General features: G+C 42.6%; 3 protein-coding genes and 1 pseudogene across 6 annotated transcripts; 3 read left to right on the top strand and 1 right to left on the bottom strand.

Moving 5' to 3' along the window:
- Positions 1 to 19,479: 19,479 nt before the first annotated feature.
- Positions 19,480 to 28,723, bottom strand: LOC129867137 (thyrotropin-releasing hormone receptor-like). Its single transcript, XM_055940336.1, has 4 exons — positions 28,497 to 28,723; positions 25,697 to 26,382; positions 25,128 to 25,551; positions 19,480 to 22,236 (listed from the first exon to the last, which is right to left on the bottom strand). Exons 2-4 carry the CDS (start codon positions 26,080 to 26,082, stop codon positions 21,559 to 21,561), a joined length of 1,488 nt encoding a protein of 495 aa, XP_055796311.1. The 5' UTR covers positions 26,083 to 26,382; positions 28,497 to 28,723; the 3' UTR covers positions 19,480 to 21,558.
- Positions 28,724 to 29,292: 569 nt separating this feature from the next.
- Positions 29,293 to 61,261, top strand: LOC129867136 (zinc finger CCCH domain-containing protein 18-like). 4 transcript variants are annotated; one of them, XM_055940334.1, is made up of 19 exons: positions 29,293 to 29,479; positions 30,368 to 31,302; positions 34,565 to 34,649; positions 35,144 to 35,295; positions 35,420 to 35,515; positions 35,768 to 35,925; positions 36,040 to 36,069; positions 36,324 to 36,441; positions 36,652 to 36,935; positions 53,240 to 53,428; positions 53,568 to 53,699; positions 53,883 to 53,978; positions 54,339 to 54,632; positions 57,353 to 57,463; positions 58,127 to 58,329; positions 58,465 to 58,724; positions 59,402 to 59,501; positions 59,748 to 59,847; positions 60,182 to 61,261. In XM_055940334.1, exons 2-19 carry the CDS (start codon positions 30,382 to 30,384, stop codon positions 60,387 to 60,389), a joined length of 3,537 nt encoding a protein of 1,178 aa, XP_055796309.1. In that variant the 5' UTR covers positions 29,293 to 29,479; positions 30,368 to 30,381; the 3' UTR covers positions 60,390 to 61,261. The 4 variants fall into 4 exon arrangements, with proteins under 4 accessions (XP_055796309.1, XP_055796308.1, XP_055796306.1 ...); XM_055940333.1 differs by having other exon boundaries at positions 54,300 to 54,632; positions 59,405 to 59,501; XM_055940331.1 differs by having other exon boundaries at positions 54,300 to 54,632.
- A 1,858-nt stretch (positions 61,262 to 63,119) lies between these two features.
- Positions 63,120 to 64,721, top strand: LOC129866508 (interleukin-17C-like). Its single transcript, XM_055939291.1, has 3 exons — positions 63,120 to 63,146; positions 63,306 to 63,559; positions 63,879 to 64,721. Exons 1-3 carry the CDS (start codon positions 63,120 to 63,122, stop codon positions 64,135 to 64,137), a joined length of 540 nt encoding a protein of 179 aa, XP_055795266.1. The 3' UTR covers positions 64,138 to 64,721.
- A 1,210-nt stretch (positions 64,722 to 65,931) lies between these two features.
- Positions 65,932 to 72,089, top strand: part of LOC129866540 (transport and Golgi organization protein 6 homolog) — a 13,483-nt pseudogene continuing 7,325 nt past the window's right edge.

The raw sequence follows: 72,089 nt of genomic DNA, 5'->3' as shown, positions 1-72,089 counted from the left end.
CCACAGAAGAATGTTGTTTCTTAACATTCTTGGAATAATTTGAGAACATCACTTTAAATAGAACCATGGTGAAACCTGTAGAAAGCGTTATTCTGAAGTACTGAAATTCCCACAGAAGAACTTTGTTTCTAAACGTTCTCGGGAACAATTTGAGAACATGACTTTAAATAGAACCAAGGGGAAATCTGTAGGAAACGTTACGCTGAAGTACTGAAATTCCCACCTAAGAAACATATGGTTCTCACAACGTTATATGCTAGCTGGGTATCCTGCACCATTCCCAGATTGTTGTGGGAAGGTTGTATGCAAAATAACCATAGGACAACTTCGCTCTCACCAAGCTCTAAGAAGTAAATGGTTCTCAGAACGCTGTGAGTTGTAGTCTGCTAATTAGACTGTAGATAACTGAACTTTTTGGTGAAGAGAGGGAGAAGGACGTGGGAGCATGTAAAGGAAACCCTGCAAAAGGAGTTTTCAAAAACCCAGATATTAAACATATTGTGTGGTTTTTGAAACCACCTCTCCGTCATTATCTCCACCATAACCAGAGTCATTTGTCCATCATTGAGTTATGTACCGCCCATGTTAGATCGTTTATTTTCTACTGGCCATTAAAACCAGCCAGGTAGGTGGCTGATGTGGAGATGGCTGTGGTTTCCATGACACAGGCGGCAATGTCAGTCCCTGTCTTTGAATATATCTCCTCTGCTTGGACCGCTGCCACTTCTGTCTTTACACTCTTAGAAAAAAAGGTGCTATCTAGAACCTAAAAAGGTTCTTCGGCTATCCCCATAGAAGAACCCTCTGAATAACCTTTTTTGGTTCCACGTAGAACCCTTTTGGTTCTAGGTAGAAATCTCTTGGTTTTCTTGTAGAACCCTTTCCATAGAGGGCTCTAAGAGGAACCAAAAAGGGTTCTCCTATGGGGACAGCTTTTTTCTAAGAGTGTTGCCACTGCTTCAATGCTTTGATTGAGATGGGTTGCAGCCAGCAGTGACTAAACTGCTGAAAACAATCTAATGAATTAATCATGAAAAGGAAACAGTGGGCTAGCTCTTCTAGTCCCACTGTTCTGAAAGAGGAATTAGCATTATTGCATCTCAGCGCAACGTCTGGATTAGGAGCACTAAAGGTGATTACTCAAAGGGTTTTAGAATATCTCTCTGTAAATATAATGTCAATTGATGGTAGTCTCACAGTGTGCTGAATTTCTAACATTGGTGATTCTGTTCCAACACTTCCCACACAGTCCTCTTTATAAATGCATAGTGGCCTGGTTTTAGAGAAACAGACATCCTGTCTCACCTAGTCAACATTAACTTCTCTGAAATATTGATGGGAGAGGAAAATAGGAGACTGGTGTTTCACATCAGCGTAGGAGTGTGTCATCCTCCTTTAAAAGATAGCCACAGCTGTGAAATACTAACCTAAAGCTATGTGGACCAAAATTGTAAACTTTTTTTCCAAGGAGCATTTCTGTTTGATTGAATGTAAACAAACACTCATTAATGTCAAGGTTTACAGATTTCTGCCCCATGCTAAATGATTGCTAAAACCTGTGGAGTCTAAAGAGGTATCTTTGATTGAATTAGGTTGTCTAACATACTCTAGCCTACAATGTGTTTTCAAATTGAAAGCCTTTTCTCTGTAATGTTAATGATTGAGCAGGGGCTTTCCCACTGGGCAAAAACTGTGGGAAAGGTTCTGTCTTTGTGCAGAAACGGCACCTATGTATAATTCATTGTAACAGTGGACTACAAAGTCTAATCAACAATGTTTCCAGGTCATTTCAACAACAAAAAATCTATGTGATGATGCTGAATCAATGTGGAAATCTGTTTCGATTTGCAAAACGTCATCAACATATGGGAATTTCATATTTTCTTTACCAAACGTTTAACCTAAATCCAATGATGTGAAGTGGTTTGTTGAATTCACATTACTTGACAACTCAACCAAATGTAAATCAAAACTAGACGGTGAAACACCAGTCTCAACGTCAACAGTGAAGAGGCGATTCCAGGATGCTGGCCTTCTAGGCAGAGTTCCTCTGTCTAGTGTCTGTGCTCTTTTGCCCATCTTAATCTTTTATTTTCATTGGCCAGTCTGAGATATGGCTTTTTCTTTGCTACTCTGCCTAGATGGCCAGCATCCCGGAGTCACCTCTTCGCTGTTGACGTTGAGACAGTGTTATGCGGGTACTATTTAATGAAGCTGCAGTTGAGGACTTGTGAGGTGTCTGTGCCTCAAACTAGACACTCAAATGTACTTGTCCTCTTGCTCAGTTGTGCACCGGGATCTCCCACTCCTCTTTCTATTCTGGTTAGAGACATTTTGCGCTGTTCTGTGAAGGGAGTAGTACACAGCGTTGTATGAGATCTTCAGTTTCTTGGCAATTTTTCGCATGGAATAAACTTAATTTCCCAGAACAAGAACAAGTTTCAGAAGAAAGGTCTTTGTTTCTGGCTATTTTGAGCCTGTAATCGAACCCACAAATGCTGATGCTCCAGATACTCAACTAGTCTAAAGAAGGCCAGTTTTGTTGCTTCTTTAATCAGAACAACAGTTTTCAGCTGTGTTAACATAATTGCAAAAGGTTTTTCTAATGATCAATTAGCCTTTTGAAATTATACACTTGGATTAGCTAACACAATGTGCCATTGCAACACAGGAGTGATGGTTGCTGATAATGAGCCTCTGTACGCCTATGTAGATATTCCATAAAAAACCTGCCATTTCCAGCTACAATAGTCATTTACAACATTAACAATGTCTACACTGTATTTATGATCAGTTTGATGTTATTTTAATAGACATGTGCTTTTCTTTCAAAAACAGGGACATTTGTAAGTGACCTCAAACTTTTGAACGGTTGTGTACATTTGTGCGTTTGTGCATGCGTGCGTGTATTTGTGCGAATGTGCATTTGCATGCGAGCATTTGTACATGCATATGTACGTTTGTGCATTTGTGTGTGTGTATTTGTGCGTATGTGCGCATGCGTGAGCAAGTAATAGTTTGGGATCATGCTGTAGCGGTTTTGAAGTGACAAACAGATAATTATGAGATAATCTAATGCACAAACCACTACATGCTGAAGTGCTTGTGTATTTGTACTCATGTGAAGTGCTTTTCTCTTTATTCAGACACATAACAGCATCAATAGAGCCCTCTGGCCCTCCAGAGACCCTGATGTTATGAACAAGGTCTTTAGCAGTTCCCTTCATCCAATTGTTTCGCCCACAGTTTATTAACAATCACCATGGAGCTCATCAGGGCCATCATCTTCTCATGGCCAACAATGGGGAATGAGAAACAAACAGTCACTTTAACACAATCTCCATGGTAATGAACAATAGATATACAGCGCATTCGGAAAGTATTCAGACGCCGTCCCTTTTTCCACATTTTGTTATGTTACAGCCTTATGATAAAATTGATTATTTTTTTTTTATTCCTCATCAACCTACACACAATACCCTATAATGACAAAGTGAAAACATATTTTTATACATTTTTGCTAAACTATTACAAATAAAAAAACGGAAATACAAGTATTTGCATAAGTATTCCTACTCTTTGCTATGAGACTCGAAATTGAGCTCAGGTGCATCCTGTTTCAATTGATCATCCCTGAGATGTTTCTACAACTTGACTGGAGTCCACCTCTGGTACATTCAATTGATTGGACATGATTTGGAAAGGCACATCTGTCTATATAAGGTCCCACAGTTGACAGTGCGTGTCTGAGCAGAAATCAAGCCATGAGGTCGAAGGAATTGTCCGTAGAGCTCCGAGACAGGATTGTGTTGAGGCACAGATCTGGGGAAGGGTACCAAAACATTTCTGCAGCATTGAAGATCCCCAAGAACACAGTGGCCTCCATCATTCTTCAATGGGAGAAGTTTGGAACACCAAGACTCTTCCTAGAGCTGACCGCCCGACCAAACTGAGCAATTGGAGGAGAAAGGCCTTGGTCAGGGAGGTGACCAAGAACCCAATGGTCACAAAGCTCCAGAGATCCTCTGCAGAGATGGGAGAACCTTCCAGAAGCACAAACATCTCTGTAGCACTCCACCAGTCAGGCCTGTATGGTAGGATAGCCAGACGGATGCCACATCCTCAGTAAAAGGTATATGACAGCCCGCTTGGAGTTTGCCAAAAGGCACCTAAAGGACTCTCGAACGATGACAAGATTCTCTGGTCTGATGAAACCAAGATTGAACTCTTTGGCCTGAATGCCAAGCATCACGTCTGGAGGAAACCTGGCATGTTTTTCAACGGCAGGGAATGGGAGACTAGTCAGGATCGAGGGAAATATGAATGGAGCAAAGTACAAAGAGATCCTTGATGAAAACCTGCTCCAGAGCGCCCAGGAGTAAAGGGTCTGAATACTTATATAAATGTGTTCTTTCAGTTTTTTATTATTAATACATTTGCAATCATTTCAAAAAAACTATTTTTGAAAAACCTGGTTTTGCTTCATCAATGTGGGATATTGTGTGTAGATTGATGAGGGGAAAAAACAAGAAAATGTGGAAAAAGTGAAGGGGCCTAAATTCTTTCCGAATGCACTGTACATATGGAGTTCAAATGAAAGGACAAGGAGCTCTGCAGCAGGCCAATACTGAAAGCTATATCCCTGTGTTCTGTCCTCCTTTAGTCTTAACATTCTGTATACTCTCCTTGTCCTATGGGTCAAAAATGACCCGCCTTCACTAAACCCCTAAAATAAAGGAGCTTAATTGAATTTTAAACCCCAAGTCTATTTTGCATGAAGAAACAACCTGTCATTCATCCCAAACTTTGTGAATACTGTATCTGGGTTTTCCCTCTTCACAATCAGTGTACACCACTTGTTTCTATTACAACACACCTGCCATCATTGTTTCCCTTACTAACGTAGAGGTTAATTATTATTATTGATAAAGGTACTGCATGAGTGTAAACATAAATGTTTTAGCAAGAGATAGCACTTGTATAGCTTAAGAAAGTAGCAGAAATGTGCAGAAAGTAGTTTTGAATGCATTTTATTGAAGGGAAACAATAACAGTCTTGAACTTTTTTGGCAACATAGTGATATATTCCTATACACTGTACAATGAGTAGCACGCGCTCCAGCAGGTATATCTCTCTGGTCACCCCCAAAACCAATTATTCCTTTGGCCGCCTCTCCTTCCAGTTCTCTGCTGCCAATGACTGGAACGAACTACAAAAATCTCTGAAACTGGAAACACTTATCTCCCTCACTAGCTTTAAGCACCAGCTGTCAGAGCAGCTCATAGATTACTGCACCTGTACATTGCCCATCTATAATTTAGCCCAAACAACTACCTCTTTACCTACTGTATTTATTTATTTATTTATTTTGCTCCTTTGCACCCCATTATTTCTATTTCTAATTTTTTCTATCTCTACTGTCTCTACTTTTTTTTTCTTTTTTTTACTTGCTATATTGTATTTACTTCGCCACCATGGCCTTTTTATGTTTTTATTTATTTATATATATATTTTGTTTGCCTTCACCTCCCTTATCTCACCTCACTTGCTCATATTGTATATTGACTTATTTTTCACTGTATTATTGACTGTATGTTTGTTATACTCCATGTGTAACTATGTGTTGTTGTATGTGTCGAACTGCTTTGCTTTATCTTGGCCAGGTCGCAATTGTAAATGAGAACGTGTTCTCAATTTGCCTACCTGGTTAAATAAAGGTGAAATAAATAAAAAATAAAAAATGAGGAATTCATTAACAAAATGCTAGTCTTCTCAACAACAATAAATAAGAATAAAATAAGATAATAGATACAAAACAAAAATGTGAAGAACAAAAATCAATCAACTCTTATTAGCACATGTAGGACAGTATGCAAGTGTGTGTGCATGGGATTTGCAGATGTATTTCTCACATGTGCAGCACATAGTATTTGTTTTACAGTCCTTCTTTGGGGGGCAGAATTGGCATCTCCTCTTGCCTGCCCCAGCTGCAGCCTCAGGTGGATCAGGACAAGATTCTGCCCATTGAACAGCTTTCACAAGCACTGCAGAGGGTGCTGTGCGGGAGAGGCGCTCCCTTCTTTGAATGTGTGCGGTTACAAGTGCCTTTCCCAGCTGCTCCAGGAAAACCCTCCTCTTGTTCCCCTTATCAGGCATATAGGTAGGGTTGATTTTGTTCCATATCACAAAGGCATTGTATGAGGACACATAAATTATGTTATGGAAGATGACCAGGGGCCAGCAGGCAGTCCTCCTCCTGCAGCTGTAAGTTCCAATCACCTTGTCCAGGTTGTCCACGCCTCCTTTGTGGTTGTAGTCCAGGATGATTGTGGCTTCCTGTCCTCACGATCACTGATCTCAGCCGTTTTGTGCAGTGTGCTCAGGAGGACCACATTCTTGTTCCTCTTTGGGAGGTAAGAAACTAGAGTGGTGGTGGGGTTGAAGGCAAACGTTGATGAGAAGGCATCTCTCCCCCTTTTTGCGAGGAGTGCAGGGGGAGCTCAGGCTTGTTTTTTCTAACTGTGCCAACCATGGTGATCTTCCTCTTCAGGAGCTGCTTGCTGAATTCATAAGTGGAGAAGAAATTGTCACACGTGACATTGTGCCCCCTCAGTCCATCTGTCACGTCAAGCACAACCCGTATCCCCTGGTTCTTCTCCGGACCTCCACTGGTCGGCTTCCCTGTGTAGACTTGCATCTTCCAAGCGTAGCTGGATTGTGCGTCACAGGCCACCCGTATCTTGATTCCATACTTTTCTGGCTTGCTGGGCATATACTGCCGGAAAGGACAGCGATCTTTTGACAAAATAGATTACTATCAGTAAGTAGTATCAGTGTCACAGAAAACAATCACATAAATCAATGATATTGGAGCAATACATAATAAAATTAACAGTGAAAATCACTTACATTACTGTTATGAGAATTTTGTTCTCAATGTTCATAAACTGAACTTCAATTAAAATACTCTGTCTGTTACTAAGAATTTGTAAGGTTCTTATTAAAATGAAACAGACAGAGGCCAGTCTACCATAGTCAGCATGTTTATTTACAAGAGCTCTGCTTATCATTTCCTGTACATTGGTCTATATACCTCACATTTCGTCATAAATGTCCCTCCTCCTCTCAGAAACAATGACAATATAGTTCACAAGTCTTCTCCTTCTCATACATTGTCTGCCACTTGTTATACAATCTACTACAAGCCCAAGGTCTCTCCCCTCCCTGGGTGGGGACAGAATGTCCTGTAAGGAACACAGTAGTACAGCTTGTCTGTCGATAGCTCTTCTTATCATTTGTTTCACACTTGCACCCTGCTTACATACTAAAAATGAACAAAAAGTCCTTGTTCTAATTCTGACTAGAACTACACACATCAGATTTAGATTTATGATTCTAATAAATTTCATTCAATCATACTGTGACAGGGTAGAATTCTGTTAGTTACAGTTCTACGTTAAACGTATACATCATTTAGTCGTTATTCATAAAAATCATAACAATTACAGATATGAAAATAAAAATGTACTTCTGAATGGAACTCGTTGCTCATCCACTGTTACTTCAGGCCCAGGGTTGTAGAGGTATAACAAACGCTCCACCCACTTCTCCCAGACCTCTCTTATGGCCACCAGTTCGTCTCTTACACGTCTTGCATGTCTTGACTCACGGTTATAAAATCGTAGCATTCTTGAGAAAGTGTGAAAGACTTTCAGTGGCATCGTGCACAGAAAATCACCCTTCCACTCTCTGCATCCCAGATATTACATGTAACCTCGCCTTGGGACCTCTACACACCCGCTAAGATTAGCAGTCCTGTGTATGCACGCAGGTCAATCTCATCCAAACTTTTCCAGTTGTCTCCATATTTACGGAAATCCTCAAACTGTGTCATCTCCAGGATTATTTTTTCGATGGCTGGTGTGATGAACATGTAGAATGTTGAGGCATGTCCTAGGCATGGGCAACTGCATGTCTTGTGGGCCCTGGGGTCATCCTTATGACATTTTGTGCTACCATCCTGCTCTGGTTGTCATATGGTGACAAGTTGACAAAAATGTCTCTCTTTCAGCTTGGGGTCTTTCTTCTTCATCTGAAGATGATGCATCGTGCTCTGGGTTATACTCTTCCCCATCTTCTTCAGATGCCTCCTCCTCTCCTATTTCATTGTTCTGTTGTTCCTCCTGGACATCTGAAAAAATCAGATCTACGACCTGTTGGGCACTGAAATGTGCACTCATGGCTTCAGCAAAGAAAGATCTGGGGGGATTGTCATCTGCAGCACCTTTATAGCTCTGACTGCATTCCCCATTAGTAAACAATGCTTTCAAGAAATGTTTATTTTGCCTGAAATTTTAATTATTTTGTCTGAATTTAAAATGTTTTTATCTGTGAACTTGAGTCATGTGTGGGTTCGTGGAGGGGAGATGCTGCACATGCACAATAAAGTTTTAGTTTTGTCTGAGTTCAATCAGTAACACACATAATCTCAATTTGTCATTGTGTGTGTGTGTGTGTGTGTGTGTGTGTGTGTGTGTGTGTGTGTGTGTGTGTGTGTGTGTGTGTGTGTGTGTGTGTGTGTGTGTGTGTGTGTGTGTGTGTGTGTGTGTGTGTGTGTGTGTGTGTGTGTGTGTTTGTGGTGTGTGTGTGTGTGGTTTTTTGTGTGGTGTGTAAATGATTTTATAACTGCTGGGGCAAAAATGACCCTAAGACGATCTTTGTACCCTGGGGGTGTACAGGTTTCATGGAAATATGAACAAAGGCGATGTTTCACAGTTTCTAATGTTGTCACTCTCGGAAAAGTAATCAAATTTCAAGTTGAAAAAATATAATTTAGGGGGTTTTCTCTGCTGTTCAACATAGTGGCGGGTCATTTTTTACCCTTAAGGCAACACAAGTTAGGGAGTTACAAGTTGCAAGGAGTATTCTGCTGTCAGCCTCAGATATTATAATCAAACAGTCTTATATCTGTAAGTTAGTGTCACAGAGGCAGTTAGGGAAAGATCAGCGGAATGGCCCTCCCAGATCTAGTGCACTGATTTGAATTAGCTGCCATCGACACTTCTCTAATCAAATCACTTTAATTCTGTCTCAACCGCATGGCTTCAACCTCTCTCCGAACTCTCACATTTTGTGCAACTATCCCGAATAGTTGCACAATATCTACTTACCCACATCACCCATGTGCCCATCCTGGTAGAATAGTAATATCCGTATATGGTAGATCAATTTCCCATGTGCCTTCTCACTGACATTCCAGGCAGGAGGGGAGTCTATGACAGTATTGGCAGCCACAGCATGTGCATACATACACACACACACACACACACACACACACACACACACACACACACACACACACACACACACACACACACACACACACACACACACACACACACACACACACACACACACACACACACACACACACACACACACACACACACACACACACACACACACACACACACACACACACACACACACACGGTCCTGAAAGCTGCTGTTCTGATTAGAGTAATATCAGGATTAAGTGCCCTGTGAAGAGTATGAATGCCAAACCAAGCTACGAAATGTACATAATAATATATGGCATTTAGCAGATACTTTTATCCAAAGCAACTTACATTTTAAATATGGGTTATCCTGGGAATCAAACCCACTATCCTGGCATTGCAAGTGCCAGGCTTTACCAACTGAGCTACAGAGGACCATCATCTCTGTATCTTTACACACCAGGGCAGTACCTTACAGATCTACATGGGAAGTGAGTAAATATTGAGCAAGAAATATGATTATTCTCAAACTCAGCATGTCTGTTTCCAGAGTGATGATTTATGGCTGTCTGTGTCTTGATTAGTTGGCAGTGAGCGCTCAGGAATTGTGAATTTAGTTATCTGTTTGACAATTACAAATTATGTGGTTTCATGGGTCATGTCTATGATGTAGTGGTCATAGGCAGGAGAGGCAACTCAAAGTTTTGGTTGTCAGTCAAGTGTTAATTATCATGTTATCATTTTGCAAGATAAGTGTCTAGGGTACATTTATGTTTTAGCTTAACCTGAACCTTGGTCTACTTACAGTACATGCAATCAGCAGGGATGCCATTATATAATCTATCATATTAATGACTTTAAAATCTATTTATAGTTCTGCCAATGGATTTACTCCTCCAAAGCCTGTGAGAAATGTTTGATATCGCAGGGAACGGATGAATGAAGGACACTTTTCAAAGCGCTTTCTCTGTCTGATGCTCAGATTGGATCATTCTCATCTGTGCTGTGGCTGGCCCTGTGGTAATCTTCACAGCCACATCTTCGTTCCCACTCCAAGGGTTGCTTTGTCAGGAGATCTGCGTAATCTCCATAAGCTAAGACTTTTTCAGGGGCATGAGCGTGACCTCATAGTGACACCACTATCACATTTTGGGGCAGAAAATACCAAAAAAATGATTGGCTCTTTTTACATTGACCCCGTTTGTTGGGCTATAGAGTGCAACTGTGAAAAGTAAAATGTTCTCATTGAGATGTGAGGTCAGTCTCACCATAATACCTTTCCCTTTACGACTCTTTTCTCTGGACCTGTGAATGCAACAAATTAGTGCTGTGCGATTAACTGAAATGCTGGTTATTTTTTTATTTTTTATTGACCAATTGACCAACTTTTCAATTATTTTAATTCCATTTTTTTTTCTTTTTTTTCTGTAAGCTCAATGTGCAGTTTCTGTACAGATAAATCGGATGAAGCATGAACTGTGAGATGTAGTAGGGAGTTGTAGTTTTACAACTGGCAAATATTCTACATAGTTTGGCAAAATAAAACATGGTAATGACAATGACTACAATGACCATAATCTATTGTGCGCCCGCTTAAACTTATCTGGGTATGTGTGGAGCTGAAACAAAGAGAAGAGAGAATGCATGGTCGAGAGGGATAGAAAGCAGTTGCTTTGAGAGCCTGAAAATACTTGATCTAAGTGATTGATAGCTAGTATTCAGTAGTCATAAAGGTACGCCTTGTTTACTTTGAAGAACTACTAAAATTGTGATTTTATGAGACAGCATAGGCATAAGCTCTACAGGTATGAGATGATGACTTGTAATTAACTAATAAAGTAATCAAATAAAACAAATATTTATTATTAAAGAAATTATAGTTAGTAAGTGTGTCATGACTTCTGCCGAAGTCAGCCCCACTCCTTGTTCGGGCGGCGCTCGGCGATCGACGTCACTGGCTTTCTAGCCATCGCCGCTCCATTTTTCGTATATCCATTTGTCCTGTCTTGTTTCCATACACACCTGGTTTTAAGCTACTTGTATTTAACCCTCTGTTTCTGTCACGTTCCTGACCTGTTTTCCTTGTTTTTGTATGTGTTTAGTTGGTCAGGGTGTGAGTTGGGGTGGGCATTCTACGTTATGTGTTTCTATGTTTAGGTTATTTGTCTATTGGCCTGATATGGTTCTCAATCAGGGACAGGTGTTTTACGTTTCCTCTGATTGAGAACCATATTTAGGTAGGCTGTTCTCACTGTTTGTTTGTGGGTGATTGTTCCTGTGTCTGTCGCACCACACGGGACTGGTTCGTTTGGTTAGTCTGTTCCTGTTCTTCGTGTTATATTGTAAGTTCTCACGTTCAGGTTTGTCTACATCGTTTTGTTGTTTTCTAATTTTCGAAGTGTTTCGTGTTCGTCTTTGCTTTAATAAATATTCATTATGTCTGCATACAACGCTGCGTTTTGGTCCAATCCCTACTCCTTCTCCTCATCCGAGGAGGAGGAATTAGACAGCCGTTACAGTTTCCCATGTTTTGTTTTCATATTAGGTGGTGTTAGTTTACGTGCTCTACTTTAATGTTCCGTTTTTTGAGCGTGTTTGATTCATGTAGTGCTCTCGTTTTTTGGAACTATATTAAGTGTGCCTGTTCATTATAATCTGCTCTCCTGCACTTGACTTCCCCTCCAATACACCATCCTGACAGAATTACACACCTTCAATGGATTCAGCAGGAGCAGGTTTCCCCGGTTAGAGGAGTCGAGGAGCGTGTCCAGAAACATTTGGCCATGTTACAACATCTTGGTGCCATGATGGATCGCGTTGTCCAGACCATGGACCGCTGGGAGAGACAGGAAGTCTCTCCAGTGCCTCGACCAGTACAACCGGTGTTATCTCCATCCGGAGAGAGTTCCAGTGGGATACGTCTCTCCCTTCTTAGGGAGTATGATGGAACAGCAGCACAGTGCCAGGGATTCTTGTCACAACTGGACCTCTACCTGGCCACTGTGCACCCAGCTCCCTCAGGAGGGGAGAGAGTGGCCGCTCTCGTCTCCTGCCTCACAGGAAGAGCGCTGGAGTGGGCAAACACCGTGTGGAGAGAAGGAGTTGCGGCGCCAGACCACTTTGAGGAGTTCACCCGTCGCTTCAGGGCCGTCTTCGACCATCCACCTGAGTGCAGATCGGCGGGGGAGAGGGTCTTCCATCTGAGACAGGGGACGAGGAGCGCCCAGGACTTCGCCCTGGAATTCCGGACCTTGGCCGCCGGAGCAGGCTGGAACGACAGGAGCCTCATCGACCATTATTGATGCAGCCTACGAGAGGACGTCCAACGTGAGCTGGCCTGCAGGGATGCTACCATTTCCTTCGACCAACGGGTGGATTTGTCCATCCGGTTGGATAACCTGCTGGTTACCCGCGGACGTCCAGAGGGGGCTCTGTCGGTTCCATCATCCAGCACTCCTGCTCCGGTGCCCATGGAGTTAGGAGGGGCTGCTCATAGGGAGATTGGAGGACGAGCCATCACGTGCGCCATCTGTGGCCGCAGATGCCGGTCTGTGCCATGTTGGTTCCTCTGGGAGTTGAGGCAACAGGCAGGGCACTCTGGCGTCACCTCAGGTGAGTTTGCATCATACTCATCCAGAGTCCTCTGTTGATCAACTGTTTGTGCCTGTTTGTTTCCCTGAGTTTTCCCCTCATTCACAGCATAAGGCGCTCGTCGATTCAGGCGCAGCTGGGAATTTTATTGACAGAGCATTAGCCATTAGGTTAGGGATCCATATTTTTCCCATATTTAGACACTTCCCGGTACACGCTCTAGATAGTCGACCATTAGGGTCCGGGCTAATCAAGGAGGCCAACATCTCCTTGGCCATGGTTATGCAGGGGAGTCATGAGGAGAGAATCCGTCTCTTTCTCATTGACTCTCCTGTGGTATTAGGCCTTCCTTGGTTGGCACTGCGTAATCCCACTATTTCCTGGCAACAGAGGGCTCTCACGGGGTGGTTGCGACAGTCCTCAGGGAGGTGTGTAGGGGTTGCCGTTGGTGCTACCACGGTGGAAAGTCCAGACCAGGTCTCCACGTCTCCACCGTGCACATTCCCCAAGAATATGCCGATTTGGCTCTCGCCTTCCGACTAAATTACCACTTCATCGACGGGGGGATTGTGCGATAAATCTCCTGGCAGATGCTGCGCTTCCCAGGAGTCACGTGTCCCCTGTTGCAAGCGGAGACAGTGGCTATGGATACATATGTCTCTGAATCCCTGCGTCAGGGGTACATTCGGCCCTCTACTTACATTTACATTTAAGTCATTTAGCAGACGCTCTTATTCAGAGCGACTTACAAATTGGAAAGTTCATACATATTCATCCTGGTCCCCCCGTGGGGAATGAACCCACAACCCTGGCGTTGCAAGCGCCATGCTCTACCAACTGAGCCACACGGGACCACACTACTTCACCCATCCTCCTCAAGTTTCTTTTTTGTGAAGAAGGATGGAGGTTTACGCCCGTGCATTGACTATAGAGGTCTCAATCAAATCACGGTGAAATATAGTTACCCGCTACCTCTTATCGCCACGGCGATTGAGTCAATGCATGGGGCGCGCTTCTTCAGGAAACTGGATCTCAGGAGTGCGTTTAACCTGGTGCGTATCCGGGATGGAGACGAGTGGAAGACAGCGTTCAGTACCACCACAGGACATTGAGTACCTAGTCATGCCGTACGGGTTGATGAATGCTCCATCATTTTTCCAATCCTTTGTAGACAAGATTTTCAGGGACCTGCACGGGCAGGGTGTAGTGGTGTATATCGATGACATTCTGATTTACTCCGCTACACGTGCCGAGCATGTGTCCTTGGTGCGCAAGATACTTGGACGACTGTTGGAGCATGACCTGTACATCAAGGCTGAGAAATGCCTGTTCTTTCAGCAGGTCGTCTCCTTCCTAGGGTATCGCATTTCCACATCAGGGGTGGATATCAGGGGTGGAGAGTGACCGCATTGCAGCCGTGAGTAATTGGCCGACTCCCACCACGGTTAAGGAGGTGCAGCGATTTTTAGGGTTTGCCAAGTACTACCGGAGTTTTATCCGGGGTTTTGGCCAGGTTGCTGCGCCCATTACCTCACTGCTGAAGGGGGCTCCTGTAAGGTTGCGGTGGTCGGCTGAGGTGGTCAGGGCTTTTGGGAAACTAAGAGCTCTGTTTACTTCGGCTCCAGTGCTGGCCCATCCGGATCCCTCTTTGGAATTCATAGTGGAGGTGGATGCGTCCGAGGCTGGGATAGGAGCCGTGCTCTCACAGCGCTCGGGCACGCCACCAAAACTCCGCCCCTGTGCTTTCTTCTCGAATAATCTCAGCCCAGCGGAGAATAACTATGATGTGGGGGGCAAGGGAGTTGTTGGCTGTGGTTAAGGCGTTGAAAGTGTGGAGACATTGGCTTGAGGGGGCTAAACACCCTTTTCTCATCTGGACTGACCACCGCAACTTGGAGTACATCCGGGCAGCAAGGAGACTGAACTCTCGTCAGGCAAGGTGGGCCATGTTCTTTACTCGTTTTGTGTTTACCCTGTCTTACAGACCAGGTTCCCAGGGCAGGTTTCTGCGGTTCTATTGCCAGGAACGGCCGGGGGAGTCAGCAGCGTTTGTGCACTGGGCCGAGATGTCACAGAACTCGCTTCGCCACTCCTCAACTAACCTCTCCCCCTTTCAGTGCGTATTGGGGTACCAGCCGGTTCTGGCACCGTGGCATCGGGGTCAGTCCGAGACTCCTGCGGTGGACGACTGGTTTAGGCGCGCGGAGGAGACATGGGAGGCCACCCGTGTCCATCTCCAGTGCGTCGCCAGAAAGTCACCGCAGTGAGACTCCGGTGTTCGCACCGGGGGACCGGGTCTGCCTCTCGACCCGTAACCTGCCCCTCCTGCCTGCCCTGCCGGAAGCTGGGTCCGCGGTTTGTGGGGCCATTTAAAGTCCTGAGGAGGGTGAACGAGGTATGTTATAGATTACAGCTTCCCTCTGATTATTGTATTAACCCCTCATTCCATGTGTCTCTCCTCAGGCCGGTGGTGGCTGGTCCGCTCCAGGAATCTGAGGTGCGGGAGGTCCCTCCGCCCCCTTTGGACATTGAGGGGGCCCCGGCGTACATTGTTTGTTCCATCCTGGATTCGAGGCGTCGGGTGAGGGGCCGGAGGAGAGGTGCTGGGTTCCGGTTGCAGATGTTTTGGATCCTGAACTGCTGCGTGATTTTCACCGGCTTTCTAGCCATTGCCTCTCCATTTTTTGTATATCCATTTGTCGTGTTTTGTTTCCATACACACCTGGTTTTCATTTCCCCAATTAAGATACTTGTATTTAACCCTCTGTTTCCCATGTTTTGTGTGTAATTGTTTTTATGTTAAGTGGTGTTAGTTTACGTGCTCTACTTTAATGTTCCGTTTTTTGAGCGCGTTTGATTCATGTGGTGCTCTCGTTTTTTGGAAATATATTAGAAGTGCACCTGTTCATTATAATCTGCTCTCCTGCACTTGACTTCCCCTCCAATACACCATCATGACAAAGTGATAAGCAGTCAAGGGCAGTCACTACCATCATGGGATTTTTATTAATTGCTTAATTCTGTGTTACAGCACTCAAGCCACACAACGCATAGTGCATTGAAACCGAAATCCAAAACCGTGAAAAAATAATCGAACCAAAACTGAACCAATCTAAAAAAGCACTAATCGCTCAGCACTACAGTGAATTTTATATCAATATTACATAAAAGTGAACCAAGACTGTGACACGAAAGGAGCTCTTCAAGAGCTTTTACTGGCATGTTTAGGACTAATGAAGAGGCTAGGTACAGGTAGTCTTGCATGATCATCTTTCCAAATCCTGTCTTGTTGACTTTACGTGAGAAGCCTGAAGTCTGAGGCTAGGCTACAGGACATGTATACTATAACAATGTCCTGTAATTTGGGAAATTGTAAATGGTGAGCACAGGTTCTGTATTTGTTGGTCAGGATGTTGATAGTGTACAAGTCCTATCTCACGGGACCAAAATGTTCTCATGAATGATAATACAATGAGTAAGACTCTTTCTTGGGAGCAACCATTGGTTGTGTCTTATTACAGCTCTACATGTGAGACAGTAGCTACATCCCCCACTGGACTCTAAAGATAACACAGCACAGCTGGATGTCTTTGTTGAATTATTCAAGATTGACTAGCTCAATATAGCGCACCTGTCAAACGACAATATTACCCTTGTGATATCAAGATTTAACCCCAGACTCATCTCACAAGCTGCAGATGTCATTTTGCCATATGTTATAGAACCACTCAGGTTTTCTATTGGAGTCGTTCCACTGTTTGTATTTCTTGTGCCCATCTACATACAGAACAGTATGTGATGTTTGTTTTAAAATTCCCAATGGTGTTGGGGAGAAAATATTTTCTCTAAAACAAAACTATGCCTTTCCCTGTACTGTAGGTCTTTGTTAATGTCGGTGTGATGCATCATCTTGCTGGCTGTGACTGTTGTGGCCTCTCACCTGGAGTGGGAGTGGGAATATGTGAGTTGAGTGAATGAAGCTCAGGCAATGCCAGGTGAGGCCAGGCGAGGCAGGTGCACCTCTCAGGGCCAGGTATGGCTTCTCTCTCTCTGAGGGCCTGGTGCCCACATGACCAGCTAGCTGTTCCTAGGGCTCCAGCAGGCATGGAGGGCTCTCTCTGCTCTCTGCTGCTCAGGGGAGTGAGTGACAGCCGGGATGGGCAACTGAGCTGTCCCAGCAGAGCATACCTAATCGAATTGACTCGGTGAGAGCAGCAGCCTGGATCAAGTAATTACATGGAGCTAAAAACTAGCAGGCAGCCTTGGCTGGGCTCTGGGCTGCACACAATATCCAATTCAATGAACAGAAGAGTCCAACAATTCAGTGCCTTTTGAGAAGTGTTTTTTTTCACTTAGTTGTAGCATTCGCACAATGATTTGACTATAAGATGTTAAATGTTCCTTAAAAAATAAATATTTAAAAAGGAATCGTTTCATCATTTTAAAACAAGAGTTCAGTTTATGTAACAGCCCACTGGGCACACACTGTTCAATCAACGTTTTTACCACATAATTTCAATGAAATTACATTAAACCAACATGGAATAGATGTTGAATTGACGTCTGTGCCTGGTGGGAGGCTTGCCCTTAAAATTAGGGACAGACAGATAATTCACTCATCACAATAAATATACAATAATCTTCAGAAATGACTTTGTCATTGCTAGGGGTTTACAATGATGGTGAAAACTTGGAGAAATGTTGGGGTTCAAATCTTCCTAGAAGTCACATAAGGTGCATGGAGGGACATGTCAAAATGTGGAATTCTTCACTAAAGCAAGTCTTTATTCATATAAAAAATCTGATTGAAATCTCCATGTGGTCTATATTAAAGGGCACTTTTTTGTATATATATATAATAGGCTTTTAAAATTCAATGTTGGTGCACAATTGCTACTTAAAATATCAGCGACGCAAAAGGAACTAATTTCGTGGAACTACCCAGAAGTGAGGCAGATTGAAGTGGTGTTTCTCACTTATGCCTAACTTCCCCTCAATTTTTCCCTCCCAACCTCCCTTTCTTCCTCCCTGCCTTCCTGCCTCCCTCTCTCCCTCCCTTTCTTCCTCCCTGCCTTCCTTGCTCCCTCCCTCCCTCCTTCTTGCCTCTGTCTGGTATTTCCTAATATCGTTTGACACTCATCAAACACCAAACAAAGCAGCATAAAGGACTAGATAGATAGAGGCTGAGGACTGGAGGAGGGCTGACAGACAACAACACAGTCTCCATGGCAGGTGCTGAGGTTCTGATGAACCTGTTGTCACTACATCTGGCCTGAATGATGCTTTGTTACTGGGTGCTGTCAGGTGCCTCACAACACACACCCCCAGACACTTAACGCCATTCAGGTCTGTGGACAGAAACAATGACCTCTCCTGATCTGGCCAGTTTTGGATCATGTGAACAGTTGCTTGCCCCCTCTGTGACACTAAAGTAATCGCATAATAACATTTCAGAATTTGAAAAAAAGTACATAATTAATTGAGATGCCTTTTAAAAATGAATTATTAAAAGGTGGAACATTTTAAACCAGGATAAAGGACTGTGTGTGAATACAGTCGTATCACCCGCTCTCCTTCTTCAATCACAAACTTTTTGATTGGAGTGGTTAGGAACGTTTAGATTTTGCAGTTTAATTGACAGTGATAATTTCCATATGAAAAAAAAGTAATCCTTTGGGGGCTCAACAGTATCTCTCATATTTAGATTCTATACTTCACTTTTTTTCTGTCAAAGTTCTACCCCTCTAGAAAAGTTTAGGACATTCATTCCATTTAATCAGAGACATCGAAACAGTAGAGACAAAGGTATGAACAAAGAGAAGTCTGGAATAGGACGGATCTGATGATGAACTGTTGTTGCCACCTACTCAGAGGAACTAAATACTTCTTAAACATCTGTTCTAGGTCAAAGGTCTACAGTACACTCTGATATTTGCATATTGTCATTTTCAAAGGCCTTCAGAATCCTCTGGGTGATGACACTTTATTTTTGACAAAGAATACTGATACCTGCACCTGATGAGAGACCCATTCCCCACAGCATCTTATCAGGTGGCTCTCCAGCTCTCTATTCTGAGCACAGAAACTGTATGTAACCTTAGCAACCATCTGCCTACCTGAGTTAGATTCCACAGTTAGATTTGTTTATTGTTACAATACCAGAAAATAAAATATACTTTTGAGCCATATAGGCGTCCTTGAAATGATTCTAAGAAAAGAGTGGGTGTAATTTGAACATGTAATGTGTTACTTGCAACACATCTGGAGTATCTGTAATTTCACAAAGAGAATGCTGCAACTCAACCAAATCCTCTTCTGCAACTCAACTTCTTATTTAAAAGAACCTTAAAGCCATATTTTAATATAATGTTTCAAAAATATGTATATACAGTATATAAAATGTAAACAAAACACTGAATTAACCAATTAACTTAATCACTTAGGTGAAAATAAATCATTTTCCGACTCATTGCTGTAAAGTACATTTTAGAACCATTGCAGTGCAAAAAAACATCTATTCCATTAGAAACATCTCGATTGTGCGTTCCATGCTGATTTTCCTGCAAGATGCTCATGAAGAAAGGCAAAGAATAACGAAATAGCTGACAAACATGTTTTGGATGAATTTATTATGTTTTGGCAAAATTGTAAACACAACACTGTACTTATTGCGCGTGCATATACTGTACACCACACACCAGTACATAGCTTATTTATCATTACAAACACCAGTTTAGCATATCAAATACAATTCTAAGATTGAGATTACAACACACTGATGACACAATATCAAAGTGGCTTTCTAGAACCCAATAATGACAACAACAAAAAACTGTCCAAAAAATATATACGCTTTCCAGCGTCCAAATAGCACTACAGAATCCTATCAGCAAATCCATACACTGTGTAAACAACTAGATAAAGAGTGTTTTGTTATGCCACATTTGTTGCTTTGGCAGTTACGTTTGAGAATGTTGTAATTATCCTTAACAAACAGAATGATGTTCTGCTTTTCAAATACAAAGCAAAACATTAATTATGTTTCAACAGTTTTTTTGGCAAAATGACAGATGTATTCTCAACCCATCTCAATGATGTAGGAAGAAATGTTCAGTGCTTTTCTTTGAGGCACATGTTTTAGATGGCATGAATAAAAGACAAGGTAAACTGGGAAGACAGAGAGGGAGAACCAAGACTTTGAAAAAAGCATTGAAAAGGGACCAAGTGACAGTGACTGAACGACTGAACAAAACATACTTTTGGAAAGACATTCAGGAATGAAATTGTTGGATAGTGTTAAAAGGCATTTCTATTCATGTCAAAGGATCCACCAGAGTCTCAATATGATGCACTTATTTCTCAAAAAAAAAATATTATTAGAGATTTGAAATGTGTTCATATTTGTGTAATAAAACGTAATAGTCTGCCGACCACTGGGATTGGAGATCACATACTGTAGAATAGCCGTGGAACCTATACGTGTATGACATGAACTGGATGATGACTAAATCTGTGGCACTGAAACTATCTATTAAAATGCTGCAGACCTTACTCATCTATACATGTCTTGATGGCTACCCACTAGAAATGACTGAAACTAGAGTGGTATTCTCATTACAGGATAAAGAATTTGCACACATTCCACTTTAATTCAGGATGTGTGATTTGAAAGAGACTCAGCCTAGGTTGGGCTGGGACCATGACTCATGAGGTGTGGATGTGTAGATAGCGGATGAGCCACTCTTTCAATAATGCAACAACTTGAACTCATTTTCGCAGGGCTGGGTCGGCTGAACCACTTTGAAGGCCAGCATCCTAATATCCCCACTTCCCCAAACATTGTTAAGGGATCATTTACGACTGCTGTTCATCCAGATGTTAACCCAAACATTAAACATCTATGGGCATTTAACCTGTGTACTCTGTTTGCATTCGTTGAATACCATTCAGCCACAAATGAATGGGTCTCCAAACCACGGTTACGCCAGTCCTTCCAACTTTCTTACATGTGGCCCAGAACATTAACATGTATCTCTTGGCAAAGTGGAGATACAACTATAGTAACATGTCCTGTGCTCTGAGCCGGGGCTTTTATGCAGAACAAATGGCAGTGCTTTACAGTGTTGTCCCTGGACTGCAGGGAAGACAGATCATTGCTATTTCACATCTGATTTTTAGGACTTTGAAACTGAATGATGAGAAGATCTTTGTAAGCAGCATCATACCTAAAAGCACTTCTAAAAATGTATTTGTGGCATCCCTTAAAGGCAGCCAGTGCTCTCTCTCTCTCGCTCTCTCTGAACAGCATGTTATTCCTCTTTCCCTCTGAGCTTAACAACAGAAGTGTACCTAATGAAATGCACTAACAAGGGCAAAGGAGACCTGCAGTGATCCCTGGAAGTGGTCCATACCACTCCGTCACGTGTTGATGATGCTTTTTGTGACTATGCAACAGCCAAAAATCCAGAATCCTAAATGTATATAGTATTATTGGCCAGAATAGTTTCATTCTACAATAGGTGATAGTGCTTATTCAAGGGTAATGGATGCAAATGCATCCTGCAATACCCATCATTACCCACCAATGCATCTTGCAATACCCATCAAGGGCTTGATATGTTACCAAAATTTGCTTGAATTGGTGAATGACTAATACTCACTTCCTCATGTGAAAACAGGCTTGTTTTATCTACAGCACTGTGTGATTCATTCCTGCCTCAGTCATCTCAGTTGGCCCAGGTGTGGACTGGATCTCATTTTGCCCAGGTGTGGATTTGATCTCATTTTGCCCAGGTGTGGATTTGATCTCATTTTGCCCAGGTGTGGACTTGATCTCATTTTGCCCAGGTGTGGACTTGATCTCGTTCTGCCCAGGTGTGGATTTGATCTCATTTTGCCCAGGTGTGGATTTGATCTCACCACAGCTTGTGTCTTTCCTATCTTCCTTCAGGTGATCCAGATCCTTCTTCTCTTTGGCTGGGGAGGTGTCTTTGCTCTGCCACTCTGTCACTGTGTCAGTGCAGGTCACTCTCCTGGCCCCCTGTTTGGTCCCGTTGCTGGTCTGCTGTGGGGTGCGTGGGTCCCTGGCCATGCTGTAGCCGCTCTGGATCATGGAGAGGGTGCGGTGGTGGGCCTCCTGGCTCTGGCATCTGTAGAGCCCGCGAAACGCTAAACGGAACTTCTGAGACATCAGGTTGTACACTACGGGGTTGATGGCGCTGTTGGCATACATACAGATCCGACAGAACAGAACAAACCATGCGTCCAGGTAGGGTGTGGCAATGAAGGAGTTAATAAGGACCAAGGTCCGGTAGGGCATCCACAGTAAAGCGAACAGGATCACCACCACTGAGAGCATCTTAGTGACCTGTGAGAGAAACAGGAGAGATTAGATCAGGGGAGATCTAATGCATACTGTATGTTCACTCATGTCAAAATAAACTTGGGCTAAGCCATTAACCTTTTAAATCCAATAAATGGATGAACATGCATACATAATCGTTTAAACATATGTGTCAAACTGTCATATTCAGTGGTATCGGAAGGACAGTTAAATACTGTGGGACGTATTACAGTATCATTAATCTGATTCCCTTATCGCACTCAACATTACATTAGAGATTACCTTTAGCACTCCACAATTCAGTGTTTATCTGTGTGAGAGCCTTGTATCAAGCAAACAGACACACTGTGACCACTCTTAACCAGAGAGTGTTTGGCCTTGGACAGCAGGCATAGTGGATTATGTCAACGAGGCCACAGGGGCCCCCAGTGTCTTAGGGAGAACAGACCCACATTTCAGAGGTGGGTATATCATCAGAGAGAGAGAGAGAGAGAGAGAGAGAGAGAGAGAGAGAGGAGAGAGAGAGAGAGAGAGAGAGAGAGAGAGAGAGAGAGAGAGAGAGAGAGAGAGAGAGAGAGAGAGAGAGAGAGAGAGAGAGAGAGGAGAGAGAGAGAGAGAGAGAGAGAGAGAGAGAGAGAGAGAGAGAGAGAGAGAGAGAGAGAGAGAGAGAGAGAGAGAGAGAGAGAGGAGGAGAGAGAGGAGAGAGAGAGAGAGAGAGAGAGAGAGAGAGAGAGAGAGAGAGAGAGAGAGAGAGAGAGAGAGAGAGAGAGAGAGAGAGTCCCTCAGCCCCTGGCTTTGTGACCATGGCGACAACACACAGGCAGACATTCTAGAACCCCGGTGAGACAGATGAAGAACCACCGTAAGACTCCACTGATTAGCCTTATCACTCCCAAACAATGGCACAGACTGTCTTTTATCCCCTGCTCACCTTTTTGTCTGTACGAATTTTAAACACTTTACTCTCACCAATTCAAAACCTTTTATTAGTCGTCCTACGTTTGATCATGGCAACACAAAAGAGAGGCGGTTGATACTCGTATCATACATGGCCTCTTTAAGCTAAATGCTTTTTGAGATAACGTTCCCTTGATAAACGGCAGTCGATGACAGCAACGTTGAGTGAAATAAAAAAATTGAAGCGTTTAATTGAAGCGGAGAGAGCCATGGAGGTGGAGGCTTTAATTATACAACAGCGAGATAATGACACTAAGGATCACTGTGACATTTTGAATATGCATCTTATTATTTTCATAACGCATCACCAGCACAGGGAGTTTTAAAGCAGACTGCTGTAGATCACAAACAAAGCTGCTGCAGATCATGGCAGGTTTCAATTAGGTTGAATACAGGAAATATAAAACTTAGGTTAGGTTTAAAAAGGCTTCTGAAATTTGAAATTTCCGCTATGAAATTTCAAACTTGATTTTCCCTTAAGAAAAATGTATTAACCTCTACAGAAATGTCCATGAATCATAATCCACATAAGAATTCACATTTCCTGTTGCTGCAGGATTATTTTCCTGCTGTAGCAAACTGGCTCAAATTAAGATCCTACATCTGTAGGCTACAGAAGTTTCATCAGAACTTCATCAGATTTTTATCAGCAAATCAAATAGAGGTCCAATAAATAAAAGAGCAAAGAGTAACTGTTGGAGAACTGAGACTATAATCATCTGCTGCATTAAGCACACTTCAATGGAAATTACTAATCTTATTATGCAAATATTTTGCTCAAATGGAGCTCCTTGAACACTTGAGATTAAGATCTACCCACAATCAAAAACCGATGCACACACACACACGCAAGGTCATTTTGAGCATCCTGACATGACATACAGTATGTTATTTTCTTCACTTTTCTGCCACAGAACTGACAGCTGTTGCTGTACCCAGTGTTCTAGTTTAGTCTATGTTTTCATTTCAGCCTTGAAACATCATTATAGCTGGGGACCTGTGGATAATAAGGATACTGTGGATACTGTATCCCACAGCAGGTGCACTGCACTGGAATGCCTGGGGAAGTCATTATTTCAGAGGCGAGACTTTTGTGTGTGTGTCTATGTGTATGATTTTTACAATCCTGTGTTTTATTTCCCCATTGCAATACATGTAGCCTACAATGCTGCCATACCGAGCAAGCACTAACTGGCTGTGTGATATTCCTCAGCCAAATGTGTCTCATGCAAAGGATTTTGCCAATGCTGACTGATAAACGGGAGTTATTTTCTTCATTCTACAGTATGGTTGAATTTCTAGAGCCTGAAGGTCTAAGCCACTGTTTACTTACTGTTTTGTAACATTGTGATTAGATAGGTATTCATATTTTGAATGCTTCTGTTATGTAGGCAATGTGAAAATAAATAATTACATGAATTTGCTAAGGAAGTGGGTATTACCATACACATGTGTTTGGAAACAATTAATACAATAGGATGGGTGAAATCAAAACATACATACATAGCCTACATACTAATATGGCCTTGCTTACCCTCATATTAAATGGATAAGGGGAATCTGGGTTTTCAGGCATAAGACCTGAGTACACAATGTACAATACTGTAAAGTTTTGAGAGAACACGTATAAAGCTACGGCTAAGGCACTTGGCATTGTGCAACACCACAGACTCAGATCCTCTGAGAAGGCCTTTTACCCCAACAGCTCCAGAAACCATTACAGCTATTTCACCCTTAGGTCAGTCATAACCAAGGTGGGCAGTGCAGTTGACTCTGCAAACAGCAGGCCACTTATCCCAAGTGATAGGAAGAACATGATGCTTTGACGGTATCATGCGCTAATCCGTGGAGATCAGAGAACAGGGTAAAGATTATGCTGGGGTCAATTGTGACCAAAGCCATTGGATGTCAATTACAGGAGGACATAAAGGGGGCTCCTTGCTCTGTGATGCACACACCTGTTTCCTGGAGGAGAGCGTGCTCTTCGGGCGGCCCTGACGACCCCCTTTCCCTCCATCTGCTGGTTCCTTGCAGGTCCTGCGGAGCGTGGTGGCACCAGAGGAGACCGTGCCCGCATCGGGCCGGTTGGGGAGTGGATTGAGGTATAGGATGCGGGCGATGAGGCCGTACAGGACGATGGCCAGGAGCAGAGGGATCACATAGAAGATGGCAAAGTCAATGAGGTATATGGGGAGGTAGAGGTCACGGGACACCTTGTAGCCACACTGGATGCTGCCGCTCTTCATTACCTGGATATCCACCAGGAAGAACCACAGCATGCAGTAGACACAGGTGAACACCCACACCCCTGCTATGATCCGCTTGGCCCGGGACACCGTGCACACTGTCTGGGCCCTCATTGGGTGGCAGATAGCAATGTACCTGGAAATGGAGAAGCACAAACAACAGACACTTTTGCTTGTTGTTCTCCAAAGACATTTATACAGCAAATTATTCCAAATAGTTTTTGTTTATGGCTTTGGTTGATGAGGTATAAAGGGGTTACGGTAGTTGAGGCATCACTCACCTCTCCACAGTAAAGGCTGTGATAGAGCAGGAGGACACATTGATGCCAAGGTACTGGAGGTAGGTGATGCCAAGGCAGCCAGCATGCCCAAACACCCAGGTACCCGTCAGGCTGTCTGACACATTGGGCAGACCAGCGGCCACCAGCACGGTCAGGTCCGCTATGGCCAGGCTGACCAGGTAGCAGTTAGTGGGCGTACGCATGTGTCTCGTGGTGAGAACCACCAGAACCACCATGATATTACCCACAATGCCAAGTCCACAGACTAGCAGAACCAGAAAAACTGCCACAGTCTTGTACTCCAGAGACTGGGATATGGGGTCCCCTGGTCCCACCAAGGAAATGTTGGTTGGGGTGTCCATCCTTGAGCTTACATTTTCTGTCATGTTTGCAGGTGATGAGTTTGTTTCTATGTGAGTAAGATGGAGAGAGTGAAGGACATAGGAACTGGCATGTGTGAGTGTGTGATATGTCAGCGTGGGAATGTAGGAATAAATGTCCCTACACGTGTTCTGTATTTGTTGCTAATGATACCCTTTTAATGGTGTACTATGTTCCGTCTGTCTTCAGCCTATTTAATTATTTTGCAGGGTTATAATTTGATTTAATTAATCAAATCAACATGTTGAAGCTAATTTTCCTCTGCCTTTAGCCCTTTTAAACAAATGAGAATGCCATTGATCCGCCTGAAAATAGAACAATTATTGTAGTTAATTGAAAGAATACTACTATCAAAGTATCTACCTTTGGAAAGACATGCATTGCCAATCACTAAATACACAGTTAGCTGGACATGATAGATAAATGCTGTTAGTTTGAATGACAACATTAGGAGTAAAACAATTGGCTCAACACATGTTGGTTAAACAAAACATTATAAACCATCTTTACAGATGGTTTCGTTCTCTGCAATAAAAATGGCCAACAGGTAGCAGTGTTTCCCCTATATTATTTCCCCTATGTTCTAAAAGCGTGTCTTGGCAGAAATATATATACTGTATAAAAAAATGACATGATATTTTTGCATTATAAGCTCCCACAGAAAATTATTCAAATGAGGCATTTTAGTTCTGCACAGTATTAGCTAAGCATAACAAATTCCCCAAAAGCATGCCAGCGCTTTCCAGACACTTGACATTTCAAATATGATTAATTTAGATTGGAAAAGATACAAATTATATTCCAATATGTGCTTTCATGCATGTGCAACATGCAGTATGTTTACTTGAAGCCCAGATAATGCAGATTAATATTCAGTAGAATATAAATGACCTTTTGCAAAAACTGGTTGAAAAGCTAAATGACTGGGTGAAGTACTATAGCAGCTAATAGTTTCATATATTCAACACAATATCAATACAATTCAACACAAACATCAATACACTCTATACAAATATCACCCCAAGAACCTCATCTCTTATTTCAAAGACTGTGTTTCAAATCTGCTTTAAGTCAGAGTGCAACACATTTAGTGAGTGAAAGCCATCTAGACATCTGTTGCTCTTTTCAGTGTCCTTGCCTTGTAAATGAGTTTGGGCCTCCTCCCCAGAGGATCTCTAATAAATTGAGGTGGACATGAAATTAAAAGTAATTTAACTGAAGCCCACCATAATTCAGACACCACCATCGCCCCACATCTCACAGTAACCTTAGTTTGACCCATTTCTACATTTTCATTATGTTGGGCTGTTGGTCTGAAGCAATTTTAACATCGCTATGCAGAGATTATTGGAAGAAGAAGAATTCTGTATTATGGTCAGTATAGGTCATCATCTACCAGCTACAGGCTGTACATTTAACAAACTGTTAAATACACTATAGATGTGTTTGTTTACTAGGTTTGTCTTTAAAAATAGAAGTAAGCCTATTTGCTAGCCACAGATACTTTGCTGTGACTATTACATTTAATGTCTTTCATTTCATTGTTTAATTTTTGCCTATTGATCGAACAAAACATATCTTTACTGTGTTCTCTGTAGTTTGAACTCTCTGCTGTTGTTGGTTGCTCTGATCATCACTGCAGTACACACAATCCAGAATGTCATTATTACACTGGGCTCTGGATTTCTATTGTCTTGTGTTGTGATGGATGCCAAACTTTCATTCTGATTCTGTTGGAAATTATATGGTGGTAACTGAAGTCATGTGATGTTAATCAAGCTGTTGGAGATTGTGCATGTCTCCCTATAGCAGCATGGTCAGAAATGGAAGAAACATTTTGGAGCTTGTTTGTCAATCTGTCAATCTGTCAGTGTTTTTGTGCCTGCATGTGACAAGCAGCATGCGAAGCCATCAAGTCCAGTAAGAGTTGTTCAAAATATGTGGCTCATAGAGGCTCATCACAATCTTTTGGCATCATGGACTATTGATACTTAAAATGTACATGTAAATTAACAAAAATTATCTTGTCATATGGATCAGCATAATTATTGAAAACAATAACATTAACTAATCATCAAACTCCTTAATCAATATTCAAACTCATAAATCAATATTCTAATTAATTAATCACTGAGGAACTGATAACCCTATATGAGATATATATCATAAAAAATTATCGACAGGTACAATTTCCCCACTACAGGTCATTTTCAAATTCATAACCTACTTATCATGTTGTCTTCAAAAACCCACAATAATACTTCACAGAACCCTGCTGTAGAGGCAACTTCCAGAAATGATTAAGAATTAATGGTGAATTTTGTATTAGGCAAACAATGTGACAATTAATTGTGCCTTTAATAACTTTGATCCCTTGCACCTCTCCTGCCCTAGTCAATCTCAACATTTGCGCACCTACCTTATATCCATTCTTGCTAATTGATGCGCATAGACACACTTCCCCAGTTTCTCGTTTCTTCAAATTATTTTCAGCTCTGTTATTCACCTTGAACACTGTGCAGTTAAGACTCGTTTCTGTTGTCTAAGAGAATTTACAGTCTTGCAGACCAGCAATGCGCTGACATAGACTATGATGCGCCTTCACAGCCTCTCCAACGCAGTCCATGCGCTTTCGTCATAGCTCATTTCTCCCACCTTGCGTTGAACCACTGCCACAGCGATGTTTTGTTAATCATTAACCCATGGAATCCTAAACTATGCCGTTCTGCATGCAAGAATACAGAATTATATAGATAATTCAGCCAGTCATCAAGGCTACATTTATTTATGTCTGGAGCCTTTCTTACATGGAAAGTTCTCGTTTTCTGACAGTAATCACTAGCCTACAATTTACATTATGCCCTGAATTACCACAGTAGGTCTTGGCCTATATCAAAATGACCATAAAAACATGTTACTAGTCCAGGACAAAGTAGGCAATTGTATTGTGTTACCCCCCATCCTCAGAAATCCCCACCTGCACTTCACCTTCACAAGTCCATCACCACCATGTGCCTCCCGCCAGCATCATCTCACTCCTGACACCAATGTAGACTAACCCTAATTAGGCCAATATTAAAATAGCATATTGAAAATAGGTAAAAAATATGTATACAATGACACCATAAACAGTGACAGAGTATTTTGTTAAGTTATTGAAGTCATGCTTCATATTGAGCGCACGGTGGCGCCAAAGCCAAATCGCTAAACTGACAGTGTCGTATTTTGATGACGTCACGGTAATGGCCGCTCTCAATGTATCGTGTATGTTTTTTTTGTTTTCTCATGCATAGCAGATAAATAACCATACAATTATTTATTGTCGAGCATCAGACATAAAGAAAGAGACTGGGTTGTTCTTAACGCCGCAAACCTGTCTTCAAAGAGGTTCAGGTTGGAAAGGTGACTGAACATATTTAAAGTGTAGCTACTGGTGTTTTTAGAGGGAGGGCTGCATTGTTAATTGAACAGACAAGGCACGCATGCTTCGATAGCAGACCAGAAAGCGGAATTTCGCTTGTGTAAAGTTGCTTTTCAGTTGTATTGGTTGATTGCGCCTTTGTGTACGCGCATTGTGGCTTCTTTTAAAGGCAAATCAGACGTTGACGTTGGTCTCTTGTCTGCTAGAGCCCTGGCAGTTTTCGGGCCTGCTTCACCCGGTAGTTAGCTAGTATTGTAGCTAAGCGCTAACTAGCAATCTAACGATACGTCTCGTCCTACAGCGCCAATGTTGCCGCTTGATTTGCTTATCTACTAGATAGCTAGCTACCTATGACATTGATCTACTGTAAACACCGAGTAACCGAGTTTTAATCTGATGTATTATTAAAGGAAGCGATGATCACCTTCTGGCTGAAACAGATAGTTACTATCATTCGCTAGCCAGCTAGCTAATGTGTAATAATCTCTGACCGACTGTTATTGACCTGCGTGAGGTTGACTCTTTTTGAGATGAGGCGGATGCCTTCTCGCTACATGCATGTATCTGATTACGAAATGTATGTAGTAGCTATAATGTTGATCAGATGGCTAGAGCACTTTGACATATTGTATCGAGAAATAGATAGCTGGCAGTAGTCAAATGACTCCCATAATGATATTTAGTTACTAGCTGGTTAGAAAATCCTCCTACAAAATTCTTGTAACTAGTTACTCCAAAAAGTAGATGGTGTGTTTATGGTATGTACCAAAATGTGTATATTGCCCATAGGCGTTGTTTTTGTGTATTAAAGAAATGTATTCACATTTTAATAAGACACTTATATAATCAAAGATGTTACTCTGTTTTAGTGGATCATTCTCCAATGGACACCCCTGAGAGCCCCACCCAGTCCCCTGAAAGCCCCAACCAGTCGCCCCAGTCCCCAGAGGAAGAGGAGAAGGGCATTTCTGACAGCGAGTTCCTGGCATCCCCCGAGGAGGAGGACAGGCTGCTCTCCGACAGCGAGCTGCTGAATGATGAAGACAATGACGAGTTAGATGAAGAGGGTGGTGGAGGTGGGGACTCTGAGCTGGATGATGACGAAGATGAGGGGGTAGTTCAGGAGCGTATCTCTGACCCAGAGGATGATGAAGCGGATGGAGACGGTAGAAGGGATAGCCATACTGGTTTAGAACTGGAGCAGGAGGAGTCAGTGGGGATGGTGATGATGGGACAGGTGAGCCAATCAGCTGATGAGGATGAAGAGGAGGACCAGGTCAGCCAAACTCCTAAGTCCCCTGATTCTGAGCCAGAGCAGGAGAGGTCATCCCCCTTGGCTGAGCAGGAGATGTCTAGATATGAGAAGGAAGAAGAGCGGTGTGAAGGAGGGGAACCATCAGCCAAGCTGGCAGCAGAGACAGCAGAAGTAGATGATGAAGATGAGGAGGAAGAGAGGCGGCGGAGGAGGAGGAGAGTGGTGGTAGTGAATGAGATGGAGTCGTCTGTCTCCAGAGAGCTTGATGAACATGAGCTGGACTATGACGAGGAGGTTCCTGAGGAGCCCAATGTTCTAGCGCCTGACGAGGATGAGGAGGTGGAGAAAGGACCTGGAGATGGGGAGGAGGAGAAAGAGGACAAGAGCATCAAAAAGAAAGAGAAAATACCAATCCTTCCTCCATCCCCGAAAGATGGTCCACCTAAGAAGCCTGAAGATTCCAGGGCTCAGGACAGAGGAAGGAGAGATTCCTTTCGTGACAAAAAGAAGGATGAGGATGATGGCGAGATTGATGAGGGAGAGATAGATGTAAGTAATGTAAATGGGGTTTACAGTGCCTTCAGAAAGTATTCTTACCCCTTGACTTATTCCGCATTGTGTTGCAGCCTGATTTCAAAATGGATTCGATTCATAATTTTTCTCACCCATCTACACACAATACCCCAGGATGACAAAATTAAAACATGTTTTTAGACATTTTTGCAAATTTATAGAAAATTAAATGCAGAAATATCTAATTTACATAAGAATTGACACCCCTGAGTCAATACTTTGTAGAAGCACCTTTGACAGTGATTACAGCTGTGACTATTTCTGGATAAGTCTCTAAGAGGTTTGCACACCTGGATTATACAATATTCGCACATAATTATTTTAGAAAATTCTTCAAGCTCTGTCAAATTGGTTGGTGATCATTGCTAGATAACTATTTCTAACTCTTGCCATAGATTTTCAAGCAGAATTAACTTCTTATGGCTGCATCCCGCTACCGGCATTGATATGACAACAGCCAGTGAAAGTGCAGGGCGCCAAATTTAAACAACAGAAATCTCATAATTAAAATTCATCAAACATACATGTGTCTTATATCATTTTAAAGGTAATCTTGTTGTTAATCCCACCAGTGTCCGATTTCAAATATGCTTTTCAGTGAAAGCACTACAAACGATTATGTTAGGTCACCACCAAACCACAATAAGCACAGTCATTTTTCCAGCGAAAGATAGCTTTCACAAAAAGCAGAAATAGAGATAAAATTAATCACTAACCTTTGATTATCTTCATCAGATGACACTCATGTTACACAATACATGCATGTTTTGTTTGATAAAGTTCATATTTATAACAAAAAATCTAGGTTTACATTGGCGCGTTACATTCACTAGTTCCAAAAACATCAAGTGATTTTGCATAGCCACATCGTTTCAACAGAAATACTCATCATAAATGTAGATCATAATACAAGTTATACACATGGAATTATAGATATACCTCTCCTTAATGCAACCGCTGTGTCAGATTTCAAAAAAAAAAAATCGGAAAAAGCAAATCATGCAATAATCTGAGATGGAGCTCAGAACAATAGCCAAATTAGCCGCCATGTTGGGGTCAACAGAAACCAGAAAATACATGATAAATGTTTCCTTACCTTTGATGAACTTCATCAGAATGCAGTCCTAGGAATCCCAGGTCCACAATAAATGCTTGATTTGTTCGATAATGTCTGTTATTTATGTCCAATTAGCTACTTTGGTTAGCGCTTTTGGTAAACAATTCCAAAGTCACAAAGCGCGTCCACTATAACGTGACAAAATGTCAAAAAGTTCCGTAACAGTCAGTAGAAACATGTCAAACGATGTACTGAATCAATCTTTAGAATGTTGTTAACATACATCTTGAATAACGTTCCAACCGGAGAATTAGATTTACCGCTCACAGATGAGCGGTGGAACGGAGGTCCTCATGTGAACGCGCATGTGAAAGCATGGTCAGCTCGTGACAGTGATTACTCATTCCTGTCTCCTTCGGCCCTGCTTCACATTAGTCATCAGACAAAGTTCTATTGGAAGCCGTAGGAAGTGAAAACTCATCAATATCTCGCTGTAATTTCAATGAGAGTTTGGTTGAAAATCTGCCACCTCAGAAAAAATTCAAACAGGAAGTGGAACTTCTCAGGTTTTTGCCTGCCATATGAGTTCTGTTATACTCACAGACATAATTCAAACAGTTTGAGAAACTTCAGAGTGTTTTCTATCCAATACGAATAATGATATGCATATATTAGCAACTGAGACTGAGGAGCAGGCCGTTTACTATGGGCACCTCTGTGCACCTTTCATCCAAGCTATTCAATACTGCCCTTGCAGCCAAGAAGTTAAGTCAAAACTGTAACTAGGCCACTCAGGAACATTCAATGTCGTCTTGGTAAGCAACTCCAGTGTATAGTTGGCCTTGTGTTTTAAGTTATTGTCCAGCTGAAACGTGAATTAATCTCCCAGTGTCTGGTGGAAAGCAGACTGGACCAGGTTTTCCACTACAATTTTGCCTGTGCTTAGCTCTATACCGTTTATTTTTATCCTAAAAACGTACTAGTCCTTGCCGACGACAAGCATACCCATACCATGATGCAGCCACCACCATGCTGAAAAGTATTAAGAGTGGTACGTAGTGATGTGTTGGGTAGGATTTGCCCCAAACATAGTGCTTTGTGTTCAGGACATAAAATACCGTTGCCACATTTTTTCTGTTTTTCTTAGTGCCTTGTTGCAAACAGGATGCATGTTTTGAAATATTTGTGTTCTGTACAGGCTTCCTTCTTTTCACTCTGTCTTTTAGGTTAGTATTGTGGAGTAACTACAATGTTGTTGGGCCATCCTCAGTTTTCTCCTATCACAGCCATTACTCTGTGACTGTTTTAAAGTCACCTTTGGCCTCATGGTGAAATCCCTGAGCGGTTTCCTTCCTCTCCGGTAACTGAGTTAGGAAGGATGCCTGTATCTCTGGGTGTATTGATACACCATCCAAAGTATAATTAATAACTTCACCATCCTCAAAGGGATATTCAATGTCGTCTTTTTTATTTATACCAATGTACCAATAGGTGCCCTTCTTTGCGAGGTATTGGAAAACCTCCCTGGTATTTGTGGTTGCTCAATTGAGGGACCTTACCGATAAGTGTGTGTGTGAGGTACAGAGATGAGGTAGTCATTCAAAAATTATTTTAAACAATATTATTGCACACAGACTAAGTCCATGCAACTTATGTGACTTGTTAAGCATATTTTTACTAATGAACCTATTTAGGCTTGCCATACTTATTGACTCAAGACGTTTCTGCTTTTAATTTGTAATTCATTTTTACATATTTCTAAAAACATAATTCTACTTTGACGTTATTGGGTATTGTGTGTAGGCCAGTGACACAACATCTTAATTTAATAAATGTTAAATTCTCTAACACAACAAAATGTGGAAAAAGTCAAGGGGTGTGAATAGTTTCTGAAGGCACTGTATATGCTGTCTCGGTCTTCAATCTGTATTGTTGTCATTTTCATTGAGAGAGTGATTTGTTTGAGTATACAGGGCTGCTCACACTCTAACATGAGGGAGGGAATCAAAACAGTAGATCAGATCAAGTACAAGACTGCAAAGTCAGAACCAATGTAACAATACAAAAACTTGCCATGCAATACAATTTATACCCTGTTCCAGTGTCATAATAAGGTTACAGCAGCTATACACATGGGTAAGTAGATTGATATTTAGCCTGGGTTCTCTTTCCTTTGTGCAGGATGATGACCTAGAGGAGGGAGAGGTGAAGGACCCCATGGACAGGAAGATCAGACCCAGGCCTATCTGCCGCTTCTTTTTGAAAGGTACCTCAACCTACTCTCCTGTGCACCACACGCGTGTACAGCACCCGTCTTAATTATGACGAAACTACACTGTGCAAACATTGCGTGTGTAACTAGAGCATTTGATTTCTACACCAAAGACGTATCAAAATTGAGATATTCTAAGCCACTTTATCATTAACACAAACCTTGCATTTTGTTGCTTCACTGATGTGCTGCTTCTCTAGCCTGTGAAGCATGTCTCTTGTTGTTGAAACGTGTTCAGTGAGCCAGTGATATTGAATACACTGGTTTCAGACAGCAGGGGGAAGCATTGTACTTCATATCTTACATAAAGATAATGTGGTAATGGAATAGCATTAGGAGCTGAACCACATACACCGATGATTGATGTCAATTTTCATACAACCACAATTTTCTTCAAAGTATTTGTATTCAATGAACATATGCTTTTTCCAATTCCCATTTATCTGTTATCACAAAATGATACCAAATGTTCTGTTTTTCTTTCCCAGGTAACTGCACCTGGGGTATGAATTGTAGGTTCATCCATCCAGGGGTCAATGACAAGGGCAACTACTCTCTCATCTCCAAGCCAGACCCCTTCTCTCCCAACGGGGCACCACCTGGAGCACCCCACCCTCTCATGCCAGGCAATAACCCCTGGGTATGCACCACCCCTGACCTCTCACTGCCGCTGCGTGGCTGTATGATTTGAAGAGTGTGTGTATGTAGGCTACGTGTGTAAATATGTTGTATTTATGTCTGTTACTGTCTTTTACTGCTGTCAGGGTGGACCTGCTGTTGAGGAGCTCCCTCCACCCCCTCCTCCAGTGGAGCCTCCTGTGGAGAGTGCCTGGGAGAGGGGTCTGAGACACGCCAAAGAGGTACAACACCCTCTCAGCTCTCACAAGCTAAATGTATTCCTCTTCTGTATAGGTTATGTTTCAGCACCAACTGATTTCGTGTTTGATACTTTTTTTGATGAACATGTTTTCTGAGAGGTTCCCATGCTACATTTTGCTTGTGAAGCCTCTTTATACTAATCAATGTGTGTGTAACCACTTTATGGTGGTTTCAGTCAGTAGACTATGATTCATTAGTGGACTTTCCATGTACATGTTGCCCTATTCCTCTAGGTGTTAAAGAAAGCCACCATACGCAAAGAGCAGGAGCCGGACTTTGAGGAGAAACGCTTTAACGTGACCATTGGAGAGGATGAGAGAGACTTTGACAAAGAGAACGACTTCTTCAGGGAACGCAGCTACCGCATCACCAGAGAAATCAGAGACCCAGGGTAAGCTCAACAGCTCTGGTCAAAAGAGAGACCTAAAGTGAGGGCAAAATATCTTCCCTGTGGATGTTTTTAGACTAGTCTCATATTTAATACATTTATTGCCTTTCCCCTTAGTGACGTGGATTTCAGAGACCCAGTCTATCCGTAAGTACAGTGGAGGGGAAGTAGCAGCATCCTCTTTTCATGCAGCTCTTATCTTTACTTTCTCTTCCCAAACAACTCCTGCCATCAGCTGCACATGGCCCTGAATTAATTGTCTTTGATACAAATATATGATACAGAGACTCATAAAGATACTCATAGAGCATGTAGCTGCACAACCATATGAAACAAAGATCTTATTTCCTATTCATCTATATACTTTGATTTACCCTCACATGTTTGGGATCTCTTTTCAGTAACGACCCTTATGCTGATCCCTACTATGACTACGAGATGGAGGCCTTTTGGAGAGGGGGACAGTATGAGAACTTCAGAGTGCAGTACACAGAGACCCCTCTGCCCTACCACTACAGTGTGAGTACACTCAAAGAGATGTCCACCCCTTAAGGATTACACGCCTTACAAGCACTAATACGCAGAGATATGAACTTTATTAATTCAAAGAGATATGAACTTTATTACGAGTAGGCCTATTGATCAAAGATGATCTTGAAGGAAGCATTAAAGCAGCCTTGCTGTAGGACCATGACCGAGTGTTCACAAATCCACCTGTGTGAATGTCAGGAGCGTGAACGAGAGCGGGATCCGCGTGAGCGCCATCGCGAGCGAGAGCGGGACCATCGCGAGCGAGAACGCCGGCAGAGAGAACGCGAGAGGGAAAGAGAGAGGGAGCGAGAGAAGGAGAGGATGCGCCGAAAGGAGGAGTGGGAGAGGGATCGCATGAAGCGTGATGAGAAGGAGAGGCCTGTCAGGGAGCGGCCTCCACGGGAACCTCAGGAGAAGGAGGGGGAGGACAAGCACCCTAAAGGTTCCCCCAGGTCCCCCACTGACACCAACATGCTCCCCAAGTGAGTAGCATATGCTCTACTATCATGTTATCTGGACAAAGCAGTTAACACCCCTTCTCAGTGAGAGACCCTCACTTGACTAGGGTTAGATATAGTACACACCTCTTATGGAAGTTTGGGGTTTTCTCTGACTGACATGGCTGTAAACACGACACCTGTTGTGGCTGGCCATTAACACCTGCCCTGCCACAGAAAAGCTCAGTGAACATTTACAGTTCAGTTGACCAGGGTCTGGTCATAGAGTACTCATCTTTTGACATCCAATGTAGATTGTTTTGTATCTGACTGGGATATTAACATAAAGCTGTTGCAAAATATTTTGACATGATTTAGACCAGAGCTGCCCAACCCTCTTCCTGGAGATCTAATGTCCTGTAGGTTTTCAGTCCAACCCTAATTTAGCCTATCTGATTGTTAGTTAAGGTCTTGTTGAGCAACTAATTAGTAGGTGTGTTAATTTAGTAGGTGTTAATTTAGTAGGTGTTAATTTAGGGTTGGACTGAACCCACAGGACGGTAGATCTCCAGGAAGAGGGTTGGGCAGCCCTGATTTAGACATTGGCTGATGTAGACTTTGTACTTTTGACTCCCCCTTCGACAGAACTGGAGAAAAAATGTATATTGCGATAAATTGCCTGAATTGATGCAATAATGATAAATGGAACGTTAGATTTATAACAATGTGCAAATGATCCTTTTTGTGTGCAAATGATCCTTTAAACTACTGCTACTAGTTAGATGGTTGTATTCATTAATTCACACAATTCACACATAGTAGCAAACGTATTACATTTTTCTAGTATAGGACAATATCATCAAAATGCTTGAGATAAGTGATAGGTATGGTTGGTGTGGATCATTTTCGGTTTATCATCCCAGCGCTACCCTCCACTCCCTAAGTTGTGTATAGTAGTGACGCTGTTACATGATCAGTTTTCACTGAGCAGTGACGATTGCATAGATTGCACATGTACTAGTGTTTGCCCTATATTAATTTAGCAGCAGCAACCGCCACTCCCAAACTCCCCAAAATGATGATAACAAAAATTTATTTTGGGATGGTAAAATGTTTTCAGTGTAAACTTAAACGACTAAAACCAGATATAAAGTATGTAGAAAATATAATGGAGCAATATATTTTTAAATAAGAAAAATTAGACAGTCAGGTAAAATAAAATACAAAAAATGTCATAGCATGGGGCCCCCATTTGATTTAGTTATGTTTGAGTCAATCAGGTAGCATAAGACAATGGTGAAATGTGTAGAATTGCAGGAAATTAGCTTTAAAATAGCAACATTCTTTCTCTGCGATTAAGAGGTCCTCTAAAATGTTTGGTCAGAAGCGGCACCATTGGCCACACCCAGTATCCCCCCCTAACGTTGCCACCACGGCAAGAAATATATATACTACCGTTCAAAAGTTTGGGGTCACTTAGAAATGTCCTTGTTTTTGAAAGAAAATAACAAAAAATGTCAATTTAAAATAACATCAAATTGATCAGAAATACAGTGTAGACATTGTTAGTTTTGTAAATGACTATTGTAGTTGGAAACGGCAATTCTTTTAATGGAATATCTACATAGGCGTACAGAGGCTCATTATCAGCAACCATCACTCCTGTGTTCCAATGGCACGTTGAGTAACCTAATCCAAGTTTATAATATTAAAAGGCTAATTGATCATTAGAAAAGCCTTTTGCAATTATGTTAGCACAGATGAAAACTGTCGTTCTGATTTAAAGAAGCAATAAAACTGGCCTTCTTTAGACTAGTTGAGTATCTGGAGCATCAGCATTTGTGGGTTCGATTACAGGCTCAAAATGGACAGAAACAAATAGCTTTTTTCTGAAACTCATCAGCCTATTCTTGTTCTGAGAAATGAAGGCTCTTCCATGCGATAAATTGCCAAGAAACGGAAGATCTCATGCACCGCTGTGTACTACTCCCTTCACAGAACAGCGCGAACCGGCTCTAACCAGAATAGAAAGAGGAGTGGGAGGCCCCGGTGCACAACTGAGCAAGAGGACAAGTACATTAGTGTCTAGTTTGTGAAACAAAGTCACTTGGCAGCTTCATGAAATAGTACCCGCAAAACACCAGTCTCAACGTCAACAGTGAAAAGGCGACTCCGGGATGCTGGCCTTCTATGCAGAGTTGCAAAGAGAGAGCCATATCTCAGATTTGCCAATAAAAAAGAAAAGATTAAGATGGGCAGAAGAACACAGACACTAGATAGAGGAAGATTGGAAAAAAGTGTTATTGACGACGAATCTAAGTTTGAGGTGTTCGGATCACAAAGAACAACATTATTGAGATGCAGAAAAGATGCTGGAGGAGAGCTTGACGCCATCTGTCAAGCATGGTGGAGGCAATGTGATGGTCTGGGTGTGCTTTGGTGGTGGTAAAGTGGGAGATTTGTACAGGGTTAAAGGGATCTTGAAGAAGGAAGGTTATCACTCCATTTTGCAACGCCATGCCATACCCTGTGGACAGCACTTTATTGGAGCCAATTTCCTCCTACAACAGGACAATGAAAGCACAGCTCCAAACTGCTAGAACTATTTAGGGAAGAAGCGGTCAGCTGGTATTCTGTCTATAATGGAGTGGCCAGCACAGTCATCGGCTCTCAAACTTATTGTGCTGTTGTGGGAGCATTTTGACCGTGACGTACGTAAGAAGAGCCCATCAAGCCAATCCAACTTGTGGGAGGTGCTTCAGGAAGCATGGGGTGAAATCTCTTCAGAATACCTCAACAAATTGACAATTAGAATGCCAAAGGTCAGCAAGGCTGTAATTGCTGCAAATTGAAGATTCTTTGACGAAAACAAAGTTTGAAGGACACAATTATTATTTAATTTAAAAATCATTGGTTTAACCTTGTCAATGTATTAACTACATTTCCTATTCATTTTGCAACTAAATTCATGTATGTTTTCATGGAAAACAAGAACATTTCAAAGTGAACCCAAACATTTGAACGGTAGTGTAGGTATTGCAGACTCAGTCAGGGAGAGGTTGAAATTGTCAGGGAAGACACTTGCCAGTTGGTCCGCGCATGCTTTGAGTAGAGATCCTGGTAATCCATCTGGCCCCGCGGCTTTGTGAATGTTGACCTGTTTAAAGGTCTTGATCACTTCGGCTACTGAGAGCATTATAACACAGTCATCCAGAACAGCTGGTGCTCTCGTGCGTGCTTCAGTGTTCCTTGCCTCGAAGCGAGCATAGAAGGCATTTTAGCTTGTCTGGTAGGCTAGCGCCACTGGGCAGCTCGCGTCTGGGTTTCCCTTTGTAGTCCGTAATAGTTTTCAAGCCCTGCCACATCCGACGAGCATCAGAGCCAGTGTAGGAGGATTTAATCTTACTCCTGTATTGACACTTTGCTTGTTTGGTGGTTCGACTGAGGGCATAGCAGGATTTCTTATAAGCGTACGGATTAGTCTCCTGCTCCTTGAAAGCGACAGCTCTAGCCTTTAGCTCGATGCGGATGCTGCCTGTAATCCATGGCTTCTTGTTGGGATATGTACATACGGTCACTGTGGGGACGACGTCTTCGATGCACTTATTGATGAAGCCGATGACTGAGGTGGTGTATTCCTCAGTGTCATTGGATGAATCCCGAAACATATTCCGGTCTGTGCTAGCAAAACAGTCCTGTAGCGTAGCATCCGCGCCATCTGACCACTTCCGTATTGAGCGAGTCACTGGTACTTCCTGCTTTAGTTTTTGCTTGTAAGCAGGATTCAGAAGGATAGAATTATGGTCAGATTTGGGGAGAGCTTTGTATACATCTCTTTGTGTGGAGTAAAGGTGGTCTAGAGTGTATTAAAAAAAAATATATATATATATATAATAAATAAACATTCTCTCTGGTTGCACATGTGAAGGTAGAAGGTAAAACAGCATTAACGTCTCCGGTCCCTAGGAGTGCCGCTTCTGGATGAGCATTTTCTTGTTTGCTTGTGGCCTTATAGAGTTGGTTGAGTGCGGTCTTAGTGCCAGCATCGGTCTGTGGTGGTAAATAGACGGCTACAAATAATATAGCTGAGAACTCTCTTGGTAGATAGTGTGGTCCACAGCTTATCATAAGGTGCTCTACCTCACGCGAGCAATACCTCTAGGCTTCTTTAACTTCTTATGGCTGAAGGGGCAGTATTGAGTAGCTTGGATGAAAGGTGCACAGAGGTGCCCATATTAAACGGCCTGCTCCTCAGTCCCAGTTGCTAATATATGCATATCATTATTCGTATTGGATAGAAAACACTCTGGAGTTTCTAAAACTGTTTGAATTATGTCTGTGAGTATAACAGAACTCACATGGCAGGCAAAAACCTGAGAAGTTCCACTTCCTGTTTATATTTTTTCTGGGGGTGCCAAATTTTCAACCAAGGTCCCATTGAAATCACAGCGAGATATTGATGAGTTTTCACTTCCTACGGCTTCCACTAGATGTCAACAGTCAATGGAACTTTGTCTGATGACTCTAATGTGAAGGGGGGCCGAAGGAGACAGGAATTAGTGACCACTGCCAGGAGGTGATCACGCATTGAACGCGCTCGTTCACGTGATAGGCAGCTCCGTTCCTTCGGTCAACTGAAGTCGATGAAATTCTCCGGTTGGAACGTTATTCAAGATGTATGTTAACAACATTCTAAAGATTGATTCAGTACATCGTTTGACATGTTTCTACTGACTGTAACGGAACTTTTGGACATTTCGTCACGTTATAGTGGACGGTAGTGGACACGCTTTGGGTGGGGCGTTTGGTAAACATGTCCAAAGTAGCTAATTGGACATAAATAACGGACATTATCGAACAAATCAAACATTTATTGTGGACCTGGGATTCCTAGGACTGCATTCTGATGAATTCATCAAAGGTAAGGAAACATTTATCATGTATTTTCAGGTTTCTGTTGAGTCCAACATGGCGGCTAATTTGGCTATTGTTCTGAGCTATGTCTCAGATTATTGCATGGTTTGTTTTTCCGTAAAGTTGTTTTGAAATCTGACACAGCGGTTGCATTAAGGAGAGGTATATCTATAATTCCATGTGTATAACTTGTATTATCATCTACATTTATGATGAGTATTTCTGTTGAAACGATGTGGCTATGCAAAATCACTTGATGTTTTTGCAACTAGTGAATCTAACGTGCCAATGTAAACTCAGATTTTTTTATATAAATATGAACTTAATCAAACAAAACATGCATGTATTGTGTAACATGAAGTCCTATGAGTGTCATCTGATGAAGATAATCAAAGGTTAGTGATTCATTTTCTCTATTTCTGTTTTTTGTGAAACCTGTATTTCGCTGGAAAAAATGTCTGTGCTTATTGTGGTTTTGTGGTGACTTAACATAATCGTTTGTAGTGCTTTCGCTGAAAAGCATATTTGAAATCGGACACTGGTGGGATTAACAACAAGATTACCTTTAAAATGATATAAGACATCTATGTTTGAGGAGTTTTAATTATGAGATTTCTGCTTTTTGAATTTGGCGCCCTGCACTTTCACTCGCTGTAGTCATATCATCCCTGTAGCAGGATGGCAGCCATAAAAGGTTAATATTTGACATGCAGTAGCCTATACAGTGTCAGTAAGACACCAGTCCCTTCACTGATTGAGCTGAGGTTAAAGGCTGCAATGTCTCAACGTACCTTCGTAGAGGTATTGGTTTGGGGATTTTTTTTCTCCGATCTTAACTTGTCTTGGACAGCTAAATTAGGGCCAGATCGTGTCGTGTACGCCCGGCTTAAGTGTTGTACACTGAGCAGTGACTAATATCAGGTTGCATGCACTGTGATGTCCACATATTATTCTTGTGTTTGTGTAATAGTCTCAAGTGCAATACTTCCTCAAGTATATCCTTCCGTCAGTTGGCTCAGCTTGGAAGTTTAGCTGAGCTATGCACCCCCGCCCACCTTCACCTATGGCCACTGATGTTTGGGAAAGTTTCCCATGATGTAAGCTTGCTGTCCCATCTGTTGGGGAGCTAAGTTAACAGAGCTGTCAGCCCCTAAAGATAACAGGGAGCTGGAAGGCAGCTATTGGTCATACTCCCCACTACTTCCATATCATTCGTGAGGCACATGCCTAGAAAATGTATTCATGTATGACTGCAAGACGCTGGAATGTTTTTGGTTTCTGTTTCTACCTGATGGGAATCCTCCAAATGTTAAGGTTACAGGTAGGGCTGACCCCGTTTAGTCTACTGTTGATTGCTTGGTCGATTGGCTGTCGGTCGACTGAGATTTGTTTTTAGTCGGAATGGCATGTATATATAAATATGGCATTGGAGACACCTGTCTGATTCACCCCTGTCTGAGTGGAATAATCCATTGCGGAGGCCGTGGGGGTGGCACACCAATATCACCAGTAGTACATTTACCATTAATTACCATCATTTGTAATCTACAAGGTTTGTTTGGTTACGGTAATTTCTGTTAATGCATTGAATATATTATTATTATTACAATTATTATTATTACAGTCTTACCTTTGTCATTGTAGGAGTGGACACGTTGTTTGCTGAGCACACAAACTAGGCACACTTGTTTATTTATTTCCATTTACGACTTGTCAATTTATTGTCTTTTGTTTGGAGCGCTCCTGTCAATCCTGAGTAAGAACACGCACCTGATTACGCATAAACTAGGCCTAGGCTACCTGGCTGGCGTGCAAATGTAGGCTTATTAATGTGCACATTTGGGTATCTGACACGATTTTTTATTGTCTTAACTCACCATCACTGTGGAGTTTCTCATATTTGTTTTCTTCACCTCAAAATGCAAGTAAACAAAGTCTGTTTCTACATCCATTGAGAAAGGCTACATTGAGGAACTATTGCCAATTTGAACAAAAGGTCAACCTGATTACTACTTATCCCTTGCGCAAATGGCTTACAGCTGTGTCTGTCTGTCTGGAGCTCACTGACTCCGGAAACTATGAGGGCCCATAATATTTTAGACAATGTTGCAAGTTTTCAAGTGCCTTCAGGCCTGATCCAAGTTAGTAATTGATAGTGTTTCAAGTTAATTGCAGACCGGCCATACATTGCCAATGTGATTTATAGGATATTTGTTTTATCAGGATATTTTCTACCTGCAGGCTGCAATGTTTTTATTTGATGGCTTTATGTAGGCTTTTTTTACATATTGGCAATAGAAGTTACTTTAATATTAGTCTAATTTTCATTTAGAGTTTTTATTAACCACAACATTGATTTTGAGATATGAAGACTTTATTATAAATGAAATGAAACTGAAAAATGTGCGTATGGAAATCATAACTGGCACGCGTAGAAATGGTACATTAACTTGGCACTCCAAATGGAAAAGGTTGCCGACCGCTGGTGTAGCCTATTACTGGCAACTTCAGGAGCATAATGGCAGAATCTGTCAAGGCCAGCAGCACCGGACAGCGGGAGGAGGAGGGTCTGGTTGGGAACAGGTGTTTTTTTTCTTCTGTTTAGGCTATATTGATCTCTGGCTCCTTTAGTCATTTTTGTGTCTTGATTTTTAATTGCTGTGCTTAAAGCATCAGACAAGCTCAGAAGCCTACATATAGTTGACATAGGGTGTGTCTATATATGGGAAAATACATGTTTCAAAATGTTGACCAATCAATTGGTCGAAAGAACCGACGACTCTGTCAACCAAGATATTTTTGTCAGGGACAGCACTAGTCACAAGCAACTGTGTTTGAATCTTTCCACCCACTATCTAGAACTTTGACTAACTTTTTCTTTCTGCAATTCATTTCATCTATTGTTTATAATTTGCTCACATTTGTGACCACCAATTGAAATCATAGTTGTCTTAGGCTGGCTCAACTCACGTTCGTGTTTTGCTGTCATATTCATGATGTAAATTCTTAGGCAGGGCAACCTGTTGGTTAAAATGGGTTTGGCATTTTGTTTTCCTGTTTACAAGTTTTGAGACTTTAGCCTGTTAAGTCATAACCCTGGTTGAGTTTCATTGTGGTCTCATTTGCCAGTTTGTAGCATAGCCTGTGGACAGAGCATTGATTGACTCATTCACTCAGGAAGTAATGTCTTTTTTCACTGTTTTCTTTCTCAATGACAGGAGTGCCTAGTTTCTGGGTTTGTTTGGAAAGGGTGGTGAGGGAGGAGTTTTGCATACGAAACATGATGCAACTTGCCCATCCCGTCCATGTCAGACATGCAGTATCTGTTAATATTATTAGTATTATTATGAGTGTCTCGTTGAGTGGCCACGTTCCGTGCAGTGTCTCGTTGAGTGGCCACGTTCCGTGCAGTGTCTCGTTGAGTGTCTCGTTGTCTGGGACATATAAATCAGGGCCAAATCGTGTAGTGTACGCCCGACTTAATCGTTTACAGTAGTGTCGCTGTCACACACTGTTTTCACTGAGCAGTGACTAATATCAGCTTGTATGCACTGAGACGCCCACAGAGTATAGACTTGCTTGTTTTCCCTCAGTGTTTGTGTCATAGACTCAAGTGTAATACTTCCTCCTTAAGTCCTTTCTTCCATCAGTTGGCTCAGCTTGGAAGTTTAGCTGAGCTGTGCACCCCCCACCTCACTTATTGCCACTGATGTTTGGGAAATATTCTCATGATGTAACCTTGCTGTGCCGTCTCAGTTGAGGCACTAAGTTAACAGAGCTGGTTTATTATATCATCCACAGCATAATGATTCACTTACAGATATATTCCATTTCCGGTTTGTTATTGCCAAATCTTACTACTGAACTAATTTAGGCTTGCCTAAACAAAGGTGGTGAACACTTAAGCAACAACTATTTTAGTTTTTGAATTTGTGTTGATTTGTAAAAATGTGTAGAATTCTTTTCACTTTAACTTTTATGGAGTTTTTTTTGTGTGTACAGTACCAGTCAAATGCTTGGACACACCTACTCATTCAAGGGTTTTTCATTATTTGTGCTATTTTCTACATTGTAGAATAATAGTAAAGGTATCAAAACTATGAAGTAACATATGGAATCATGTTGTAACCAAAAAAGTGTTAAGAAATCTAAATATATTTTTGATTCTTCAAAGTAGCCACCCTTTGCCTTGATGACAGCTTTGCACACTCTTGGCATTGCCTCAACCAGCTTAACCTGGAATGCTTTTCCAACAGTCGTGAAGGAGTTCCAACATATACTGAGCACTTGTTGACTGTTTTTACTTAACCTCTGCGGTCCAACTCATCCCAAACCATCTCATTTGGGTTCAGGTCGGGTGATTGTGGAGGCTAGGTCAAATAGTCCTTACACAGCCTGGAGGTGTGTTGGGTCATTGTCCTATTGAAAAACAAATAATAGTCCCACTAACCGCAAACCAGATGGGATGGTGTATCGCTGCAGAATGCTGTGATAGCCATCCTGGTTAAGTGTGCCTTTAATTCTAAATGAATCACTGACAGTGTCACCAGCAAAGCACCATCACACCTCCTCCTCCATGCTTCATGGTGTGAACCAAAATTTAAAAAGGCACTCGCACATCTGAGCTATCTTTTTTGCAGGTGCATGGTAACAGTTGAATAAAATGGAGAGAAAAAAGAAGGAACCCGCACACTGCTCTTGATAGTGTCACTGCTCTTTAATAAGCTTTACGTATCGAGCCATGACGAAAGTCGTGAGGCTGATACGTAAAGCTTATTAAAGAGCAGTGATGCTATCAAGAGCAGTGTGCGGGTTCCTTCTTTTTCTCATGGTGGGAACTAGGGCTGGGCGATATGGCCAAAATCTCATATCCCGATATAGGTCATTTCATATCCTGATAACGATACATATCATGATATAGCACATTTTCTGTAAATTCAATGAATAAATAGTTTATATAAAATGATCACATGTAAAGGCCTATTTCTTGTTACATTTTTAATTATACTCAACAAATAAAAAGGTACTTACTCATATTTTATTGTTTCTTTTATTTAGAACCTGTGCAAATGTTCAATTTAAACATTTAACATAAATAAAATATGACTGTAAAATCTAAAAACTCTAAATAGAAAACACTTAAACTATAGTTGCAAACAAAATAAATATAGGCCTGTAATGTATATATATTTTTTGGGGGGGGGCTTGCCTGTTTTGCATGTTATTTTGGCCTTAATACGTGTCACATCAATTTGCATTTGGGCCCTTGGGTCGAGTGTTAGCACCAACTCACGAAACCTCAGTTTCTCGACCGTGTAAATTGGGGCCATGTCTTTGCAGATGTAAGTTGTAACGACAGCTGTTATCTCCTTCCATCTTTGGGATTCTTTGCCATATGGTGTGCCGCGGGCAAAAGCCTCTTGAAACGTCTGAGTCGGGGGTTTGTTTTGAGCACTCGACTGTACTTTTCTGGGTCTCATCCGTAGACTCTCTCCGTACTGTTTCACATGATTCTTGCCTAGGTGGTTAAAGAGGTTAGTGGTGTTTGAGCCTGTTGTCGGGACCGGCCTGCGTAATATTTTACTTTTCATTCCCAAACCACGTCCATGCAACCGACCTTGACCCTCTTTGTTTTTGTTGCAAATTTCCTTCCGCATGTCACGGCACGTCCTTTAAGTAGTGGTTTCTATGCAGCAATTCGACCATGAAGGCCTGATTCACGCAGTCTGGTTTTTGCGACTGCATTTAAGGAAACGTTCAAAGTTCTTGAAATGTTCCTGATTGACTGACCTGCATGTTTAAACTAATGATGGATTGTAACTTCTCTTTGCATATTTGAGCTGTTCTTGTCATAATATGGACTTGGTATATTGCCAAATAGGGCTATCTTCTGTATATCACCCCTACCTTGTCACAACACGACTGATTGGCTCAAACGCATTAAGAAGGAAAGAAATTACACAAATTAACTTTTAACAAGGCACATCTGTTAATTCAAATGCATTCCAGGTGACTACCTCATGAAGCTGGTTGAGAGAATGCCTAGATTGTGCTAAGGGTGGCTACTTTGAAGAATCTCAAATAAAAAAATATATTTTGAATTATTTAACAATTTTGCTTACTTCATGATTCCATGCGTTATTTCATAGTTTTGTTGTCTTCACTATTATTCTACAATGTAGAAAAGACTAAAAAATAAGGAAAACCCCTTGAGTGAGTCGTTTTGTCCAAACATTTGACTGGTACTGTATATCAATGACAAAAATAATATTTCAATTCTACTTTGTAATACAACAAAATGAGAAAAAGTTCAAGGGGGTGTAGACTTTCTATAGGCTGGAATAAACCCTCAGGTTTGTGGAGAAGACTGTGGTAGAGCTGTGTTTAATAGAGCCCGGCAGATATATCGGTTCACCAATGTTCTCGGCAGAAATTGGCCTTTTTACCGCTATATCGGTATCGGACAATAATTCCACGATAACCGATATTCAATAGATAAGCATGAGATACCCTTTTTTAATCCTATTTGAACTCTTGCTGCCATTCTCATGTGTCATTATTGTCACAATGTATTAAATCAACATTTGAAGTTTTAATGTCACATGCACAAGTCCAGTGAAATGCCTTTCTTGCAAGCTATAAACCCAACAATGCAGTAATCCATGTAGTACTAAGCATATCAAGGTAGAACAAAAACACGAGAAATAGAAACACGAAAGTAAGAAGCTATATAGAGGGTCAGTTTCAATACCATATTTATACTATGCAGGGATACTGGAGTGATAGAGGGAGATATGTATAGGGCTAATCAGGATGTATGCATCAGGACGTTTGATAAAAAGAGTAGATTTTTTGTGAGTGTGTGTGTGTGTAGTCAGTATAAATGTGTGTGACTTATGTGTGTGTTGGAGTGTAGAGAGACAGTGCAAAATAAAATACAAGGATCCACTCCAAAAATCTGTGTCGCTATTTAGCAGTCTTATAGCTTGGGAATAGAAGCTGTTCAGGAGCCTGTTGGTATCAGAATTGATGGACCGGTAACGCATGCCGTGTAGAAGCAGAGAGAACAGTCTATGGCTTAGGTGGCTGGAGTCTAACGATTTTTCGGGGCTTCCTTTCACACTTCCTGATATAGAGGTCCTGGATGGCAGGGGGCTCGGACTGTCCATATCCCCGCCACGCAATACTGTTGCCATACCAAGCGGTGACGCAGACAGTGGTGCTCTCAATGGTGCAGCTGTATAACTTTTTGAGGATTTGCCTTTACTACTGTGCGCGTGTGGACCATTTTAAGTCCTTGATCCGCTCCTTTGCAGCACTGTGGATGGGGGCGTGTTTTCCCCCCCATTTCCTGTAGTTCACAATCAGCTCCTTGGTCTTACTGACTTTGAGGGAGAGGTTGTTGTCCCAGAAGCACATTGGCAGGTCACTGAACTTCTCCCTGTAGCCTGTCCACCTGTGGTAAATTCAATTGATTGGACATGATTTGGAAAGGCACACACCAGTCTACATAAGGTCTGACAGTGCATGTCAGAAAAAAACAAGCCATGAGGAGGAAGGAACTGTCCGTAGAGCTCCAAGACAGGGTTGCGTTGAGGCACAGATCTGGGGAAGGTTACCAACACATGTCTGTGCCATTTGAAGGTCCATAAGAACACCGTGGCATCCATTATTTTTAAATGGAAGAAGTTTAGAACCACCAAGACTCTTCTTAGAGCTGGCCGCCCGGCCAAACTGAGCAATCGGTGGAGAAGGGCCTTGGTCAGGGAGGTGACCAAGAACCCGATGGTCACTCTGACAGAGCTCCAGCGTTCCTCTGTGGAGATGGGAGAACCTTCCTGAAGGACAACCATCTGTGCAGCACTCCACCAACCAGGCCTTCAGTCATTGGCTTCATCAATAAGTGCATCAACGACGTCGTCCCCACAGTGACCGTATGTACATATCCCAACCAGAAGCCATGGATGACAGGCAACATCAGCATCGAGCTAAAGACTAGAGCTGCTGCTTTCAAGGAGCGGGAGACTAATTTGTACGCTTAAAAGAAATCCCGCTATACCCTCAGACGGCCCATCAAACAAGCAAAGCGTCAATACAGGATTAAGATTGAATCCTACTACACTGACTCTGACGCTCGTCGGATGTGGCAGGGCTTGAAAACTATTACGGACTACAAAGGGAAACCCAGACACGAGCTGCCCAGTGACGCTAGCCTACCAGACAAGCTAAAATGCCTTTTATGCTCGCTTCGAGGCAAGCAACACTGAAGCATGCACGAGAGCACCAGCTGTTAAAGATGACTGTGATAACGCTCTCGATAGCCGATGTGAACAAAACCTTTAAACAGGTCTTTATTCACAAAGCCGCTGGGTCAGACAGATTACCAGGATGTGTACTCAAGCATGCGCGGACCAACTGTCAAGTGTCTTCACTGACGTTTTCAACCTCTCCCTGACCGAGTCTGTAATACCTACATGTTTCAAGCAGGCCAACAGTCCCTGTGCCCAAGGAAGCGAAGGTAACCAGTCTAAATGATTACCGCCCGTGGCACTCACGTCGTTAGCCATGAAGTGCTTTGAAAAACTGGTCATGGCTCACATCAACAGCATCCTCCAGGACACCCTAGACCCACTCCAATTCGCATACCGCTCCAACAGATCCACAGATGATGCAATCTCAATCGCACTCCACACTGCCCTTTCCTACCTGGACAAAGGAACACCAATGTGAAAATGCTGTTCATTGTCTACAGTTCAGCATTCAACACCATAGTGCCTACGAAGTTTGTCACCAAGCTAAGGCCTCTGGGACTAAACACCTCCCTCTGCAACTGGATCCTGGACTTCCTGACGGGCCACCCCAGGTGGTAAGAGTAGGCAACAACACGTCTGCCACGCTGATCCTTAACACTGGGGCCCCTCAGGGGTGTGTACTTAATCCCCTCCTGTACTCCCTGTTCACCCACGACTGCGTGGCCAAACACGACTCCAACACCATCAAGTTTGCTGACCACACAACACCTGATCACCGAGAACAATGAGACGGCCTATAGGGAGGACGTCAGAGAACTGGCAGTGTGGTGCCAGGACAACATCCTCTCCCTCAACGTAAGCAAGACAAAGCAGCTGATCGTGGACTACAGGAAAAGGCGGGCTGAACAGGCCACCATTAACATCGACGGGGCTGTAGTGGAGCGGGTCCAGTTTCAAGTTCCTTGGTGTCCACATCACCAATGAACGATCATGGTCCAAACATACCAAAACAGTCGTGAAGAGGGCACGACAAAACCTTCCCCCCTCGGGAAAATGAAAATATTTGGCATGGGTCCCCAGATCCTCTAAAGTTTCTACAGCTGCACCATCGAGAGCATCCTGACCGGTTGCATCACCACCTGGTATGGAAACTGCTCGGCATCTGACCGTAAGGTGCTACAGAGGGTAGTGCGTACGGCCCAGTACGTCGCTGGGGCCAAGCTTCCTGCCATCCAGAACCTAATATAATAGGCGGTGTCAGAGGAAAGCCCATAAAATTGTCAGAGATTCCAGTCACCCAAGTCATAGACTGTTTTCTCTGCTACCGCACGGCAAGCGGTACTGGAGCGCCAAGTCTAGGACCAAAAGGCTCCTCAACAGTTTCTACCCCCAAGCCATAAGACTACTTAACAAATAAAGAAATCGCCACTGGACTATTTACATTGACCACCCTCCCTTTTGTACATTGTTGCTATTCGCTGTTTATTATCTATGTATAGTCACTTCACCCCTACCTACATGTACAAATTACCCCAATTAACCTATACCCTCGCACACTGACTCGGTACCGGTACCCCCTGTATATAGCCTCGTTATTCGTATTGTTACTTTTTATTATTTTTACTTTTCTATTTTGTAAATATTTTCTTAATTCTTCTTGAACTGCACTGTTGGTTAAGGGCTTGTAAGTAAGCATTTCACGGTGAGGTCTACACTTGTTGTATTCGGCGCTTGTGACAAATAAAGTTTGATTTGATTTACGGTGCGTGGGCGAAACCAGTCCTCAGTTAAAGGCACATGACAGCCTGCTTGGAGTTTGCCAAAAGGCACCTAAAGCACTCTCAGACCATGAGTAACAAGATTCTATGGTCTGATGAATCCAGCATCAGGTCTGGAGGACTCCTGGCACCATCCCTACGGTGAAACATGGTGGTGGCAGCCTCATGCTGTGGGTATGTTTTTCAGCGGCAGGTACTGGGAGACTAGTCAGGATCGAGACAAAGATAGACGAAGCAAAGTACAGAGAGATCCTTGATGAAAACCTGCTCCAGAGCACTCAGGACCTCAGACTAGGGGCGAAGGTTCAACTTCCAACAGGACAACGACCCTAAGCACGAAGGAGGGGCTTCGGGGAAAGTCTCTGAATGTCCTTGAGTGGCCCAGAGCCCGAACTTGAACCCGATTTAACATTTCTGGAGAGACCTGAAAATAGCTGTGCAGCAACGCTCCCCATCCAACCTGACTGGGCTTGAGAGGATCTGCGGAAAAGAATGGGAGTAACTCTCCAAATACAGGCGTGCCAAGCTTGTAGCCTCATACCCAAGAAGACTCAAGGCTATAATTGCTGTCAAAGATGCTTCAACAAAGTACTGGGTAAAGGGTCTGAATACTTATGTAAATTGATATTTATGTATTTTTATTTGTAATAAATTTGCGGACATTTCTGTGGTATTCTGTGTAGATTGATGAGGGGGAAAAAGAATTTAATACATTTTAGAATAAGGCTGTAACGTAACAAAATATGTGAAAAGTTGAGGGCTCTGAATACTTTCCAGATGCACTGTATTTTTTCTATTTTTTCTTTATACTGGTAAATCAATTAACATTCTTATTTAGAATGACAACCTATCAGGAAGTGGGCGCAGGACGTATAACACACATAGATGTGGCAAGGAACAGTCTTTTGAACGTTTTGAATGTGTTTTTTAGATCATGATCAGCTCATATTGCGACGCATCATGTTGTAAATCAGTGTCTCGGGTTCTCTTACCAGGGAATAACTGGAGGGCTGTCGCTCAAGTATGTTGTGTCAGTATGCCGTGCCAGTATGCCGTGCCAGTATGCCGTGCCAGTATGCCGTGCCAGTATGTCGTGTCAGTATGCCGTGTCACTATGTCGTGTCAGTATGCCGTGTCAGTATGCCGTGCCATACTCTATCAGGAACATGAACTGGTTCCAGGTATGCACAATGTTGTCATCCTCATACCACAGCTCTTCCAAAAAAAGAACACCTGTTACTGAAAAGCGTGTTAAGGAATGAATGAAAACAGTGAATGGAATCAAAATGTCCTCATTCATCATTGGCCTTCTGTCCATGATTTCAGTCTTATTCATTTGTGATGCTTTATTGCAAAATGTGTGATTTTAATTTGTTTGCCCCTATTTCCTTTCTCTCCCCCTCAGTCGACCGATGATGGAACCGCCTTCCAAAAAGGAGCTGATGCCCATGTCCAAGCGGCCAGATGAGTGGAAGGACCCCTGGCGCCGGTCCAAATCCCCCAGGAGACTTCCGGGCATGTCTGGGTCACCACCGCGGGGCCGACGGCGACACCGGCCTTCTGGATCCTCTGTATCGCTATCCAACTCATCTAGGTAGCTTTCAATTCAGCCATACATCTACTTTGGTACTCTGCCTTACATCAGCACCTATTTTCTGCAGTGTTTCAATCTACTTGAGTATTCCGTGTTTGTATGTTAAAGAGTGAGGTTAAGTGTGTGTTCTGTTCTGCAGGTCTTCGTCCCGCTCTTCCTCCTACACAGGCTCCGGTTCATCCCGCTCTCGGTCTCGCTCAGGCTCCTCGTCCTTCAGCTCGTACTCCAGCCACTCATCCCAGCGCAGCTCCTTCAGCGGCAGCCACTCCAGGTCCGACACACACTCTGCCTGCCTGTCTGTCAACGCACAGAACCACCTAACACACACCCACAACACTGTCTATTGAATAGGACACTCATTCCCTGAGTCTAAGCTAACCTTTAACCTATGGTCTCGCATAAGATAGCTGGTCTCCCATAAGATTAACTTGGGCTTCTGTTTATCTCACTGCAGGTCCAGATCGTTCTCATTGTCTCCGTCTCCGACCCATTCAGCACAGAGGAACGCCAAGAATAAAGTTGAGGCCCCGCCAGCTCTAGGGCCCAAAGGGTACAGCCATACCCATTCATCCATAGACATGCTGTATATTCATCAGTTGTGCTGTGCACCTTCATACACAACTTACACAGATCGTTTGTACTTTTCCTTTCATTGCTCAAGAGTCTATAGGTACTGAGTCTTACATAATAATAGAGTAGTTTGCATTTAATTGACATGCTATATTGTTCACCTTAGATGTGTAGCTAGCATGCTTCTGGTGTTAGTCTATAGTCAATCAGTCTTTTGGAGAAAGTATGGGTTTTGCCCTCATTAGTGTGACGTGTGAATGCTGCATGCCAAACAACAAAGCAATATACTCTTATCTTCAAGCGTCCCACTGAAGCCTGGTACACCTCCCCCTCCTCGTAGGGAGAAGGCTCCCCCCAGGAAGGCTCCCAGCCCACCATTGCCAGGCCAGCCTGGGAAACTCCCCAAACCCACTCCGGAGGGGGGCAAGCCCATCAACCACCGTGAGTCCCACGACGGAGGCCGACCCATGCCGCCTCGGGAGGGGGGCCGGCCCATGCCGCCTCGGGAGGGGGGCCGGCCCATGCCGCCTCGGGAGGGGGGCCGGCCCATGCCGCCTCGGGAGGGGGGCCGGCCCATGCCGCCTCGGGAGGGGGGCCGACGGAAGGAGAGGCAGCAGCACAACCCACCCAGGAGGTAGGACAGAAGTACACACTTCTACTGGCCATCCGTCTATCACAAGTTCCTCTGTCGCATATTAACAGCCAACCTGAGAGCTCAAGGATATCCAATGATATACCAAGTAGGGATGGACATTTGAAATTATTTTACTATTCAAATTATATCATGACATTTGTTTGTATATGCGGGTAGTCCAAATGCAACACACAAATAAAATGCTCTTGACCAATCAAAATGACACAAATGCACATGGCAGTGGTAAACAGCGGACAGACTGCTTTTCTCCGCTAGTTTTGGCTAACAGCAAAAGTGAAAGAGAATTATGATTTTCACCGATGTTCTGTAACAATAACGTTTTCTGGTGTTTGTTTTGCATTGATCTGTTTCGGGTTTTGTGGAAACTGTTAGTTGCGAGCATGTAATTGCTGTTTGAAGTGTACCAATGTCAGGGAGAACTGGAGGGCTAAATGTGCAGCAGTAGCTCAACGCACCATTATAAAAGCTACATTGTGTTTTATTAAATTAAGAATTATGTGTCATGGTATATATCCTTGTAGCTAACAATGTCACAAGTATCATTTTCATTTAATTTAGACAGCTTTTTGTTAAAATAGGCCTACAATTATTATATTTTTTTAAATGAACACTCAAGTAATCCAATACTAACGTCCGTTTGATTATTCAATTAACTGTGCCCATCCCTAATAGCACGGTGCAATAATTGTACAAAATATTGCCGCAAATCAAGGAGAGACTATTTCTTCCCATCTGGGTGTTAGTCTTTTTTTATTATTGCAGTGAACTCTATTGCAGCTCCGCTAACTAGAGACTTAATCGGATCACATTTTTATATTTTGCAAATCAGATTGTTAACCTTATTTTCAGGCAGTATGTCACAGGTAGGCCTAATACCAGGCATATTTGTGAGTGTGTGTGTGGGTTTTTTATTGAATTTGCACGACGAGTATCCCTCAGCTCACAAAGCCACTTTGTATGGCAGGTAGATTTGCATCAGCAGGGGCCTATTCCAGCAGCAGGACTGTGTGTTGGTGAAAGAACTATCCTCTATCTCTGGGTCAGCTGATGGACATGTCTGGGCTTACATGGGGAAGAACCCAGGGCTGGTGCTGTGGTCAGGGAAAGGACAGTAAAAGGGTAGGAAAGGACAGCGAGGGGGCGAGCCACTGGCTGTGGTTTCTCTGCCTACATGGGTAGAATGCACTAGGCTCACGCTGTGTGGGTGGCGTGGTTCTCCCTGTGGATAATCTCATGTAAAACCTGTTGGCCGGGGGTCCTGTAGCTCTAAAGATGCATTGTGCTCCCCTGTAAAATGTTAATTTATTGACTTGACTGCATGTTTATGTAAGTCATTTTGTTCAGCAATGATTCATAGTTAATGAAGCTAACACTTTTCCTAAACGCTTTTCCTTAACACTTTTTATTTAGTGGAACATGAACCATAACGTGATTTCATACCATGGATACATTTTGAATAATGTATGAAAGAACGAAATGCAATCTCTTTTTAGTGTGGAAAGTAGTAAAGTACAAATATTTTCACATTCTATTAACTTCTGATGTTTCTGCCCATCGTTGTATGAAATGGTGATTTGAATATTGTGACGACTTTGGCACTGCTCACCAGGTGTCCATGTCACAGGAGCAGGCAAAAGGGTAGGAAGTAAGACGGGCACAAGATTGATGTGTGTGCATCTTAAGGGCTGTCAAGAAATTATTTCAATGGTGGCTAGATGCTTTTAGTGTTACCACATAGCTCAGACACAACCTGGTACTACTAATTAATTTCAACAAAAGATGCTGTCACTCAGAGATGAATGTTCACAGCTGACTGGCATGATGAGGCCTGAGGTGCCGTTGGGAGTTTCCCTTGGCAAGAGGAGTAGGACTTGAAGACTGTTGTAGGCTGTTTCGTAGGTTTTCCTCTCAGGTGAACTTGTATCGTCAGTCACGACGTGACTTGATGTTAGTGGCGTCAAATGAACACAGCTATTGTTCCTGCTCTGAGGGAAATCTCCCTTCATCTGTGATGCAGCACTCTACTCCACTGCAGGGACAACAGTTTGTTTTAAGTTATATGAATGTGACCTAAAATGCCTTGCCAAGTATGCAATCAAATCAACGTTTATTTGTCACGTGCACCGAATACAACAGGTGTAGACCTTACAGTTGAATGCTTACTTACAGGCTCTAACCAATAGTGCAAAAAATGTGTTAGGTGAACAATAGGTAAGTAAAGAAATAAAACAACAGTAAAAAGACAGGCTATAAAAGTAGCGAGGCTACATTCAGACACCGGTTAGTCAGGCTGATTGAGGTAGTATGTACATGTAGATATGGTTAAAGTGACTCTGCATATATGATGAACAGAGAGTAGCAGTAGTGTAAAAGAGGGGGTGGCGGGTCACAATGCAGATAACCTGGTTAGCCAATGTGCGGGAGCGTTGGTTGGTTGGTCGGTCCAATTGAGGTAGTATGTACATGAATGTATAGCTAAAGTGACTATGCATATATGATAAACAGAGAATGGCCATGCAGTCGTGGGAGAACAGGGAGTACAGGAGGGGACTGAGCACGCACCCCTGTGGAGCTCCAGTGTTGAGGATCAATTGGACTGACACGTTGTTACTGTGATGTACAATCTACTAACTATTAAAAGTATGCTCACTGAAATATGTTCATCTTTCTCTCTCTGCTCACTCTATTCCCCTGTTCAGGCGGACAGTCAGTGGCAGTGTGAGCGGCAGTAGTTACTCTGGCTCCAGCTCTCGCTCCAGATCCCGCTCCTCCTCTGCCTCCATCTCACGCTCTGGATCCAAGAAGTCCAGGTAGGAAGAACCGATCCCACTTCCACTAACTTCCACTACACTGCTTTAAAAGCTGACAGTTAAGAGTATTTTGCCGGTACCCCCTGTATATAGCCTCGTTATTATTTTATTGTAACTTTAAAAAATAAATAATTTTTTACTTTAGTTTATTTAGTAAAAACTCTATTTCTTGAACTGCATTGTTGAGTAAGGGCTTGTAACTAAGCATTTCACGGTAAGGTCTACACCTGTTTGTATTCGGTGCATGTAACATAACATTTGATTTGATGCAGGTACCACTTTGAAACCGATATGTATTGAATACCTTCTCTCTTGTTTTTCTTTGCTGTTTATCCACTGGTCAACTACCTAAAAAATCCAGGTACTATGCCATTTTATATCTGCCATCTATATTACCCTGGCTTGTACACCTGCTCCTCTCTTCATTTATCTTAACAGTGATTCATCCGTTTGATTGATTTCTCCCCCATTTTGCCCCACCACCCACTCGGTCACCACCTTCTGTTCTTTAATCAGAATTTGTCATGCCTAAATAAAAAGCCCCCCACTACAAATGTTGATATTCTGTCAATATTTCCCTCAGCCTGAGTTAGTGTGTGTGCAGGTTTTTGTGACACAGCACTGAGTCTCTCTCTCCCTGTGGCCTGTGTGGTCCCTGTTTAGGTCTCTGAGTGTGAGCAGTGTGTCTAGTGTGTCCTCGGCCTCCTCCAGCAGCAGCTCAGTGAGGAGCGCTGACTCAGATGACATGTACGCTGACCTGGCCAGCCCTGTGTCGTCAGCTAGTTCCCGATCCCCCACCCCCGGACAGCCCCATACCCGCAAGGAGAGGGGCCCGCCACGGGACGGGTGTCCCAACAAAGACAAAGGTAGCAGTTAGGCTGTTGTCATAGACTGCAATTCACTCTGGATTGTATTGTGGTTGTCGTGTCATCACAGAATGGCAGCCATCTGGTGGTTCTATGGGTTGTATGTTTGTGATGTATACTGTCTGCTCTCCACAGGGAAGCCTACTAAGAAAGATGAGCCCCATCCTCCCAGAGAGGACCGGAGGAAGATTGATACCTCAGGCCTCCCTCATAGAAACACCCACGGCCCCATGCCCAGATCTGGGCCTGGCAGCAGGGGGCACGGTCCAGGGGGGCACAGTCCAGGAGGACACGGTCCTGGCGGCCACCCCATGCACCCGCCCCACGGACCCCCCATGGGACCCCCTGGAGGCTATGGCCAGCACAAAGACATTAAACTCACGCTTCTCAACAAGGTGACCGCTGCTGGATTTACTGTTGAAAGTCAACTGCTCTCACCTCAACTCAAATAGACTGAGTCTCTGAATTACCCTGGAAAAATATGTGGATTAGTGTTGTTCTGAGACTAGTATCGACAGAAATTATGTTAATGTTGGGAAAAAACAGCCTTATGTTGCCACCCAGAGTCACATTTATTTATTTTGCAAGCTATAGCGCACACTATTTTACAAATGTATGTTTTAAATGACCACAGAGTTCACTCTGCTTCGTGTTTTCTTTTTGCCAAGGAATATCTGGCATTGTAGGATTGCTATACTGGTATCGTGACAACACTAATTTAGATACAAGTGACACTGATATCACACCCTGTGACACTAATGGCATTAGAGTTTAGAGGTCTGAGTGTCTTTGTGCGAAGGAGAGTTTGGACAGTCAATGTGATAAGTGTCTGACTTCCTCATACTCTTATCAGTCAGACTGAATAACTAGATGTACTAATATCAAGCTTCTGTATACCATACTTTTGGTATCGCTTATATTTTTTCAGGGTAGGCTGTGTATATACACACATTATTTAAATGCCACCATTGAACATTGAGCAAATGTGATTATCTCATTTTAATGTACTGTATTTTGCATTTGTTGCTTGTGAACTGTCTGACTAACAATGTATCTCTCTCTCACTCTGTAGCAGCAGGCAGAGCGGGGTAACAGGAAGCGATACATGCCTTCAGACAAGGACAGACCTACCTCTCCACTTAGCAAGAGGATAGCATTGTCTCCTGAGAGAGGTGAGGGCCTCAAACTGTCCAGAAAACGCTTAGTCTGACATTAATAATGTGTTCTTCTCAAGGAACTCACACACACACACACATGGTTTGGTTATACCAAATGTGGAAATCCAACTACCAGAGAAACCTTGCCGTAGGCTGCATTATCTGTTCTTTCTATATGCTATGTCTGTGTTGAACCAAGTCATTCATCTGAGGCCACACTTCCCTGCTGTATGTAATCAACTTCTCGTCAATGTCCTACAGGTCGTGGTGACAGGAGGATGCCTGGACGGCCCCCACTCTCTCCTAGAATGGACCGGCCCAGAGGCCAGGGCCCTCGCCTCATGCCACCACCGGGAGAAAGGTAGGTGCCCTCTGCTGCTTCTCATCCAAAACTACACACACAACCCCAACCTGACACCTCTTTGTTGGTGCTGCCCTTCACCACTCTAGTAGTGATGTCATTTTAGGATGTTAGAGCAACCATAAGCCTTTGTTTTGAATGTGGAACAAGTCACAAAAGTGGAAGCCCCAGAAGTATATGATATACACCAATACACAGGGCATGTGACCATGTCGTCACTATTTATACATCTACTCGCACCCTCTCTGTACAGGTAGATTAATCCCCATGGTAACCCTTGTAAATTGTCATAGGCATGTGGCACTAAACCCAATCATGTAATTTCTCTCTTTAGAAAACGTCCTCTGTCCCCACCACCCAAGTTGTCTGGGAAAGGTCCAGGGGGGTTGTCCTCGGGCTCAGGCAAGCAGCCCCCAGGCGGCCCGGGCTCAGGCTCCGGCAAGCCTAGCAGCACACTGTCCCGCCGTGAGGAGCTGCTGAAACAGCTCAAGGCTGTTGAGGATGCCATTGCCCGCAAGAGGGCCAAGATCCCAGGGAAATAACCCTCACCCTGCCTGCCTGCCTGCCTGCCTACCCAAGTCGCCCAGGCAACATCAAGCATCAAGGGACATAAGTCACCAATACCTGTCAAGAAGCCTAGCGTTCTCTGGAAATGTAAAAAAGGTGTCTGTCCCAAAATGTAAAGGCCATTGTGTAATTGTTACTGAACAAAATGGCCACCAAAACATTTCTGCTTGTTTGCCCTCAGAGAGAGGTTGTCTAAAAGGTTTTACAGTGCTGAACAAAAGTAGTAGCAGGGTGTCACTGTTGCTCACTGTTGTCTATTTAGTGAGAAGGAACAATCTTCCCATTGTGTCTCATTGATAAGGTGAATTTATATACTTTTCATCCACACTCTGTTTCTTTCTGTCTGCCCCTTTTACTGTCTCTTATCTCATGTCTTTTTTTTCTGTTGGGTCGAGTGCTGGTCTTGCCCCATTTGTTCTGTTCTGAAGATCCTGGAAACTGCCTCTAGTCTCCCAACTGGTTCTCTGTACAAACATTTCGTCTGCATTCATTCAGAATGAGGAACATGCTCACAGGACCTCTTGTTCTTGGTGGTTGTGTCTTAACCAATGACTTCTCCTGTGCGCTGTGTTCTCTTGCAGTGTTCATTTTACATACCGTGTACAATAATAGTGAGCATTTGACAAGCACCCATTTTTTTCAAGTGTATGATTGGAGAGAACAAATTGATAGTGATGTGAAGTATTGCTTTTTTAATCTACCCCAAAAAATCTAGCTCTTCTCAAGTAATTTACTGTGTTTTATTTTATGAGAGATGTATGAGAGACGGTTGGGGACACCGGAGGATAAGGAGCATCTTGCTTTTGTGACAAAAGGCTTCTAAATAAACTATTTTGATAAAGAGAAACCATCTGTTGTGTGTCTGTTCCTTCTCCACAATTTCACTCTCCCCAATCCAATATTAATTGGATACATGGCTCCTTCAATCACTTGTTTTCTCTTGTTCTTCACAAGAGATGAAGCGCAATGTATTGCATGTTGATGTACATTTTCACTACCAAATATAATTTGAAAAACAAGGCTTTCACATGATTACTGCAGATCTTATGAATAATAATGGGCAGAACACATTATGCTTTCTATGGTGGGGCAAGGACATCACAGATGCATTCTGATTAACCAATGACATTTGTTGCTTTTCCACTGGCAGTCAATGGCTGGGCTGAGGCTCCAGGCAATTACTCTGGAAAAGAGACCGGAGGCAAATGTGATAGAAGACGTGATGATATTGATTTAATGTTAGTGAGGTGGAAATATGAGCCCAGCTAAACTGGTCAATGGTACAAGTCCTACTGATTTAGCGTGTTTGTTCTTCGGGGCAGGGATTTGATCATTGGAAAGTTCATGGTACTTGCCCTTATTGGAATCCTCATCTCAGTTTTCACTGAGCCATCTTCAGAGTGGCAGATGTTCATTTATATCTCTCAGACATGTTAATCAGTAAGCAGACTAATAGTCTAGTGTCTGTTTCATCATGACCAGAATATATTAAAACACATGCTCTAGTAGTTTATCTGCATACAGTCTGATTATTCTGCATACTAAAAGTCCCATACCCTGACAGCTCATTAGCTTACAGATAGAGGGAACTTCTTCATCACAAAGAAAAATACCTATTTATAATGAAGCATGTTGTCTTCTGACAGTTTACTGAAGCCATGTGGCGTTCTTTCCAGATTTCTCTTTGCCTGTGTACTGGCTTGATGGTGAGGAGACCTGTCATTTTGACAATCTCGCCTGATGTTTGTCGTTATAATGCACTGATAAGGCATACTTACTGGTTTGCCCAGCTATCACACCTTATCTGCTTTCTTTGTAACTGACTTGTATTTCTGGAACCAATTATGTTGGAAATGTTTCAATCAGGAAAAACGTGAAAAATACTCCTTGTTCAGTAAGGGTAGGACTCAGACAATTTTGGAGGGGCAGGGAGAGATGAGGCTATTGTGATGACACCATTGTTTGCATCAGAGTGGGAAGATCCAGGCTGCAGGAGAAAGTGTTCACCTTGTAGGAAGGCTGATGAGGTTGTCTAGTGAATGAGCTAAATATACTATATTTAGAATTCCTCAATCATCATCCTCCGTTTATCATGCTGAATTTAACATGAACAAATATATATACCGTTTTTTTCCCCTTGAAAGTTTTAGCATACAGTATGTGGTTACATTTATTATTGGTAGAAAACTGTGAAAAGGTGTAGTAGGATAGGCCAAAATTAGGCTACATTTATTTCTGGATTCAGATTTGATCCATTTTATCAGTGTGTGTATAAATTAGCAGTTTTGTTACATTTCTTCATAATTCCTAGCTTCTGTCTTGACTATGGAAACATATCAGTAAGATTACTGTCTGTCAAGGGATGCAAGCTGTCTGATAGCATGCCTATGGTCAATATATTGATTGCTAATAAAATCAATATGAATAAGTATGTATAGGTGTACACAAGCTCATATAGATTAATTCAATAACAGGTGATGTAATGTTGATGTAAACACAAGCCAAGTCCTGACAGTGGGGACACTCACTGTAGGAAAGAGGAAGCTGGGAACTGAATATAGTGATTTCCATTTCCTCCTACATACGGATTTCCCCAACCAGGTAACATTTAAACTATAAATTGTAGGATCACTGGCATTATGGCACAAAACAGAGCATAAGCACTTGGGCTCCTCTACTAACAAATATATATTTGATATTTGAAAATGTCAGGTCTATTCAAGATTATGCAGGTAAGTGAGAGATTGACTGCCCTGATTGTTTGAAATTTAACTACACCTGAATTAATGTTGGATTACGTTTTGATCCATCATTTTGGATTGGTTTAATTCAAATGGTAATTTATTAATGGGGTTTGTTCGTTTTTATTAATTTATTTCACTCCTTTGCAGACTCTACTTTTACTTGGACTTTTTATTGCTAAATTGACTTTGGCATCAGAGGCACACAAGCATAAGGGATGCTTCAGTGCAGAAGAACTGGAGGATGGAGCTCTTAAGATCTTGCGTCGAAACCGGTACCTGAAAGACGGTCATATTGATGAAACGCAGTATCACAAGCTGGGTACGAAGAAGACCTGCCCTGCTGTGCTTCATTCACAGTCAGTAGACTACAACAACCGTTCTGTCTCCCCCTGGCGGTACAGGTAAGGCATCTCTTTCTACTCAAAGGAAATACTTTCTGGATAGGTCTAACATTTTATAGCCTTGTACGATCCATCATGATCTCGCGAACTCATGTTCTGTTTCGCGACACAGAACGTGATATCAAAGAATGTGAGCTCCAAGATCAGGATGGTTCGTACGAGGCTACAATTTTACTCATGCAGCCATAATATTCTCAGTCGGACAATAATATAATTTGAGTCAATGTGCATGACATATGGCTAGGAAAGACATTTTCGTATGGCATTATTAATTGATTAAATGGCTATTTGGATCATTGGAATGTCACTTGTCCCACAGCATCGATAGCGAGGAGGGACGATTCCCTGAGAAGATTGTTGTTGCTGAATGTCTATGTACGGGATGTATCATCGTCAAAGGGCATGGACATCACGGGGCCGAATACGAAGATTATGGATATAACTCTGTGCCTGTAGTGCAATCCCAGATGGTTTTGATGAAGACCGACTGCACGAACAACCCAGGAAAATATTCATTCACTTCACAATTTATCAAAGTGCCTATTGCCTGCACCTGCGTTAAGGCCAGGACATATTAAGTGCCTCTCATAGAGGACATTTTTTAGACAAACTGTAGTGACATGTTTCACATTTTGTTGTGTTTGTTTTAAAATGCACTTAAGTTATTGAAAGTATAACACTATGCTTATGGATACGAAGCTATCGAGAATACATGGATTTTTACATGACACTCTTAGGTACATTAATGTAGTACTTGTGTTGCAAGGTTGTATTTATTTGATGATCTATTAACTATTTATTAGTCTCGACAGACGGGTTTCCTCCCACAATGTACCAATGTTCCGGCTGTTGCTCATAGGTCTGGGTTTCAGACTAACTATTTATTGAACTATGTTCTCAAGCTATTTATTTATCGATGTTTTTTGGTGACTTTTGTTATTAGGCCTATTCCTTTCAACATCAATGTGTTCTTCTGTTCCTGTTTTCCCATCAATATAATCAAACATTTTAGATAGCTGCCTCTGTTGAAATTGGAAATGGTAAATATTCGAATTTTCAGACATCTGCGCATTTAACACGGTATACTATAAGAATCGTTTGATTAGGCTATTTATCGGTATTGATTTTGACAAATTGTACGTGGGTGATGAATTTATGGAAATGTAGCATAATTTATGAAATGTTGTTTTTTCCTTAATAAAGATTACTAATGAAATATCTGCCGATCATGCTTTATTTGGGCCAATTTAAATTGTTAAAGGTGGATAAATCTTCGGGGTTATAATATATACTAATGTTATTTAAAAAGCAACACGCAAGACAGCCTGCGTTATTACATTAGCCAACAATTTACTATTGAGATTTTTATATATAGCGATTTGAGAATGAGCGCAGATGAATTGCTTGTAGGCGTCCGCCAATTCTTTACGGGTATCTTATGTTTTCAGATTTATTAAATAATAACCAACCGGATCCACTCCTGAGCTACCCACATGAAAACGTATACTTTCGGCGACGTGTTTTTAGCAGCATGGCTACAAAAGATACAGGTCTTGAAATAAAAACGGTACAGGACCTCTGCTAAAGAAAGATAGAACATACTGTAATGACCCTGACTAGATCATAAATGAACAATTGTCCAGACAGAGGCTTGAGTTTGCGAATTGACGGTTTATTAAACCAACTTTACACAGGCTACTGTTTGGTCCGTAGCACACGCCAAATAAATGACAGATAACCCACAAGCCAATCGTGACCTTCTCTTGTGAAGCCCAGACTTAAGAGAGAGAACAAAGGCGAAACCTGGTCTTAACTTCCAATGCTCCATCCCCCTGCCCAACCCCCCTCCACGCCACTCCGCCAACAGCCAGGATGCCCGGCATCAGAACATTCCAGGCATTCCCGTGATTGGCAGATAGCAGGTTGATTGACATGTCGGACCCCGCGAACACTGGGTACTGGTCAGTACAACACAACCACCTACTAGCCTAACACATAACACACAGCTGTCTGTGCGGGTCGCTACAATACATTTGCCATACTGCCTGCACTTAGTGTTCTCACTAAACCTCTCGGAGGTAAGTTAATATTCAGTGTGATTTAGCGAAAGTCGTTCATCATAATCATGTACAGTACCAGTGAAATGTTTGGACACACTTAATCATTCTGTCAGTCTATCTAAAAGATAGCGAATGAGTCAGGCGCAGGACACAAGAGTAACAATAACTGATCTCCTCAATCCAAAAACGTAACAAAATCCCGTTCCAAACAAGGACAAAACAGGACACAAAATACACCACACCGGAATACACGAAAGACAATCACGCACAAAACAGAAAGGGAAACCAGAGGGTTAAATAAGGAACATAATTATGAGATGGGAACCAGGTGTGAGTGTTCTCACTAAACCTCTCGGAGGTAAGTTAATATTCAGTGTGTGTAAACAGACAAAACAAAAGGAAAAATGAAACATGGATCGGTGGCGGCTAGAAAGCCGAACACCGCCCGAACAAGGAGAGGGAACAACTTCGGTGGAAGTCGTGACACATTCAAAGGTTTTTCTTTATTTTGTACTATTTTCTACGTTGTAAAATAATAGTAAATACATCAATACTATTAAATAACACATGGAATCATGTAGTAACCAAAAAAGTGTTAAACAAATCAAAATATATTTTAGATTCTTCAAAGTAGCCACCCTTTGCACACTCTTGGCATTATCTCAACCAGCTTCATGAGGTAGTCACCTGAAATGCATTTAAATGAACATGTGTGCCTTGTTAAAAGTTTATTTGTGGAATTTCTTTCCTTAATGTGTTTGAGCCAATTAATTGTGTTGTGACAAGGTAGGGGTGGTATACAGAAGATAGCCCTATTGGTAAAAGACCAAGTCCATATTATGGCAAGGACAGCTCAAATATGCAAAGAGACACGACAGTCCATCATTACTTTAAGACATGAAGGTCAGTCAATGCAGAACATTTCAAGAACTTTGAAAGTTTCTTCAAGTGCAGTCGCAAAAACCATCAAGCGCTATGATGAAACTGGCTCTCATGAGGACCGCCACAGGAAAGAAAGAGCCCGAGTTACCTCTGCCGCAGAGGTTTAGTTCATTAGAGTTACCAGTCTCAGAAATTGCAGCCCAAATAAATGCTTCACAGAGTTTAAGTAACAGACGCATCTTAACGTCAACTGTTCAGAGGAGACGGCGTGAATCAGGCCTTCATGGTCGAAATGCTGCAAAGAAACCACTACTAAAGGACACCAATAAGAAGAAGAGACTTGCTTGGGACAAGAAACACGAGCAATGGACATTAGACTAGTGGAAATCTGTCCTTTGGTCTGATGAGTCCAAATTTGAGATGTTTTGTTCCAACCGCTGTGTCTTTGTGAGATGCAGAGTAGGTGAACGGATGATTTCCGCTGTGTGTGGTTCCCATCGTGAAGCATGGAGAAGGAGGCGTGATGGTGTGGGGGTGCTTTGCTGGTGACACTGTCAGTGATTCATTTAAAATTCAAGGCACACAACCAGCATAGCTACCACAGCATTCTGCAGCGATACGCCATCCCATCTGGTTTGCGGTTAGTGGGACTCTCATTTGTTTTTCAATAGGACAATGACCCAACACACCTCCAGGCTGTGTAAGGGCTATTTGACCAAGAAGGAGAGTGATGGAGTGCTGCATCAGATGACCTGGCCTCCACAATCACCCGATCTCAACCCAATTGAGATGGTTTGGAATGAGTTGGACCGCAGAGGGAAGGAAAAGCAGCCAACAAGTGCTCAGCATATGTTGGAAATGCTTCAAGACTATTGGAAAAGCATTCCTCATGAAGCTGGTTGAGAGAATGCAAAGAGTTTGCAAAGCTGTCATCAAGGCAAAGGGTGGCCACTTTGAAGAATCTAAAATATATTTTGATTTGTTTAACACTTTTTTGGTTACTTTAGGATCCCATATCTGTTATTTCATAGTTTTGATGTCTTCACTATTATTATATTATTCTAGAAAATAGTAAAAATGAATGCGTAGGTGTCCAAACTCTTGACTGGTACTGTTTGTGTACAGTGTTAGCTAGCTAGCTAAGCCACATATGAATAAGGGAAAGCTGTCTACCCCAACGCTACATTTAAATTGATCCATGTCAGAAGAAAAAGAGCTGTGACTAGTTAGCTTTGTAAAAACGTTGAGGGAGAGGTTGTTGTCCTGGCACCACATGGCCATGTCTCTTGACCTCCTCCATATATGCTGTCTCGTCGTTGATCAGGCTGTTGTGTTGGACTCGTGCCTGGCAGTGCAGTCATGAGTGAAGTGAGTACAGGAGGGGACTGAGCACGCCCCCCTGAGGCGCCCCCATGTTCAGAATCAGCGTGGCGGATGTGTTGTTACCTACCCCTTACCACCTGGGGTCCCGTCAGGAAGTCCAGGATCCAGTTGCAGAGGGAGGTGTTTAGTGCCAGGGTCCTTAGCTTAGTAATGAGCTTTGAGGGCAATATGGTGTTGAACGCTGAGCTGTAGTCAATGAATAGCATTCTCACATAGGTGTTCCTTTTGTCCAGGTGTGAAAGAGCAGTGTGGAGTGCATCATCTGTGGATCTGTTGGGGCGGTCTGCAAATTGGAGTGGGTCTAGGGTTTCTGGGATAACAGTGTTGATGTGAGCCATGACCAGTCTTTCAAAGCACTTCATGGCTACAGACGTGAGTGCTACGGGTCGGTAGTCATATAGGCAGGTTACCTTAGTGTTTTTGGGCACAGGGACTATGGTGGTCTGCTTGAAACATATTTATATTACAGACTCAGACAGGGAGAGGTTGATTAATGTCAGTGAAGACACTTGCCGATTGGTCAGCGCATGCTCGGAGTATACGTCCTGGTAATCCGTCTGGCCATGCGGCCTTGTAAATGTTGACCTGTTTAAAGGTCTTACTTACATCAGCTGCGGAGAGCGTGATCACACAGTCGTCCGGAACAGCTGATGCTCTCATGCATGTTTCAGTGTTACTTGCCTCGAAGCGAGTATAGAAGTAATTTTGCTTGTCTGGTAGGCTTGTGTCACTGGGAAGCTCTTGGCTGTGCTTCCCTTTGTAGTCTGTAATAGTTTGCAAGCCCTGCCACATCCAACGAGCGTCGGAGCCGGTGTAGTACGATTCGATCTTTGTCCTGTATTGATGCTTTGCTTGTTTGGTGGTTCGTCGGAGGGCATAGAGGGATTTCTTATAAGCTTCCGGGTTAGAGTCCCGCTCCTTGAAAGCGGCAGCTCTACTTTAGCTCAGTGCGGATGTTGCCTGTAATCCATGGCTTCTGGTTGGGATATGTACGTACAGTCACTGTGGGGACGATGTCATCGATGCACTTATTGATGAAGCCAGTGACTGATGTGGTGTACTCCTCAATGCCATTGGAATAATCCCGCAACATATTCCACTCTGTGCTAGCAAAACAGTCCTGTAGTTTAGCATTTGCATTATCTGACCACTTTTTAGTTGAGCAAGTCACTGGTGCTTCCTGCTTTAATTTTTGCTTGTAAGCAAGAATCAGGAGAATAGAATTATGGTCAGATTTGCCAAATGGAGGGCGAGGGAGAGCTTTTTACGCATCTCTGTGTGTGGAGTAAAGGTGGTCTAGAGTTTTTTTCCCTCTGGTTGCACATTTAACATGCTGGTAGAAATGTGGTAAAATGGAGATAAGTTTCCCTGCATTAAATTACCCGGCCACTAGGAGCGCCGCCTCTTGATGAGCGTTTTCCTGTTTGCTTATGGCGGGATATAGCTCATTGAGTGTGGTCTTAGTGCCAGCGTCGGTCTGTGGTGGTATGTAGACAGTTACGAAAAATATAGATAAACTCTAGGTAGATTGTGTGGTCTACAGCTTATCATGAGATACTCTACCTCAGGCGAGCAAAACCTAGACTTCCTTAGATATCGGATATACAAATATACATAGACCGCCACCCCTTGTCTTACCAGAGGCTGCTGTTCTATCCTGCCGATACAGTGTATAACCCGCCAACTGTATGTTATTCATGTCTTTGTTCAGTCATGACTCGGTGAAACATAAGATATTACCGTTTTTAATGTCCTGTTGGTAGGGTATACGTGCTTTTAGTTCGTCCAATTTATTATCCAGTAGATTAGCCACTCGCCGGCGGATCCACACAAGTCACCCCGATCTCTTTCCGCGATAACTCTTCTGTCTTTTTCTCCTGCGAATGACAGTTATGAGGGCCTGTTCGGGTGTCTGGAGTAAGTCCCTCTCGCCCGACTCATTAAAGAGAAATTCTTCGTACAGTTCAAGGTGAGTAATCGCTGTTCTGATTTCCAGAAGCTCTTTTCGGTCATAAGAGACAGTAGCAGCAACATTATGTACAAAATAAGTTACAAAAAAATTCTGAAAAAATTAACTAAATAGCGCTGTTGGTTAAGAGCCCATGAAACGGCAGCCATCCTTGCGGCGATGGTGGAGGTGTTTTTTAAATAGATTTTTATTTCACCTTTATTTAACCAGGTAGGCTAGTTGAGAACAAGTTATCATTTACAACTGCGACCTGATCAAGATAAAGCAAAGCAGTTTGACACATACAACAACTGTCACGGCTGTTGAAGGAGGAGGACCAAGTGTACGTGGTGAGTGTACATTTTCTTTTATTAAAGAATGACGCCGACAAAAAACAATAAACCATACAAAAACAAACCGTGAAGCTCAAAGGCTATGTGCCCTAAACAAAGTCAACTTCCCACAAACACAGGTGGAAAAAATAACTACCTAAGTAAGGTTCCCAATCAGAGACAATGATAGACAGCTGTCCCTGATTGAGAAGCATACCCGGCCAAAACATAGAAATAGAAAATCATAGAAACACAAAACATAGAATGCCCACCCCAACTCACGCCCTGACCAAACCAAAATAGACACATAAAAAGGATCTCTAAGGTCAGGGCGTGACAACAACACAGAGTTACACATGGAATAAACAAACATAGTCAATAATACAGTAAAAAAAAAAGTATATATACAGTGGGTGCAAATGAGGTAAGATAAGGGAGGTAAGGCAATAAAATAGGCCATAGTGGCGCGGTAATTACAATATAGCAATTAAACACTGGAGTGGTAGATGTGCAGAAGATGATTGTGCAGGTAGAGATAATGGGGTGCAAAGGAGCAAAATAAATAAATACAGTATGGGGATGAGGTAGTTGGATGGGCTATTTACAGATGGGCTATGTACAGTGTTGCTGCGTCAGGATGTGGCCATTGTCCCTGAGCGCCGTCTCCTGACCACCACCACTGTTCTGCTGGAGCTGTCTGTGCTGTCATCCCTGGCCACCATGGTCTTCACTCGCCACCTGGAAGACGTCATGGCAGCACTATATCAGCTGGGAAATTGCCCACTCTGCCCTGAGAAATGCACCACTAAGGATGAGAAGGTAACTTTTACATAGTCCTAGATATTATGAAGATTGAAAATACTCAGGTTTTAGCAAAATTAGAACAAATAAATGCACATTTTGCCTATTTGCCATATGAAGTCAAACGTTTTTATTGGCAAGCAGGCTGATGATGAGCTGTCTTCTTGTCATCACTGACTGAATTCATATGATCTCTTGTAAAACATAGGAGCTCAGCAGTAAGGAACGCAAGAACTGCAGGGAGGCTCTCCAAAGCCTTCTGGGAAAGGTTTATCAGCCAATCGTCATCAAATAGTTTCTTATGCTCCAAGGAGGTCCTAAACACGTAGAGCACAGTGCAGTGAAGTGTCTGTACACCATTTTGTATCAGTATGTTTGGTTTTCATATGTGTATATGGTGCTGTGTCTGTGTTCTGTTATGGTCTTATACATCATGTCTCTCTCTTCCTGTAGGCCCCTCCAGGCCCTGGTGCTAGTGGTGCCAGTAGAAGCCCTCTGAGCCAGGCTTCCCCATGTCTGAGGCGTCTGTGTGGGCAGCTGCTGTCTGAGAGGCTGATGCAGCCCAATGGAGTCCAGTTTGTGTTGTGCGCCATCCACGAGTGGTGCGCAGGTGAGCTGGAGACGTGGAGGGAACATTTAGAAGATCTGAAATATCAAGTGCTTAAGACAGAGCAGGGAGAGAAACATCTCTACCAAACTCTTAGGCATTATCATTTGTGTTGAATTATCAATAAGTGTCATCCTTATCTGTTTTATAATAATGCAGGTACACCGTTTGTTCCATCCCTCTCTAACAGAAGGAGAGTCGGACCGGAGGAAATGTGATAGTATTGCCAGGATCCTAGCAGCCTGCCCTCAGCAGTCTCTATCTCCACACTGCTACTACAGCCAGGTTTGCCCCCATGTAAACCTGTCATATTGTAAAAGATTTGTGGAAATTGAACTTGCCATAGATACCGGCATAAAAGTCATGATAGTGTCTAGGTTCAGTCTGGTAATAATATTATCTCATAATGGTCACATTTTGGAGCTCTTGCACTTCAGAAACAAGCTGACATCTTAGAAGTTCCAGCGTGTGGCCACCAGAGCAGCTCTCACCACTCTGGACCGCCCAGAGTTTACCC

The sequence above is a fragment of the Salvelinus fontinalis genome, chromosome 12, assembly GCF_029448725.1.
Source record: "Salvelinus fontinalis isolate EN_2023a chromosome 12, ASM2944872v1, whole genome shotgun sequence".
NCBI classification, from domain to species: Eukaryota; Metazoa; Chordata; class Actinopteri; order Salmoniformes; family Salmonidae; genus Salvelinus; species Salvelinus fontinalis.
This window is presented reverse-complemented; position numbering and strand designations above follow the sequence as displayed.

Coding starts and splice junctions, on each gene's coding strand:
- LOC129867137 (XM_055940336.1), bottom strand. CDS start 26,082: ATGACAGAAAATGTAAGCTCAAGGATGGACACCCCAACCAACATTTCC. Junction 25,552..25,696: donor ACAGCCTTTACTGTGGAGAG/GTGAGTGATGCC, acceptor CTCCATTTCCAG/GTACATTGCTATCTGCCACC. Junction 22,237..25,127: donor CGCTCTCCTCCAGGAAACAG/GTGTGTGCATCA, acceptor TTTCTCTCACAG/GTCACTAAGATGCTCTCAGT.
- LOC129867136 (XM_055940331.1), top strand. CDS start 30,382: ATGGACACCCCTGAGAGCCCCACCCAGTCCCCTGAAAGCCCCAACCAG. Junction 53,979..54,299: donor CCAGCTCTAGGGCCCAAAGG/GTACAGCCATAC, acceptor CTTATCTTCAAG/CGTCCCACTGAAGCCTGGTA. Junction 59,502..59,747: donor AGCATTGTCTCCTGAGAGAG/GTGAGGGCCTCA, acceptor AATGTCCTACAG/GTCGTGGTGACAGGAGGATG.
- LOC129866508 (XM_055939291.1), top strand. CDS start 63,120: ATGTCAGGTCTATTCAAGATTATGCAG. Junction 63,147..63,305: donor GTCTATTCAAGATTATGCAG/GTAAGTGAGAGA, acceptor ACTCCTTTGCAG/ACTCTACTTTTACTTGGACT. Junction 63,560..63,878: donor GTCTCCCCCTGGCGGTACAG/GTAAGGCATCTC, acceptor CTTGTCCCACAG/CATCGATAGCGAGGAGGGAC.